We start from the raw sequence: 72,089 nt of genomic DNA, 5'->3' as shown, positions 1-72,089 counted from the left end.
ATAACTATATAAGCATAGATTTAGACTTATATTTATATAAAACATAAAAATAGAAGTATATATTTTTATATAAAAGTTTCTTTTTTTCTTTCTTTAAAACACCGTTTCTTTTAACAGACCAAAGTATACCCCAAATCTACTGTATGGTTTTCTTCTAGTCTCCAACCTGATCATATTCTCTCTTTCTTTCTTTTTTAATTTGTTTTCCTTCTTTTTCAACAAACTTCTTAACTCATCAATTCCTTCTTTAAAATATTTTGTAAATTTTCATCTTTATAGTCATATTTGATCCCTTTATCATATTTACCCTTATTTTTGTACATACATACAAAGTTTCTATCTTTAAAATTTTGGGAGGCAGTTATTTCTAACAGACCAAGATACACCCAAAATCTAGTGTGTGGCTCTGTTCTATTCACTAGTCTGATCATATTTATTTTTTCCTTTTTTTTTCCCACAATTGCAGGGCTCTTCTGATTGGTGTACTGTATATTTTTCTTGGGTCATTCTTACTCTTAGCATTTTGTTCTCTCACTCATCTATTCTTCTCTGGACAAAATGATGAAATGGAAAACTTCACCTCAAAAAAAACAAAAAAAACAAGAGGCTGAGAAAAAGAGAGATAAACAACTACTGGGTCACTACAGGAGAATTCAAGAGAGAAGAAAATACTATAAGACAAAACAATATTAGAATCGCTGGGATCCCAGAAGAAGAAGAGAGACAGAGGCAGAAGGTATAATGGAGCAAATTATAACAGAGGACTTCCTTAATTTCAGGAAGAAAGTGGGCATCAAAATCCAGGAGGCACAGAGAACATTCCTCAAAATCAATAAAAATAGGTCAGCACATCTTCTAATAGTAAAACTTACAACTTTCAGTGACAAAGAGAAAATCCTGAAAACAGCTCAGGACAAGAGGTCTGTAAAATACAACAGTAGTAATACTAGATTGGCAGCAGATCCATCCACAGAGACCTGGCAGATCAGAAAGGACTGGTATGATATATTTAGAGCACTAAATAAGAAAAATATGCAGCTGTCATTGAAATTAGACGGAGAGATAAAAAGCTTCCAAGACAAAAAATTAATAAAATAATTTGTAAATACCAAACTAGCCCTACAGGAAATATTGAAAGGGGTTCTCTAAGCAAAGGGACAGCCTAAAAGTAACATAGACCAGAAAGAACAGAGACAATATACAGTAACAGTCACCTTACTGGAAACACAATGACACTAAATTCATAAATCCATATCTTTCAATAGTTACTTTGTATGTAAATGGACTAAACACCTCAATTAAAACCAAGATGCCCTTCAACAGACGAATGGATAAGGAAGATGTGGTCCATATACACCATGGAGTATTGTGCCTCCATCAGAAAGGACAAATACCCAACTTTTGTAGCAACATGGACAGGACTAGAAGAGATTATACTGAGTGAAATCAGTCAAGCAGAGAGAGTCAATTATCATATGGTTTCACTTATTTGTGGAACATAACAAATAGCATGGAGGACATGGGGAGATAGAGAGGAGAAGGGAGTTGGGAAATTGGAAGGGGAGGTGAACCATGAGAGACTATGGACTCTGAAAAACAATCTGAGAGTTTTGAAGGGGCGGGGGTTGGGAGGTCGGGGGTACCAGGTGGTGGGTATTATAGAGGGCACGGATTGCATGGAGCACTGGGTGTGGTGCAAAAATAATGAATATCGTTATGCTGAAAATAAATAAAAAATAAATTTTAAAAAAAGACACAGGGTATCAGAATGGATTAAAAAAACGAAACAAACAAACAAACAAACAGAAACAAACAAACAAGACCTATTGATATGCTGTCTGCAAGAAACTCATTTCAGACCCAAAGATACCTTTAGATTTTAAGTGAGGCAGTGGAAAACAATTTACCATGCTAATGGACATCAAAAGAAAGCTGAGGTGACAATCCTTATATCAGCTAAATTAGATTTTAAAATAAAGACTATAATAAAAGATGAGGAAGGACACTATATCATACTTAAAGCATCTGTACAACAAGAATACCTAAGAATTTTAAATATCTATGCTCCAATATGGGATCAGCCAATTATATAAACCAGCTAATAACCAAATCAAAGAAACAGATCAACAATAATACAATAAGAGTAGGGGACTTTAAAACACCCCTCACTGAAATGGACAGATCATCTAAAAAAAAAAAAAAATCAACAAGGAAATAAAGGTTTTAAATGACACACTGGACCAGAGGGACATATATATTCAGAACATCCCATCCCAAAACAACAGAATACACATTCTTCTCTACTGCACTTGGAACATTCTCCAGAATAGATCACACCCTGGGTCACAAATAAGGTTTTAACCAGTACCAAAGGATGGGTTCATTCCCTGCATAGTTTCAGACCACAATGTTTTGAATCTAGTATTCAGTCACAAGAGGAATGTTGGAAAAAACTCAAATACATGGAAGCTAAAGAGCATCCTATTAAGGAATGGGTCAACCAGGAAATTAAAGAAGAATTTAAAAAATTCATGGGAACAAATGAAAATGAAAGCACAACTGTTCAAAATCTTTGGAATGCAGCAAAGGTGGTCCTCAGAGAAAAGTATATAGCAATACAAACCTTTCTCAAGAAACAAGAAAGGTCTCAAGTACACAACCTAGCCTTATACCTATTTTAGTATATGTGCTGCCGAAGCGAGCACCCTAGCCTTATACCTAAAGTATAAGAGAAAGAGAAAGAACAGAAAAGAAAGTCTAAACCCAGCAGTAGAAGAGAAATAGGAAAGATCACAGCAGATCTCTGATCTCTGCGCATAATATGTTCTTACAACTGTATTTTAGGTGTTGCTTGTGATTACTCCTCTTTCATTTGTGGTTTTATTTATTTGGGTCCTTTCTTTCTCCTTGATAATTCTGACCAGGGGGTTATCGATCTTATTAATTCTTTCAAAGAACCAGCTCCTACTTCTGTTGATCTGTTCTACTGTTCTTTTGGTTTCTATTTCCCAGAAGGTTGCCCCAGAGCAGAAGGTTAGAGGGTTGCCCTTTCTCCACATCCTTGTCAACAAGTACTGGTCCCTGTCTAGTTAATTTTAGCCATTTTGACTGATGTAAGATGGTATCTCATTGTGGTTTTAATTTGCATTTCCCTTATGATTAGTAATGTTGAGCAACTTTCCATGTACTTCTTGGCCATTTGTATGTCTTCTTTGGAAAATGTCTATTTAGGCCCATTGCTTATTTTTTAATCAACTTTTGTTTTGATTTGCATTAGCTATTTAGTTGTATAAATTCCTCATACATTTTGAATATTAACCCCTTATGAGGTATATGACTTGCAAATATTTTCTCTCATTCCACAGGTTGCCTTTTCCTTTGGTGCCACAGTAGTTTGGATTTAGAACTTGAAATCCTGAACTTCAAGATCATGTCAGGATGGGATGAGATCTTCACTGGCCTAATTCCTTTTGTGTCATCCTTCTGGGAGCCCTGAACTGCCATTTTACAAGTCTGACTTACTCACCGGAGAGATAGGTTACATGGAGAAGGAGCCAGAAGATTCCAACCTTCTAGCCATCTCTGCCAAGGCACAGCTCACATGAGTAAAGTCATACAAACACTGCCTAAAAACCTCTAATCACCTGAATACTAGAGAGGAACCTCAGTCACGTCACGTGGAACAGAATAACAGAATGGTTCAGTCAATCCCTCCCAAAATTCATATGTAGTTAGACAAAGACTTGTGTATGGCAAGATATAGTCCTGTATATAGTCAGATACACTGTGTGTGATCATATCAAATACTTATATATACACATAAGCATTCATATGGGGAGTCAGATACTTATCCATATGTTGTTGGTAACAGACTTCTCTATGTTCACATATAGACACATATATGAAATTGGCTATATACCTACAGATCATTGAACAATGTACCTATATATAACCTGTGATTATACAGAGCTACATGAAGTCAGACAGAGATCTCTGTGGTTGAATACCTACTTGTGTCTTGTCAAATGTAGGCCTATGAAGTTTTGCATGCAAACATACAAAGATGCCTTTGAGTATTGTGCTATAATTCATGCCAGCAAAAGACACTGAGCCCTTTCTGATCAGCTAATTGGAAATGTGGACAAGCTGAGGGTTATGGAAGGGAAGTTCAGTGGGGGGATGTGGTAACTGGGTGATGGGCATTAAGGAGGGCATGTGATGTGAAGAGCACTGAGTATTATATGCAACTGATAAATACATCTGAAACTAATGATGTACTATATTTTCACTAATTAAATTTAAATTTAAAAAAAGAAAATGTGAATTAAATGCAAATAATGCATACTACTTTTTAATTAATAAAACCAAAAGTCAAGATTTATGTACATTCTATGGAAATGATTACAAAATTTACTGAGACATCAATCAAGCCTTCACAATATATGTCTCATTCTGTATGGGAAAACAAGATATGAAACATGCCATTTTCCTCAAAATCAATGCGGAAGGTCATGAAATTCTAAGTATAGATTTATGAGAAGGTTTCAAACTTCACAAAATAATCTTAAGGTTTATCAGGAAAAATAAATATTTAGAAATTGCAAGAGACTTGAAAGGTTGAGTAGTTAAGAGAGATTAGTCCTACAAGGTATAATACACCTTAAAATCCTTGACTACTGACATAGAATGTTAGTGGTAGGGAAATACACCAAAGGAAAAGGAGGAGGAAGGAGGAGGGAGCAGCACAGGAGGAGGGGAAATGGACCACAAATCCAATACACTAATTGTATAAAATTTAACATATTAAATAGAAAATTTTAAATTATTGCTAAAATTAATAACCTTGGAAGATTATTTTTTCTTATTTAAGGAAAACAGGCTTAGATTTGTCCTTATTACAAAGAAAAGTAAATCCTTGATCATGTAAATGGAAAACTTTTTTGAGAGTTATTTTTATTTTTTAAGAAGATGATGAAATTTATAAATTCACCAAAAAAAAGTAAATGAAATTTTCCAAGAGTGATGGGATAGAAGAAATCAAAAGAATATGGGAACATAATTATAGAAAAACACCCATAATTAAAACATAAATAAGTTAAATGTTTTGAGCAAATATCAAAGAAGACTATTGTAGCAAATGTACATATTTAATGTAGAAAGAGTTCATAAAAATTCATCAGTAAAAACTCTTCAAGAGATCAAGAATTCAAGAATGCAAGTAACGGACAAAGTTGATGGAGTGGATTGTATGTCACACATTGTGAAAATACAGAGTATAAAGAAGGTTAAGTAACTTCTCGTAGCTTAAAGGAACTTATAGAATAATTAACACAAACAATTAATCAAGATTTTTATCTCATCACTTGAAATAATGGTACAGATTTGGAAACTAACTAAATGTCTAAGTCCATTTGGGCCACTTTAACAGAATACCACAGACTGGCTTCAACAAAAGTCATTTATTTCTCACAGTTATGGGGTCTGGGAAGTCCAACATCAAGACACTTGCAGATTCCATATCTGGTGAGAGCTTGCATCCTAATTCATAGATAACTGTCTTTGCTGTGTCATTGTATTGCAGAAAAAGTAAGTGGGATCTATGGTCTCCCTCTCTCTCTCTCTCTCTCTCTTTTAGGTAATTTATGTTGCTTTTGTTTAGAATAAGAATGTTTCATACAGTTCTTTTTTTTTTCCAATTTATTTATTTTCAGAAAAACAGTATTCATTATTTTTTCACCACACCCAGTGCTCCATGCAAGCTGTGCCCTCTATAATACCCACCACCTGGTACCCCAACCTCCCACCCCCCCGCCACTTCAAACCCCTCAGACTGTTTTTCAGAGTCCATAGTCTCGGGGAGATGAATCATACAGTTCTTTAACAGTGAATTTGTTTTATCATTCATAGTATATGCTTATGTTGAAATTACTATAGATTTTCTCTCTCTTTTTTTAAATTTTATTTCTTTTCAGTGTTCCAGAATTCATTGTTTATGCATTACACCCAGTGCTTCATGCAATATGTGCCCTCCATAGTACCCACCACCAGGCTGACCCAACTCCCCATCCCCCTCCCCTCCAAAACCCTCAGTTTGTTTCTCAGAGTCCACAGTCTCTCATGTTCATCTCCCCCTCCAATTTCCCCCAACTCCCTTCTCCTTTCCTCCCAATGTTCTCCGTCTTATTCCTTATGCTCCACAAGTAAGTGAAACCATATGATAATTGACTCTCTCTGCTCGACTTATTTCACTTGGCATAATCTCTTCCAGTCCTGTCCATGTTGATAGAAAAGTTAGGTATTCATCCTTTCTGATGGAGGCATAATATTCCATAGTATATTTGGACCATATCTTCTTTATCCATTCATCTGATGTCACAGTTTTGTGACTGTGACCATTAATACCTATGAACACTGGGGTACAGATGGCCCTTCTCTTCACTACATCTGTATCTTTGGGGTAAATACCCAGTAGTGCAATTGCAGAGTCAGAGGGTAGCTCTATTTTTAGTTTTTTTGAGGAATCTCCACACTGTTTTCCAAAGCGGCTATACCAACTTTCATTCCAACCAACAGTGTAAGAGTGTTCCCCTTTCTCCACATCCTCTCCAACACTTGTTGTTTACTGCCTTGTAAACAACACATGTCTTGTTGCTTTGTTTTGTTGACTAGTGTCTCATTTTAAAAGAGAGAGTAGTCACATTCAGAAGAGCTCTACCTTCATGACCGAATCAGCTCCCAAACACCCCACCTCCAAATATCATGTATCATAAAGAATTTAATGAATTTAATGCATTTTGGAGGGAACACAAATATTCAGTCTATAGTGACATCCAAAAGTAGTTGACCTAATGATATAACTTCTGTTTACTATTATTTAATGATAATGTCTTATTCGGGAAGACTTTGAGATGACATAAGAAATTTCCATAATTATTTTCATAATAATTGATATAAGTTGGGATATAAAGTTTCTCATACACTGAGACTTACCAGTAAAAAGACTCTATTCCCCATAGCCAGGGCACCCCATGAATCCAGACTAATTAAGGGAGGCAGAAACATGAGTTTCTTTGATCAAATCTTCCTATACTATTGGAGTCAAATAACATTTTCTTTCAAATTTCATTCAGAGAGAGAGAGACTTATGAAAGAGATCTCTATTGAAGAAATCAATATATAGCGGGGCACCTGGGTGGCTCAGTGAGTTAAGCCTCTGCCTTCGGCTCAGGTCATGATCCCAGGGTCCACATCGGGCTCTTTGCTCCCCTGGGAGGGTGCTTCCTCCCCTCTCTCTGCCTGCCTCTCTGCCTAATTGTCTCTATCAGCTCTACAGAGCTCTATCTGTCAAATAAATAAATAAAGTCTTTAAACAAACAAACAAAAAAGTAATCAATACATATCATGACCTCTTCATTAATTAATAATCTACATTCCTTTAAGAGGAGAGGTAAAAGTGGTATGCCATATTGTCAACATCTTTCTTACAAATGATATCACCCAAAATATCTGGTGTCAGGTTGTGTATTGCATATTTGAAGCTCATGAAGTATGGATTATGTTAATTCCATATATGAAATTAAGGTCCAAGTTCCCTAAAGAAGGCTATGAAACACTATAAACAACATAAGAGATGGAGATACTGAAAAATGGCAGAAATATTATCAAATATTCTAAATTATAAGGGAAGATTAATGGACCATCTCAATAAAAATATAACACAAAACAAAGGTGCTCCCAATGAGGAAATAATAGGATTCCCCAATTAGAAAAATAAGTAAATCTTACTTATCATATCCAGGTCTTTGGTTCAGATATTTTTCTTGCCTTAACTTATTTATCAATAATATTATAACTTGGAAGCAGAATTCCTTTTCAATCCTATTAGCTAAGAAATATGAACAAAATTAAATACTTAAAATTATTGCAGTTACAAAAATAAGATATATACTTCAAGTATTAAGTGTGAGTTGTCTTTGTATGGGAGGAGTGCACCAAGTATTTATGCCCCATTTCTGAAAATCTTTCTCTGAAATATATAAGCACTATTAATTCTGAAAAAGAACAATTGGGCAAAAGAGAAGCATGTGAAAATTGTCCAGTAATGAAAATAAAGGTACAGTATTTATTATAGCAAAATTCATCACATAGAACACAAACCTATAGTTTCAATAGAAACATTTTATGCCCAAAAGCTACAGACCTACTTTCCTAACAATTTATGAAAGTCTTAGAAATCTTTTTTGATCACTGTAAATATTTACACCTTAAATGTTTTCATCATACACAAGTTCATTAAACCTGAAGAGAAATTCATTACAAATAAATAATCCTTTCCTAAATGGAATAACTCTTCATTGAAAAAAGGTGAAAATTTCTCTTCAGCATCATTTTCTTCTTCGGGTCCACAGCTTTTTCATGGCATTTTTCATCTCTCCATTTCTCAGAGTATAGATCAGAGGGTTTAACATAGGGGTGATAACTGTGTAAAATACAGCCAAGGATTTATCAATAGATAAAGTAGAAGGAGGTCTCACATATGTAAAAATGCAAGGGACAAAGAAGAGGACCACCACTGTAATGTGAGAACCACAAGTGGATAAGGCTTTGCGCCTCCCTTCCTGACTAAGAGTCTTCAGAGAGTGCAGAATGACCCCATAGGAAATGATTAAGATTGTGAAGATGACCACACAGATTGCCCCATTATTGGCAACTACAGTGAGACCAATAACATAGGTGTCAGTGCAGGCAAGTTTTAATAATGGATACATGTCACAGATAAAGTGGTCGATGACATTGGGACCACAGAAGGGAAGGTTGTAAGCAAAGAGAAGTTGAACAATAGCATGCAGAAAACCTCCAACCCAGGCCAACAGCAGCAACAGAAAACACACCCGTTGATTCATGATTGTCAAGTAATGCAAAGGTTTGCAGATGGCCACATAGCGGTCATAGGCCATGGCCACCAGGAGCAAAATCTCAGCACCACCAAATAAGTGCTCTATAAAAAGCTGGGACATGCAAGCTTGTAAGGAAATGGTTTTCTTCTCATAGAGTAAGTCTATAATCATATTTGGAGTAATTGTAGTAGAATAAACAGCATCCATAAAAGATAAGTAACCAAGGAAGAAGTACATAGGGGTATCCAGGGATGGGCTGACCGCCACAGTCACCACAATGAGTAGGTTGTCCACCATCGTCACAATGTAGATGATCAGGAACACAACAAATAGTATTTTCTGACCTTGGAGGCTCTGGGTGAGCCCCAAGAGGACAAACTCAGTCACATTGTTCCTGTGTTCCATATGTTCTTTTGAATCTCCTTTTCTTACAGTTCAAGAGAAAATTAGCTATAAATATAATGCTTATGGTGAATTCCTGAAATCTAACACAATCTGTTTATTCATTTACCTACTAGACATTATAGTTTCTTATGTTTAGTACTCTCAGAAATTACAAGAATACAAGATGAATGAAAACATTCTCCCTAACCTCACTCAGACAGATATAAGTCACTAAAGACATTGTGGGAAAAGGACAAAGTAATAAATAATGGAGGGGCACAACCAACTTTCCAACTGGAAGGTAGTAAGATTGTACATGTAGTGAATTCTTCATATACAAAATTTTAAAAGCATTGTTTTAATGAAAAACTTCAGCAAGATTTGTATTTACATCCCAGTTAACACAAGAGATGACTTTTTAACTTCTAGAATCCTCTTAACTCATAAATGAAATTGATACATTTTATGATATCAAAACATCTCAAGGACTTTAAAAAGATACCATGACATCAATGGATAAAAGTAGATGGGGGGAAAAACTTGCATTTCAAAGGACATACACAATGTTAATATCAAAATACACAGAGCTTTAAGCAAATAAAATACAGAAGAAAAAGAAACCAATGGCAAGTGGGTAAATCACATAGAAAAGCATTGATAGGAATAGCTAACAGTCATATGGTATGATGTTGAAACTCATCTGTAAACAGAAACATAGGAACTGAAGTAAGAGCTTGATTATGAAAGTGTGACCTTGGATTCTTCAAAATCACTCATTCAAGTTCGTGGATGCTACAGCATCCTCTAAACTTCCACAGATCAGCAAACCATGCTCAGAGAACATATCAATTGAAATGATCTGTAGAATTAGAAATATCTTGCCTATTAAAATATCCCTAAGCCTGAAACTAGTTTCTGAAAATACTGTTAGAAAAGTACATTTATTCTGTATCTTTATAAATAAAAATCACCAAAAAGAGTATTACAAAACTGAGCCAATTCCCATATATTCTAATAGCCATAAAGAATCCCCAATATAGCTGATTATCAGATTCACACAGCAGATCTTTTAAAAAACCAAATCCTAGCACCACCAAGATGTAAAATATAAAGTCTACTTTGGAATCTCACAACTAATTACACTTCCCAAGTGAAACAACTTTCAATTCAAGGTTGCATCCCTTCTCCCTTCTCTTTTGTGCACTGATACCATCTCTGTGCACACAGATCAAGAAAACACATGCATCATCACAGGATCTTGAACTGTTTCCATGTGAACAATGCTTTCTGTGTTTGCAGAACGTCTTATTCATTTCAGTCTTCCAGAAAATGGTTACCTCAAATTTCTGTGTTTTTCAAATGAATAGAAAGGCCCTATAACCTAAACAAGTTTGAATAATGGCTGTGAACATAGAGACCCAAAATCTTCATTGATAGAAGATTTGTCTCAATAACAAAAGAATGTTAAACTAACATTTTGAGGTTAAAAAAAAAGAAGAAGGTCAAGTGGGCACCTGGGCAGCTCGGTCTGTGTCTTCCTTCTGCTCAAGTCATTATCCCAAGGTCCTAGGATGAAGTCCTAAGTAGGGCTCCTGGTTCAGAGGAGAGGTTTTTTGTTTTTGGGTTTATTTTTTGTTTTTTGTTTGTTTGTTTGTTTTTTGTGTATGTGTGTGTTTGTTTTCCTCCCTCTGCCTCTGCCCCCCCTCCTTGTGAGTTCTCTGTCTCACTCACACACTAGCTCTCTCTCAAACAAATTTTTTTAAGATTTTATTTATTTATTTATTTGACGGATAGAGATCACATGTAGGCAAGGAGGCAGGCAGAGAGAAGAGGGGAGAAAGCAGGCTCTCTGCTGAGCAGAAAGCCCAATGTGGGGCTCAATCCGAGGACCCTGGGATCATGACCTGAGCTGAAGGCAGAGGCTTTAACCCACTGAGCCACCCAGGTACCCCATCTCAAACAAATTTTTTAAAAAATATATTAAAAAATAAAAAGTTTAACTTTGCAGGAGAGAAAGTTTTGAATTGTTAGAAAAGTTTATGTGGTAATGTGGTCAGTTATACTGGTCTGTCTTCACAAAACATAGTTAAACCTTGGATTCCCTGTATGGAGAATAATTTCATATACATACTTCATTATGCTTTGAGTCCTTCCTTTCAATTCCTGATAAAGCAGGTCATTGAACACTAATCCAAATACTCCTAGGTCGAGACAATGGTGTGTAAACAGTTTATCTGCATTTGAACTACAACACAGATTGTTGAGTCATTGAACTGGTACATTTCCAAGACTGATTCTTCCCTAATTAAATTCATTGGGACCTTCATCATAATTGTGAGGGTAGACCTGCATCTCCAGAGATGCCACGAGGATAATAACCATGTACAACAGAACTTAAACTTTTCCTCTTGGGGAGAAATCACAAAAGAACAACTTGAGATTGAATCACCAAAAGAGAAATGTCCAGTGTGGACAGAAATGAAATATGTAAAAACTCTCTTCTTTCAAGCATGACTTTCAAAATAGGCATAGCTGTTCTGGTTACACTTAAGCTATGTCTTTGCACACAGACACCTAAACTGACTTCCAGGGCATCACAAAAGTAAATTGTGTATGACCCATTTAAAAGTTGTTTCAAATGTGGATAAAGCAAGATTCTCTCCTAAGGGAAGAGTCTTGAGTTTGTCACATAGGGCACACAGACAATTTGATAGAACCTGTGTTAGCATGGGAGTGGGGAGGGAGAAAACACTGTGGGAGGTTTCCACTTATCTCACAGTGCTCAGAGAATGTTCACCAAAATACACACTACACTTGGCCAAAAAACAAATTGCAATGCATTTTAAAGGGCTTAAATCATACAGAATATATATAATGAAATTCAACAGAAATATAATACTGTTTCCCAATTATTTACAAATTAAACAACATAAATTTAAATTACCATGAATTAAAGAAGAAATATCAGTGAATAGTTTTTATTTATTTTATTTTTTAAGATTTTATTTATTTATTTGCCAGAGAGAGAGAGAGAGCATGCACAAGCAGAGGGAGCAGCAGGTAGAGGTAGAAGCAGAATCTCCACTGAACAAGGAGCTCAGGGAGGGACTAGATCCCAGGACCCTGAGATCATGACCTGAACCAAAGGCAGATGCTTAACAGACTGAGGCACCCTGACATCTTTTTTTTTTTTTTTTTTTTTTTTTTGTGTAAGTAACGCTTTTATAGAATTCTCATAACAATCATTCACATCAAATAATTTGAACAGTTTAGTAAAATTATCCCACTGTTATGAAAATCATAGGCATTTAAAAAGTAGCCATTAGGAAATGGACTGAAACAAACTCAACCCACACGAAACAGACAAACACATCAAAAAATGGGCAGAAGATATGAACAGACACTTCTCCAATCAAGAAATACAAATGGCTATCAGACACATGAAAAAATGCTCATCATCATTAGCCCTCAGGGAGATTCAAATTAAAACCACATTGAGATATCACCTTACACCAGTTAGAATGGCCAAAATTAACAAAACAGGAAACAACATGTGTTGGAGAGGATGTGGAGAAAGGGGAACCCTCTTACACTGTTGGTGGGAATGCAAGTTGGTGCAGCCTCTTTGGAGAACAGTGTGGAGATTCCTCAAGAAATTAAAAATAGAGCTTCCCTATGACCCTGCAATTGCACTCCTGGGTATTTACCCCAAAGATACAGATGTCGTGAAAAGAAGGGCCATCTGTACCCCAATGTTTATAGCAGCAATGGCCACAGTCGCCAAACTATGGAAAGAACCAAGATGCCCTTCAACGGATGAATGGATAAGGAAGATGTGGTCCATATACACTATGGAGTATTATGCCTCCATCAGAAAGGCACCCTGACATCTTAATGAATAGTTTTTAAAATGAAGTTTCAACAGAAAGATAATGAAAAGGTTGTGTGTGTGTGTGTGTCTACTGGGTGCAGTTAAAGGAGTGCTTAGAAAGAAATTGATAGCTGTAAATAGAAGTATTAGGAACCAAGAGACCTTACATGAAATGAATTCAAGCCTCCATCTTAAGAATCTGAGCAAGGAAAACCAAAATAAACTCAAAGAACACTGGGTAGAATGGAAATACTAAATAAAAGATAAAAACCATGGAGTGAGAAATTAATTGAATAAAAACTGGAATGCAACATAGAATAGAGAAAATATATAAATCCAGGAAATTGTTCTTTTGAAGATTCATAAAACTGATACATTCCTAGCAAAATGGATTTAAAAAAACTAAGAGAAAGAACAAAGCATAAGAATCAAGAATGAAAAGAGCTACATCCCTCCATTCTACTGATCTGAAAAGGATAACAAAAGAGCATCATAAATGAATTTATGCCACCTAAGAAAGTGGAGCTCCGTTATGAAAGATACAACTTTCTAAAGAGACACAGAAAAATAATTAAAAACTGAAATAATCTGGGGTGCCTGGCTGGCTCATCAGTGGAGCATGTGACTCTTGATCTTGAACTCTTGAGTTCAAGCCTCATGTTGGGTATAGAGATTACTTAAAAAATAATAATATTTTTTAAACTGAATAATCTAATGTTGTTAAATTAATTAATTAAATTCTTTAGAATTCCCCTCCTAAAACAAAAAATTTCACTCCGATACAAATTTATCAATTATCCTATATAAAAATTAATCAAACCATAGTACCAATCTTAAATAAATATGTTCAAGAATAAGGAGAAATTAAAATACTCCCTGACTCATCTTATTCATCCAACATAACCCTTACACTTGGAAACAAGAACATCACAAGAACAATAATCAGACCAATCGTCTAAAATTTCCCTATTCAAAGACAAAATAGTTTCATACCTAGAAAATCTCAAAGGATCTATAAAAAGAGTTACTAGAATTAATTAGTGAGTTTAGTAAGGTCATAAGATACATACATGATCCAAAAAAATTAATCATGTATCTATAAACTAGCAAAAACAACTTGAAATTGAAATTTTAAAATGTGCCATTTAAACTAACAATAAAAATCATGACCTCCTTAGGCATAAAATGCATAAATATATGCTGTAGTATACTTAAGCTACAAAATATTAATGAAAAATGTCAAATGAAAAGTAAGTATTTGGAGAGATATACCACAGTCAGGAATTGGAAGGCTCATTACTGCTAAAATCTCAGATCTCCTCAAAATTGATATATTGATTCAATGCAACTCTCAACAAAATCCCACTAATCTTTTATGTGTTATAAAAATAAGTTAATTCAAAAATTTATCTATAAAGATAAAAATAACAGGATTCCCATGTGGCTGGTTGGCTAAGCATCTGCTTTCAGCTCAGGTCATGATCGTAAGGTCCTAGAATCAAGTCCAGTTTCAGGTCCCTTGCTCAGTGAGGAAACTGCTCCTCCCTTTGCCTGATTCAGTTCCAAGGAAGATAAAATTGACATAGTGGTTAATTATGGCTAACTCTTAAGTCAAGGGAGTAATTAAAAAAGATATCTCCAAAGAGACAAAAAGGTAGAAATACCATTCCACGCTCATGTATCGGAAAAATAAACATTGTTAAAATGTCTATACTGTCTAGAGCAATCTATATTTTCAATGCCATTCCAATCAAAATTCCACTGGCATTTTTCAAAGAGTTAGAGCAAACAATCCTAACATTTGTATGGAATCAGAAGAGACCCGAATTGCTAAGGAAATGTTAATAAAGAGAAACAGAACTGGGGGCATCACGTTGCCTGATTTCAAGCTTTACTACAAAGCTGTGATCACCAAGACATCATTTTACTGACAATAAACAGACACATAGACCAGTGGAACAGAGTAGAGAGCCCAGATATGGACCCTCAACTCTATGGTCAAATAATCTTTGACAAAGTAGGGAAAAATATACAGTGGAAAAAAGATAATCTCTTCAATAAATGGTGCTGGGAAAATTGGACAGCTATATATAGAAGAATGAAACTCGACCATTCTCTTATACCATATACAAAGATAAACTCTAAATGAATAAAAGACCTTAACATGAGACAGGAATTCATCAGAATCCTAGAGGAGAACATAGGCAGTAACCTCTTCAATATCAGCCACAGCAACTTCTTTCAAGATATGTCTCCAAAGGCAAAGGAAACAAAAGCAAAAATGAATTTTTGGGACTTCATCAAGATCAAAAGCTTCTGCACAGCACAGGAAACAGTCAACAAAACAAAAAGGCAACCTACAGAATGGGAGAAGATATTTGCAAATGACAGTACAGACAAAAGGCTGATATCTAGGATCTATAAAGAACTTTTCAAACTCAACATGCACAAAAAAGATATGCATGTCAAAAAATGGGCAGAAGACATGAACAGACACTTCTCTAATGAAGACATACAAATGGCTAACAGACTCATGAAAAATGTTCATCATTACTAGCCGTTAGGGAGATTCAAATCAAAACCACATTGAGATACCACCTTACACCAGTTAGAATGACCAAAATTAACAAGACAGTAAATAATGTATGTTGGAGAGGATGTGGAAAAAGGGGAACCCTCTTTCACTGTTGGTGGGAATGCAAGTTGGTATAGCCACTTTGGAAAACAGTGTGGAGGTTCCTTAAGAAATTAAAAATAGAGCTTCCCTATGACCCTACAATTGCACTACTGGGTACTTACCCCAAAGATAGAAATTTGGTAAAAAGAAGGGCCATCTGTACCCCAGTGTTCATAGCAGCAATGGCCACGGTCACCAAACTTGGAAAGAATCAAAATGCTCTTCAGCAGACGAATGGATAAGGATGATGTGATCCATATACACTATGAAGTATTATGTCTCTATCAGAAAAGATGAATATCCAACTTTTGTATCAACATGGACGGGACTGGAAGAGATTATGCTGAGTGAAATAAGGCTGGGAGAGAGAGCTAATTCTCATATGGATTCACTTATTTGTGAAGCATAAGAAATAACATGGAGGACATGAGCAGATGGAGAGGAGAAGGGAGTTGGGGGAAATTGGAGGAGGAGAAGAACTATGAGAGGCTGTGGATTGAAAAACAATCTGAGGGTTTTGATGGGGCAGGGGATAGGTATTATGGAGGGCATGAATTGCATGGAATGCTGGTGGTGTATATTATGGAGAGCACGTATTACATGGAACACTAGGTGTGGTACATAAACAATGAATTCTGGTACACTGAAAAGAAATTTAAAAAATTTAAACTTAGAAGTTATTTTAAGTACATCAAGTTATATTTAGGTATATTTAGAAATGAAACCTAGAAACATTAAATGGTTTGCATAGAACCAAGAATAGAGCCTAGTATAAATAAAAATATTTTTAGAAAGAAAGGTAAAATAATAGATTAGCCAAATTTAATTTTGAAAAGAACAAGTTTAAGGAGTTAGACTATCTGATATCTAGACTTAATATATAGTATTGGATAAAAAGTACATATGTAGATCAATGAACTCAAATAGCCTAGAGATAGACCTTCATATTTGATGACTTATGATAAATGCATGGAGGCAATTCAATAGAGAAATGATAGCCTTTTCAACAAATGGTGCTGCAGTGAAAGGGTAACTTTTGCAAAGAGTAAACCTTGATCAACACCTCAAGCCATAAATAAAAGTTAATCCAAAAATGGCTCATAGAGCTAAATGTAAACCTAAAACTAAAAAACATGTCGATGAGAACATCAGAGAATATCTTTGTGACCTTGAATTAGTCAAAGATTGCTAGGTATAACAATAAAGGCATAGTCAATTTAAGAAGTGATATCTTGAACTCCATAACTCTAAAATTATTCTCTTTGAGGGATATTTTTAATAAGGAAAATGAAAGATAAGACACTGTCAGTGAGAAACTATTTGCAAATTATATATCTGATAAAGGACTTGTTTTCAGAATACATAAAGAACTCTCAACTTTCAATAATGATAAACGACTCAGCATACAATGGTCGAAGGAACTAAACAGATATTTCACCAAAGCAGATACATCAATTGGCAAAAAAGCACATGAAAATTGTTCAAAATCATTAGCTATTTGAAAAATGCAAATTAAAACCACAAGAAGATAACACTACTGACTATTCAAAAGGCAAAATTGAAAACTTGATAATGCCACTTTCTGACAGAGAGAAAACCTAGAAATGTCATTTGCTGCTAATAATATGCTACACTTTAGAAAACAGTTTAAAGATGTTTTAGGAAACCATACACCTACCATAAAATCCATCTCTTCTACTCCTAGAAATTTATCCAATTGTAATGGGAACTTATGTTCATGAAAATAAAAACAAAAACAAAAACAATACAAAAGAAATACCAAAAAAACTAAAAACAAAAAACCTTTAAGTGCATGTTTATGTTGGTTTTGCTCATTATTTCAAATATATGGAAACAATGAAAATATCTATTAGTTGTAAAAGGGATAAATAAACCTCTCATATAGCCATAGGATAGAATAATATTTAGCAATAAAAATGAATGAACTATTGATAAACACATTATACATAAGTCTCCAATGCATTATGGGAAAGAAAGAAGCCAGATTTAAAATGCTACATACTGGACATGATCTTATATATAAATAACCTTAAAGTCTCCACTAAAATTGCTAGAATTATTTTTTTTAAAAAAACTCAGCAAATTTACAAAATACAAAATCAACATACAAAAACCAGTTGTATTTATACATAATAACAGCGAACTATCCCAAAGAGAGGTTAAGAAAATAATTCTATTACAATTTCATCAAAAAGAATAAAATACTTAGGAATAAATTTAACCAAGGAAGTAAAAGATTTTCACCCTTAAAATTATATGACATTGATGAAAGATATTAAAGATATGAATAAAGGGAAAGATATCCTGTGTTCATGGACTGAAAGAATAAAGTTGTTAAAGTTTCCATACTATCCAAAGTATCTATAGATTCAATACAACCCCTATCAAAACTTTAATGGCACTGAGAAAAAAAATTCATATGGAACCACAAAAGACCCAAAATAGCCAAAACAATCTTGAAAAAGAAAAAAAAAAAAAAAAGCAACATCGCAAAAATACATTTCAAAAGTAGAGTAATTAAATGGTTATGGTTATGATTCTGACATAAAAACAGGTATGTAGACCAATGGAAGAGACTAGAAATCTCAGAACTAATCCCATGCATATGCAGACAACTAATATCTGAAAAGGGCACCAAGAATACACTATGGAGAAAGGAAAGTCACTTTGTTGTGCTGGGAAAACTGGATATCAATAAGCAAAAGAATGAAATTGGACTTGAGCTATTGTTTGAATGTTTGCATACTCCAAAATTCATATTTTCATATCTAATGTCTTATGTAATAGTTTTAACAGATGTGTCTTTGGGAGGTAATTAGATCATGAGGGCATGAAATAAATGCCCTTATAAAAGAAGTGTGTTGGTGAAGACATAGAGAAGTTAAAAACCATGCATGCTGTTGGTGGGAATGTAAGCTGGTGTGACCACAAGGAAAAACAGTATGGAAATTCCTAAAATAGTTAAAAGTAAAACTATCCTATGATACAGCATTCCTACATCTAGGCGTATATCCAAAGGAAATTATATCAGTATTTTGAAGAGATATCTGCACCCAATGTTTATTGAAGTATTATTCACAATAGGGGTGCCTCAGTGGTTCAGTGGGTTAAGCCTCTGCCTCTGGCTCAGGTCACAGTCTCTCAGGGTCCTGGAATCGAGCTCCACATTGGGCAATAGACAAGATACAAAAAAACAAAAAACAAAACAAACAAACAAACAAACAAAAAACCCTCTCTTGATGGATGAATGGACAAAAAACATGGGGCCTGAATAATAATGGAATATTATTTGTCTATAAAAAAAGAAAATTCTGCTTTTTAAGACATGGTCGAAGGAGATGTTAAGTGAAATATGCCAGATATAGAAAGGCGAATACTACACGATCTCAGTTATATGTGGTAGTTTAAAAAAAAAAAATTCAGGGAGAGGCAAGATGGCGGGGAAGTTGGAGGAGGTGCCGTTTCAACCTGTACCCTAAAGTGAGCTGATTACCTACCAAAGAACTCCAATCACCCATGAAATCAGCCCGAGATTAGAATTATATACGTCTGGATCTCTATGGGGCCAGAAGATGCCAGTGGGCAGGTAAAGCAGAGTGGGAACATGGGACTGATATCAGAAGATAAACAGAAAGGGGAGGGAGCCACAAGAAGCGACCCATTGAAAAGTAATACCCCAATACGAGAGTGCCCTGCGACTGGGGACCAGCATTAACTTGGAGTCTGGTTGAAAGCACTCAAAAAGAGCAAAGGATCACAGGGGGATATTGTGGAAATCTGCGTGGTTAGGGACAGGGGCTAAAGTCCCTGGACCCAGGACAGCCACCCCTGGCGCTGAGCCAGAGAGAGTGCAGCAAAGAAATCAGGTCTTGGTCCCTGAGCCATGAGCACGTCTGAGAGCGTGTGGGATACGGCTCCCGTGAGGGGCTGGAAGCCTCGCCAGCTGGCAGAAACACACCCTTTTTGCAGTCCCCACGTGTGTGCCATGCTGCGTTACTAGAGCCTGAGTCGCGCCCCACACCCTCCCCCTGATAGAGGCACATGCAGGCGCCAGCCCAGCGCTCTAGACCCAGTACCTGGGAGTCTAGGTACTCCCAGCCCAGGCCACTGGGAAAATCTCAGTGTGCGATCACTGTTTGGAACCTCTCTGGTTGTCTGGAGCTGCCCAGACAGCTGCCGCTGCCATGGTTTTGGGTACAAGCATGAGTTCCTGTGTCCCCAGAAACCGCAATTCACAACATTCTATGCCAGTGGCCAAGGGGGAAATTATGTGTGCTGCAACACCCAGAGGGAAACAGACTGAGGCTTCTCTCTGAGAGTGAGGTCTGGATGCAGTTTGCTTCCTTCTAAACCTCTAAAAACCATCAAAAGCTGTCAAGGTGAGAGAAAACAAACAAACAAACATAAAAACCTCCAGAGAACAAAAGCCTGAAAAAAACAGTTTCCTCAGGATCCACCCCCCTGAGGGGGGCTGGAGGACTTATCTCAGGAAACAGTGCCTGAAAACCCACATGGCAGGCCCCTTCCCCAGAAAGACAAACCGAAAAAAGAAAAAAGAAGAAGAAGGAGGAGGAGGAGGAGGAGGAGGAGGAGGAGAAGAAGAAGAAGAAGAAAAGAGAACAACGACCACTAGTACATAGATACAACTTTAATTTTTAATTCGTTCCCACTATTCTGGTGCAGTTTTGTTTTTTGGTTTTTTTCCCCTTATAGTATGTTTTTATATTTATTTATTTATTTTAATTTTCTGGGTTTTTTTAATAAACATATAATGTATTTTTATCCCCAGGGGTACAGGTCTGTGAATCGCCAGGTTTACACACTTCACAGCACTCACCATAGCACATACCCTTCCCAATGTCCATAACCCCACCCATCTCTCCCAAACCACCTCCCCCAGCAATCCTAAGTTTGTTTTGTGAGATTAAGAGTCACGTATGGTTTGTTTCCCTCCCAATCCCATCTTGTTTCATTTATTCTTCTCCTACCCCCTTAATACCCCATGTGGCATCTCCACTTTCTCATATCAGGGAGATCACATGATAGTTGTCTTTCTCTAATTGACTTATTTCGCTAAGCATGATACCCTCTAGTTCCATCCACATCATCACAAATGGCAAGATTTCATTTCTTTTGATGGCTGCATAGTATTCCATTGTGTATATATACCACATCTTCTTTATCCATTCATCTGTTGATGGACATCTAGGTTCTTTCCATAGTTTGGCTATTGTAGACATTGCTGCTATAAACAATCTGGTGCACGTGCCCCTTCAGATCACTACAGTTGTATCTTTAGGGTAAATACCCAGTAGTGCAATTGCTGGGTCATAGGATAGTTCTATATTCAACATTTTGAGGAACCTCCATGTTGTTTTCCAGAATGGTTGCACAAGCTTGCATTCCCACCAACAGTGTAGGAAGGTTCCCTTTTCTCAACACTCTCGCCAGCATCTGTCATTTCCTGACTTGTTAATTTTAGCCATTCTGACTGGTGTGAGGTGGTATCTCATTGTGTGGTTTTGATTTGTATTTCCCTGATGCCAAGTGATGTGGAGCATTTTTTTCATGTGTCTGTTGGCCATTTGGATGTCTTCTTTGCAGAAATGTCTGTTCATGTCTTCTGCCCATTTCTTGATTGGATTATTTATTCTTTGGGTGTTGAGTTTGTTAAGTTCTTTATAGATTTTGGACACTAGCCCTTTATCTGATATGTCGTTTATAAATGTCTTCTCCCATTCTGTCAGTTGTCTTTTGGTTTTGTTAATTGTTTCCTTTGCTGTGCAAAAGCTTTTGATCTTGATGAAATCCCAATAGTTCATTTTTGCCCTTGCTTCCCTTGCCTTTGGCGATGTTCCTAGGAAGATGTTGCTGCGGCTGAGGTCGAAGAGGTTGCTGCCTGTGTTCTCCTCAAGGATTTTGATGGATTCCTTTCTCACATTGAGGTCCTTAATCCATTTTGAGTCTATTTTTGTGTGTGGTGTAAGGAAATGGTCCAATTTCATTTTTCTGCATGTGGCTGTCCAATTTTCCCAACACCATTTATTGAAGAGGCTATCTTTTTTCCATTCGACATTCTTTCCTGCTTTGTCAAAGTTTAGTTGACCATAGAGTTGAGGGTCTATTTCTGGGCTCTCTATTCTGTTCAATTGATCTATTTGTCTGTTTTTGTGCCAGTACCATGCTGTCTTGATGATGACAGCTTTGGAATAGAGCTTGAAGTCCAGAATTGTGATGCCCCCAACTTTGGCTTTCTTTTTCAATATTCCTTTGGCTATTCGAGGTCTTTTCTGGTTCCATATAAATTTTAGAGATTATTTGTTCCATTTCTTTGAAAAAAATGGATGGTATTTTGATAGGAATTGCATTAAATGTGTATATTGCTTTAGGTAGCATAGACATTTTCACAATATTTTTTCTTCCAATCAAAGAGCATGGAACATCTTTCCATTTCTTTGTGTCTTCCTCAATTTCTTTCATGAGTACTTTATAGTTTTCTGAGTATAGATTCTTAGCCTCTTGTTTAGGTTTATTCCTAGGTATCTTATAGTTTTGGGTGCAATTGTAAATGGGATGGACTTCTTAATTTCTCTTTCTTCTGTCTTGTTGTTGGTGTAGAGAAATGCAACTGATTTCTGTGCATTGATTTTATATCCTGACACTTTACTGAATTCCTGTACAAGTTCTAGCAGTTTTGGAGTGGAATCTTTTGGGTTTTCCACATATAGTATCAAATCATCTGTGAAGAGTGATAGTTTCACTTCTTCTTCACTGATTTGGATGCCTTTAATTTCCTTTTGTTGTCTGTTTGCTGAGGCTATGATTTCTAGTACTATGTTGAATAGCAGTGGTGATAATGGACATCCCTGCCATTTTCCTGACCTAAATGGAAAAGCTTTCAGTTTTTCTCCATTGAGAATGATATTTGCAGTGGGTTTTTCATAGATGGCTTTGATAATATTGAGGTATGTGCCCTCTATCCCTACATTTTGAAGAGTTTTGATCAGGAAGGGATTCTGTACTTTGTTAAATGCTTTTTCAGTATCTATTGAGAGTATCGTATGGTTCTTGTTCTTTCTTTTATTAATGTGTTGTATCACATTGATTGATTTGCAGATGTTGAACCAAACTTGCAGCCTCGGAATAAATCCCACTTGGTCGTGGTGAGTAATCATTTTAATGTACTGTTGAATGCTATTGGCTAGTATTTTGGTGAGAATCTTCGCATCTGGGTTCATCAAGGATATTGGTCTGTAACTCTCTTTTTTGATGGGATCCTTGTCTGGTTTTGGGATCAAGGTGATGCTGGCCTCATAAAATGAGTTTGGAAGTTTTCCTCCATTTCTATTTTTTTGGAACTGTTTCAGGAGAATAGGAATTAGATCTTCTTTAAATGTTTGGTATAATTCCCCTGGGAAGCCGTCTGGCCCTGGGCTTTTGTTTGTTTGGAGATTTTTGATGACTGTTTCAATCTCCTTATTCGTTATGGGTCTGTTAAGGTTTTCTCTTTCTTCCTGATTCAGTTGTGGTAGTTTATATGTCTCTAGGGATGCATCCATTTCTTCCAGATTGTCAAATTTGTTGGCTTAGAGTTGCTCATAGTATATTCTTATAAGTGTCTTTATTTCGTTGGTGTTAGTTGTGATCTCTCCTCTTTCATTCATGATTTTATTTATTTGGGTTCTTTCTCTTTTCTTTTGTATAAGTCTGGCCAGGGTTTTATCAATCTTATTAATTCTTTCAAAGAACTTGCTCTTAGTTTTGTTGATTTGTTCTTTTTTTTTTTTTTTTTTTTTTTTTTTTTGGTTTCTATTTCATTGATTTTTGCTCTGATCTTTATGATTTCTCTTCTCCTGCTGGGTTTAGGGTTTCTTTTTTGTTCTTTCTCCGGCTCCTTTAGGTGTAGGGTTAGGTTGTGTACTTGAGACCTTTCTTATTTCTTGAGAAAGGCTTGTACCACTATATATTTACCTCTCAGGACTGCCTTGGTTGTGTCCCACAGATTTTGAACCATTGTGTTTTCATTATCATTTGTTTCCATGAATTTTTTCAATTGTTCTTTAATTTCCTGGTTGACCCATTCATTCTTTAGAAGGATGCTGTTTAGTCTCCATGTATTTGGGTTCTTTCCAAACTTCCTCTTGTGGTTGAGTTCTAGCTTCAGAGCATTGTGGTCTGAAAATATGCAGGGAATGATCCCAATCTTTTGATACTGGTTGAGACCTGATTTAGGACCCAGGATGTGATCTATTCTGGAGAATGTTCCTTGTACACTAGAGAAGAATGTGAATTCTGTTGCTGTGAAATGAAATGTTCTGAATGTATATGTGATGTCCATCTGGTACAGTGCGTCATTTAAGGCCTTTATCTCCTTGTTGATCTTTTGGATGGATGATTTGTCCATTTTAGTGAGGGGAGTGTTAAAGTCCCCTACTATTATTATATTATTGTTGATGTGTTTCTTTGATTTTGTTATTAATTGGTTTATATAGTTGGCTGCTCCCACATTAGGGGCATAGATATTTAAAAGTGTTAGAGCTTCTTGTTGGACAGATCCTTTGAGTATGATATAGTCTCCTTCCTCATCTCTTATTATAGTCTTTGGCTTAAAATCTATTTGATCTGATATAAGGATTGTCACTCCTGCTTTCTTCTGATGTCCATAAGCATGGGAAATTGTTTTTCACCCCCTCACTTTAAATCTGGAGGTGTCTTTGGGTCTAAAATGAGTTTGTTTTAGGCAACAGATAGATGGTTGTTTTTTTGTTTTTTGTTTTGTTTTGTTTTGTTTTTGTTTTTGTTTTTTTAATCCATTCTGATACTCTATGTCTTTTGATTGGGGCATTTAGCCCATTAACATTCAGGGTAACTATTGAGAGATATGAATTTAGTGTCATTCATTTTATTGCCTGTAAGGTGACTGCTACTGTATATTGTCTCTGTTCCTTTCTGATCTACCACTTGTAGGCTCTCTCTTTGCTTAGAGGACCCCTTTCTATATTTCCTGTAGAGGTGGTTTGGTGCTTACAAATTCTTTCAGTTTTTGTTTGTCCTGGAAGCTTTTAATCTCTCCTTCTATTTTCAATGATAGCCTAGCTGGATATAGTATTCTTGGCTGCATGTTTTTCTCGTTTAGTGCTCTGAATATATCATGCCAGCTTTCTGGCCTGCCAGGTCTCTGTGGCTAAGTCAGCTGCCAATCTAATATTTTTACCATTGTATGTTACAGACTTCTTGTCCCGGGCTGCTTTCAGGATTTTCTCTTTGTCACTAACTCTTGTAAATTTTACTATTAGGTGACGTGGTGTGGACCTATTCTTGTTGATTTTGAGGGGGGTATCTCTGCACTTCCTGGACTTTGATGCTTGTTCCCTTTCCCATATTAGGGATATTCTCTCCAATAATTCTCTCCAGTATACCTTCTGCTCCCCTCTCTCTTTCTTCTTCTTCTGGAATTCCGATTATTCTAATGTTGTTTCATCTTATGGTGTCACTTATCTCTCAAATTCTCCCTTCATGGTCCAGTACCTGTTTGTCCCTCTTTTGCTCAGTGTCTTTATTCTCTGTTATTTGGTCTTTTATATCACTAATTCTTTATTCTGCCTCACTTATCCTAGCAGTGAGAGCCTCTATTTTTGATTGGACCCCATTAATAGCTTTTTTGATTTCAACTTGGTTAGATTTTAGTTCTTTTATTTCTCCAGAAAGGGCTTTTATATCTCCCAAGAGGATTTCTCTAATATCTTCTATGCCTTTTTCAAGGTCGGCTAGAACCTTGAGAATCATCATTCTGAACTCTATATCTGACATATTACCAATGTCTTATTGTTTGGGTCCCTAGCCTTTGGTACTGCCTCTTGTTCTTTTATTTTTGTTTTATATTTGTGGTGAATTTTCCCACCTTGTCATTTTGTCCAGGTAAGAGTATATGAAGGAGCAAGTAAAATACTAAAATGGTGGCAAAGACCTCAGGAAAATAGGCTTTAACCAAATCAGAAGAGATCCCAAATGGTGGGGGGAGAAAGGGGATAAAAAGAGGTTCAGAAAAAAAAAAGAAACAATTAAATAGAAAACAAATAAATAAAAAATATGAAAAAGAAATATATATATATATTAGATAAACTAGTTTAAAAAGATAAGGGTAAAAGTTAAAAAAATTAGCAGAAGAAGAAAAAAATATTAAATTAACTGCAAGACTAAAGAATCATGGGGAGAAAGCCATGAGTTCTGTGCTTTGCTTTCTCCTCCTCTGGAATTTCGCTGCCCTCCTTGGTATTGAACCTGCACTCCTTGGTAGGTGAACTTGGTCCTGGCTGGATTTCTTGTTGCTCTTCTGGGCAGGGGCCTTTTGTATTGATTCTCAAGTGTATGAGACAAAAATTTGATGTTAGGGTGGGAGAAGGTTTAAAGAAACTGTGTCTATTGTTGGAAGTCCATGGACTTATGTTGAGAGATGGGTCTGCAGAGCTGAATGGCTCATGGACATCACTTAAGGTAGCAGCGTGGGGTCAAGAAGATTTTCAGGTTTCTAAGCTCTAGGCATACTTTTAGGAAAAACAGTTTCTATTGACTCCCAGTCCCCTTCCTGCAAGCTCTGTGAGTTCCCAGGAGACTCTTTTTTTATATATATAAATAATTTTTTAATCTATTTACCATCACAGTTAGATGTCCAGTACATCAAATTCCATAATAACCTTTTAACCTGAACTTTTTGATACATATACCTATGTTTTTCTTTTGCTTTTCTATTTTTTAAAATTTTAGTTTAGTTTATTCTTTTTTTATTTATATGTTTTAATATTCATATAGAGTTAAACTTCAAGGTACTCCTCTTTCCCCAATCAATGCTACCCCTATAAGTAAACCAATTTTTAATCCCCCTTTATCTTAGGATACTTGAGTCTTTTAACAAATATATCAAGATACATTCAGGAAGAATCAAAATAAACTTCCTTGCCCACACTGAGAATTTATAACCACTCTCCCATCTTTTTCTTCCGCCAGTGTTTCTATGTATTTGTGTTTGTCCTGATAGTATATAAATCTTATACTTGGGGTTCTTTATTGGTTTTTGTTTCCTTTTTTTGCATATATATATATATATATATATATATATAAATTGAGATTCTTCCTTTTTTTCCTTATACATATATATATTTTTTTCTTGTCATATAATTTATCAGTCTTTTTCTTTGTCTGTTTTTGTTTGTATACTTCATAAATATTATCTTGGGGCCCATTTAAGCTGAGCTTTCTCATTTATCTTTCTTTTGTTTCCCTATCTCTCTCTCTCTCTCTTTTTTTTTTTTTCTTTTTGTTCTCTTTCTTTTTTCTTTCATTTGTGTGAGGACTCTTGGTTTCTCAGAAGCATTCCAGGGTGCACCTTGACCGCAGCATGGTCAATACATCCAGCTACATTCATTCAGCCATCTCTCACAAAAATGACTAGAAGGAGGAATGCCCAACAGAAGAAAAATTGAGAGGATGGACCTTCTGCAACAGAGCTAATGGATATCAACATAGATAATATGTCACAAAGGGAATTCAGGCTAACAATTATCCAGGCAATAGCTAGGTTGGAAAAAGCCATGGATGACAAAATGGAATTGATTAGGGCAGAAATAAAAGCTACCAGGGATGATGTTCACAATGTTAGGGCAGAACTAAAAGCCACCAGGGATGATGTTCACAATGTTCTTAATGAGTTCCAATCTAATCTAAATTCCCTCAAAGCTAGGGTAACTGAGACAGAAGATAGAATTAGTATCTGGAGGACAAACAGATAGAGAGAAAGGATTAGGAGGAAGCCTGGAACAAACAGCTTAGAAGCCACAAAAACAGAATTAGTGAAATAAATAATGCCATGAAACGTTCCAAAGTCAGAATTGTTGAAATCCCTGAAGGGGAGGAGAAAGAAAAAAGTGTAGAACATATAGTGGAACAAGTTCTCCATGAAACTTTTCCCAATCTCATGGATGGTACCAGCATTCATGTACTAGAGTCAGAAAGGTCTCCCCCAAGATTATAGATTCTCAAAAGTCCTTGAGACACCTGATGGTAAGAATGAAGAATTATAATTGTAAACAGGCCCTCTTGAAGGCAACTAGGACAAAGAAGCTCATTATATACAGAGGAAAGCCCATCAGAATAATGTCAGACCTGTCCACAAAAACATGGCAATCCAGAAAGGGCTGGAAAGATATATTCAGGGCATTAAATGAGAAGAACATGCAGCCAAGAATACTTTATCCAGCAAGACTGCATTCAAAATGGATGGAGGGATAAAGAATTTCCAAGACCGGCAAGGCTTAAAAGAGTATGAGACCACCAAGCAACACTGCAGGAAGTATTAAGGGGAGTTCTATAAATGAGGAAAAATTCTAAGAATAGCATTGAACAGAAATATAGAGACAATCTACAGAAAGAAAGACATAACATGATGGTAACAAAGGTAACATGATGTCAATAAAAACGTATCTCTCAAAAATCACTCTCAATGTGAATGTCTTAATGTGCCCATAAAACGACACAGGGTTGCAGATTGGATAAAAAGACAGGAACCATCCATATGTTGTCTACAAGTGACCCATTTTGAACCTAAAGATATACCCAGACTGAAAGTGAAGGGATGGAGAAGCACCTTTCATGCCTATGGGCCTCAAAAGAAACTATAAACTCCCAGAATTGAACCAGGAAGAAATTGACAACCTGAATAGACCAGTATCTAGTAACGAGATTGAAGCAGTGATCAAAAACCTCCGAAAAAACAAGAGCCCAGGACCTGATGGATTCCTTGGGGAATTCTACCGAACTATCAAAAAAGAAATAACACCTCTTCTCTTGAAGCTGTCTCAAAAAGTTGAAGCAGAAGGAAAACATTCAGACTCTTTCTATGAAGCCAGCATTACCCTGATCCCCAAACCAGACAAAGACCCTACCAAAAAGGAGAATTTCAGACCAATATCACTGATGAATATGGATACTAAGATTCTCAACAAGATCCTAGCAAACAGGATCCAACATCACATTAAAAAGATTATCCACCATGACCAGGTGGGATTCATCCCTGGGCTACAAGGATGGTTCAACATTTGCAAATCAATCTATGTGATAGAACAAATTAATATGAGAAGAGAGAAGAACCACATGGTCCTCTCAATCGATGCAGAAAAAGCATTTTACAAAATCCAGCATTCATTCCTGATTAAAATGCTTCAAAGTATAGGGAGGGAGGGAACATTCCTGAGCTTCATAAAATCTATCTATGAAAACCCCACAGCAAATATCATCCTCAATCGGAAAAAGCTCACAGCCTTCCCGTTGAGATCAGGAACACAACAAGGATGCCCACTCTCACCGCTCTTGTTCAACATAGTATTAGAAGTACTAGCAACAGCAATCAGACAACAAAGAGAAATAAAAGGTATCCAAATTGGCAATGAAGAAGTCAAACTTTCTCTCTTCGCAGTTGACATAATTCTATATATGGAAAACCCAAAAGACTCCACCCCCAAACTACTGGAACTCATACAGCAATTCAGCAAGGTGGCAGGATACAAAGTCAATGTACAGAAATCAGTGGCTCTCTTATACACTAACAATGAAAATACAGAAAGGGAAATTAGAGAATCGATTCCATTTACTATAGCACCAAGAACCATAAGATACCTGGGAATAAACCTAGCCAAAGAGGTAAAGGATCTGTATTCAAGGAACTATAGAACACTCATGAAAGAAATGAAGAAGACACAAAAAGATGGAAGACCATTCCATGCTCTTGGATCGGAAGAATAAACATTGTTAAAATGTCTATACTGCCTAAAGCAATCTATAATTTTAATGCCATTCCAATCAAAATTCCACTGATATTTTTCAAAGAGCTGAAGCAAATGATCCAAAAATTTGTATGGAATCAGAAGAGACCCCGAATTGCTAAGGAAATGTTGAAAAACAAAAATAAAACTGGGAGCATCACGCTACCTGATTTCAAGCTTTACTACAAAGCTGTGATCACCAAGACAGCATGATACTGGCATAAAAACAGACACATAGACCCATGGAACAGAGTAGAGAGCCCAGATATGGACCCTCAACTCTATGGTCAAATAAGCTTCGATAAAGCAGGAAAAAATATACAGTGTAAAAAGGCAATCTCTTCAATTAGTGGTGGTGGGAAAATTGGACAGCTATATGTAGAAGAATGAAACTCAACCATTCTCTTTCACCGTACACAAGGATAAACTCAAAATGGATAAAAGACTTCAATGTGAGACAGGAATCCATCAGAATCCTAGAGGAAAACATACGCAGTAATCTTTTTGATATCAGCCACAGCAACTTCTTTCAAGATATGTCTCCAAAGGCAAAGGAAACAAAATTGAAAATGAACTTTTGGAACTTCATCAAGATCAAAAGCTTCTACACAGCAAAGGAAACAGTCAACTAAAGAGGCAACCCAAGGAATGGGAGAAGATATTTGAAAATGACAGTATAGATAAAAGGTTGATATCCAGGATCTATAAAGAACTCCTCAAACTCAACACACACAAAACAGATAATCATGTCAAAAAATGGGCAAAAGATATGAACAGACACTTCTCCAATGAAGACATACAAGTGGCTATCAGACACATGAAAATATGGGCGTCATCACTAGCCATCAGGGTGATTCAAATTAATACCACATTGAGATACCACCTTCCCTGAGTTAGATTCACCAGAATTAGCAAGACAGGAATTAACGTGTGTTGGAGAGGATTTGGAGAAAGGGGAACCTTCTTACAGTGCTGGTGGGAATGCAAGTTGGTGCAGAAACTTTGGAGAACAGTGTGAAAATTCCTTAAGAAATTAAAAATAGAGCTTTCTTATGATCCTGCAATTGCACTACTGGGTATTTACCCCAAAGATACAGATGTAGTGCAAAGAAAGGCCATCAGTACCCCAATGTTTATAGCAGCAATGGCTACGGTCACCAAACTGTGGAAAGAACCAAGATGCCCTTCAACGGATGAATGGATAAGGAAGATGTGGTCCATATACACTATGGAGTATTATGCCTCCATCAGAAAGGATGAATAGCCAACTTTTGTATCAACATGGACGGGACTGGAAGAGATTATGCTGAGTGAAATCAGTCAAGCAGAGAGAGTCAATTATCATATGGTTTCACTTATTTGTGGAGCATAACAAATAACATGGAGGACATAGGGAGATGAAGAGGAGAAGGGAGTTGAGGGAAATTGGAGGAGGTGAACCATGAAAGACTGTGGACTCTGAAAAACAACCTGAGGGTTTTGAAGGGTCGGTTGGTGGGAGAGTGGGGGAGCCAGGTGGTGGGTATTATGGAGGGCACATATTGCATGAGGCACTGGGTGTGGTGCAAAAACAATGAAATCTGTTACACTGAAAAGAAAAAAAAAAAAAAAACCAAAAAAATAAAAAGTCAAATTCGTAAAAGCAGGGAAAAGAATGATGATTACCAGGTACTGGAGGTTGGGGAAACGTTCAAAATCTACAAATATTTAGTTAAGAGATGAGTGAGTTCTGGGGCACCTGGATGGCTCAGTCAGTTTATCCTCTGCCTTTGGCTCAGGTCATAAGCCCAGGATCCTGGGATCAAGCCCCTCATCAGGCTCCTTGCTTAGTGTGAAGTCTGTATCACCCTCTCACTCTGCCCCTACCTCCCCCCTGCTCATGCTCTCTATCTCTCTCTTCTGTTAACTATCTCAAATACATAATTTTTTTCAAAAGATGAGTAAGTTCTAAGGCTCTAATATACAGCATGGTGGCTCTACTTAATAATACTGTATTGTTTACTTGAAATGTGCTAAGAGTAAAATTTAAGTGGCCTTCATGAAGTGAAAAAAAATTATGTGAGGTAATAGATGTCCTCATTAGCTTCGTAATGATAACCACTTCACAATGAATACATATATCAAATCATCACACATTGCATCTTAAATATATACAATTTCGATTAGTTAATTATACCTCAAAGAGCTAGATTAAAAAGAATTTTATACTGTATTATTCGATTTATATAACATTCTGGAAAAGATAAAATGATAGGAATAGAAAGGGATCAGCATTTTTCAGCATAGGGTTAGAGGCTAGGGTAGAAGGGGAGTACAATGATGCATGGGGAATTATTTGGGGTGAAGAAACGCTTGTACATTTTTTGTGATGCGATTACATAACTGTATGTGTCAAAATGTGCTGAACTTAGACTCAAAAGAATGAATGATGTACTGTGAAGATTACATCTTATATATGAGTGGGAAAAGGCAGATTTTCTACATTCAAACAATAGACACTTGGAAAGTAGAAGATATTCTATTTGCAAAACAACTTAAAATAAGTTTACTCAAAAAAACTAAATTTACAAAGAAATATACTGGGTCTATATAAAAACCAAAAAAAAAAAAAAACCTTAGGTGAAAAGAACTACCCAGCTTTTGGGTGAGAATTCTTAATTCTCTAAAGCTATTAACTATTTCTAAATCAAATCATACTGAAAACACAAAATAGGGACGCCTGGGTGGCTCAGTTGGTTAAGCAGCTGCCTTCGGCTCAGGTCATGATCCCAGGGTCCTGGGATCGAGTCCCACATCGGGCTCCTTGCTCAGCAGGGAACCTGCTTCTCCCTCTGCCTCTGCCTGCCTCTTTGTCTGCCTGTGCTCGCTCGCTCTCTCTCCCTCTGTCTCTGGCAAATAAATAAATAAAATCTTTAAAAAGAAAACACAAAATAGATATAACTTTTACTAGAGTGGCCTATTAAAATTTTATTTTCAAACATAAATATGTTTAAATAATAAATACAGCTCTGATAAGGAATGGTAAGAAGTACTAAGCTTTTCACATATTTTAGTGTCTTACAAATTAAGTGTAATTACATTACATCTTAAATGGCAGGAAAATATAAGTATATACCTCAACAAATGCCCACCTAGAAAAATAAATAAAATTTAATCCCTAATTAAATGGTTACATCAAAGTGTAGATGGATCAAAAACTTAGCATAAAATATTAAACCACGGGACAATTAAACAATTAAATGTTGAAAATCATGTGGAAGAATATTTTTAACATTGAAATAGGGAAGTCTTTCTGAGAAAGATACAAAGGTCAAAGAAATTAATAGATTTGATTATGGGGGCACCTGGGTGGCTCAGTGGGTTAAAGTCTCTGCCTTTGGCTCAGGTCATGATCCCAGGATCATGGGATCGAGCCCCGCATTGGGCTCTCTGCTCAGGTGGAGCCTGCTTCTCCCTCTCCCCTCTCTCTGCCTGCCTCTCTGCCTACTTGTGATCTCTTTCTTTCTGTCAAATAAATAAATAAAATCTTAAAAAAATAGATTTGATTATGTATATGTAAAATATTTCTACATGACCAAATATATTCAACACAAAATAAGAACATCCAAACTAAATCTTAGGTTAGAAAAATACTTACACAATGGTGAAAGGGATAATGTCTTTAATGCCTGATTAAGTCATAAAAATCCATATGGAAAAGAGCAACAATCAAACAAAACATGGAAAAGTCAATAATAGATAATTCACAAAAGATGAATACAAATAATTTTAAGCATGTGAATCAAATTCAATTATATTTACTGAATTTCAATTATAGTAAAAAATTAAATACAATGTTTTTAACAATCAGAATCTCAAATACTATAAATATTCATCGAGAACTTGTTGAGAATGTGCACAAACTCTAAACTGAGGGATGTAGCGTAGTTTGGTACTCGCTTATGGATGGCAATTTGGCAATAACTGTGAACATCAATGATTTTAAATATACCTACCAACTGGTCAAACAATTGCACTGCTAAAAACTCATAATCAGAAAATCTCTAAAAGACTTCACTGCAAAGCTATTTATCATAGAAAAACATTCAGGAAAACATGACAAATACTGGAAACACTAATTTAACTATATATCTTTATTAAGAAGTTTTAGGCAGGGGCTCCTGGGTGGCTCAGTGGGTTAAGCCTCTGCCTTCAGCTCAGGTCATGGACTCAGGGTCCTGGGATCAAGGCCCACATCAGGCTCTATGCTCAGCTGGGAACCTGCTTCCCCTCTCTCTCTGCCTGCCTCTCTGTTTAATTGTGATCCCTCTCTCTGTCAAATAAAAGAATAAAATCTTAAAAAAAAAAAAAAAGAAGTTTTAGGCAGTAGGAGGAACATAAGTATGAGTTACATCTATATACCGGTATGGAAAGATCTTCAGGAAGTGAAGTAGTAAATTCAGAAGTTAGACAGAAAGGAATACACATACATGAAAATATGATTTTTGTAAGCAAAGATTATTAATTGAACAATCTTAGGAACAATAGCAATCTCAGTACAATGATGCATATGGAAGAACAGGGAGACTCTGGTGAGGGACAGATAGGATGTTCATGCCACACCATTTCCTCTTGGTAAGGATTCTATTTTTAAGATTTATTTTATCTATTTTTTGCTTAGGTATATCTTAAAAAGTAAAATGTTACACAAAAAGACATCATATGAAAAGAAATTAAATAGAGAAGATAGACTATATAAAAGAAATATTTTAAAAATGAAAAGAATAAAGATAAAAGACAAGAAACTGACCAAAAATAGAATTATGAATGAGATGAAAAGTAACAAAAGTAAACGTAGCAATTATTATGAATTAGTATAACTCTATAAATATTTGACTCTTTCACTGCACATTATTTGTTGCATTTACAGTAAAATGGACTTTAACATTTGAGGAGATTGACGATAATGTTAAATTGCTTCATTCATGATAGATGATGCACTTACTTATTTCATAGCATTTGTCATCTCAGAATTTCTCAGAGTGTAGATCAGTGGGTTCAGCATGGAGGTTACGACTGTGTAAAACACACTATGATTTGTTAATGGGGAAGGTCTTAGCATGTATTACATATATGAAAATACATGGAACAAGGAAAAAGACCACCACAATGATGTGGGAACCACAGGTCTGGAGGGCTTTCTGCATCCCTTCTAAACTAAAGTTCTTTAGAGAGTGCAAGACGACACCCTAAGAGATGAGCAAGAGCACAAACACAATAGTGCAGATCATCCCTCCATTAGCCACCACTAATAAACCAATGACATATGTGTCAGTACAAACCAATTTCATTAAGGGGTACATGCCACAGGAAAAATAGTCAATGATATTGGGACTATAAAATGGGAACCCATTAATAGTATACTAACTTGAATTACTGAATGCAGAAAACCTCCAATCCAGGACACTACCAGTAGCACACACATACCCACTGCCTCATGATCACCAAATAATGCAAGTGCTTACCAGATGGCCCCATAACGGTCATAGGCCATGACTAGCAGAAGGAAGACCTCTGAGCCACCAAAAAGGTATTCAGTAAATAGCTGAGTCATACAAGATTAGAAGGATATGGTATTTTCTGCAAACAACAAATCTGAAATCAATCTGGGGCAAATGCAAGAGGAATAAGTGACATCCATAAAAGACAAGTTAGCAAGAAACAAGTACATAGGTGACCCAAGGGTCTTAGTGACAGCTATAGTCACCACAATGAGCACGTTGCCCATCACAGTCAAAATACAGAAGAGCAAGAACATAACAAGAAGGACCTTCTATTCCTTTGGATCCCGGGTGAGGCCCAAGAGGACAAAGTAAGTTATACTGTTTCTTAGGTCCATCTAGTGTGGTTGGGAGTGACTTCTCCTATTGGAACCAGGTGATCTACAAAACAGGAGAGAAAGCATTTAAATGCATTATAAGGTTAGTCTTTTTTTTTTTTTTTTAAAGATTTTATTTATTTAAGAGAGAGAGACAGTGAGAGAGAGCATGAGAGGGGAGAAGGTCAGAGAGCGAAGCAGACTCCCCATGGAGCTGGGAGCCTGATGTGGGACTCGATCCCGGGACTCCAGGATCACGCCCTGAGCCGAAGGCAGTCGTCCAACCAACTGCGCCACCCAGGCGTCCCTAAGGTTAGTCTTTTATTGATTCATTCAATTAAGAGATTGTGTAAAAGATTGTGGCAGGAGTACCTATTTGTGTCACAGACATTGTGATTTCCAAGTTGAACAAGTTGTGGGCTCCTACACTCAATGATAGCATACATAATAATATTCGATAAAATATGTGCCAATATAAAGGTAGTCACACAATGCAAAGGTCAAGGGTAAGAATATATCAACCAAATAGCAATCAAAGAAGGTTTTACAGAGGAAGCACTCCTTCCTGAAATATAAAGGAGAAGTGGAAGGACAAGAGGGCAAGGGAATTCCATGTAAGTGTGCAGTTTATACTTGAGACCCATTTAGGGTAACTGATATATTCAAAGTGAGTGGGATAAATAGGAATGGAAAGTCACTTCCCTGGATTGTCTTTTCCCTCACTGAGACCTCTTTCTTAGGGTTTTTGGTTGGATATGCCCCCTTTTCCTAACCAATAAACGCATCCAAAGTACTTCAGAGTTTCTCTCTCCTTTAATTTTTAAGCTTTATATAGGGAACATCACCAACTATAGATATTTCCAATTGGATACCAACTCAGTCCGTACAAAAATATTTTTTTTTAATTTCACCATAATTATAGTGTTCTACATTTTATTAAATGGTACTACCTTCCATGTCATTGCTCAGACAGGAAATATCATTCTGCCTTCCATACCTTTCTTGTTCTCATATCACATATTGATACCTTTAACAAATCTTATTATCCCCCCTGAAAATAGATCACAAACTTGGTCATTTCCCTTCTCTCCACACTTCTTCTAGCCCACTGCACAAGCCATCTCCAATGTCCTTTCCCTTTCATTCTATCCTCTATCAGTTTGTTTGGATGCAGCCGAAATAATCCTTTTTGAATCTGATTCTGATCTGATCCTTCCCTGCTCACAACATCTAGAGTGGATTCCAATCTCTCAATCATAATTTAATGAATCACGTTTCATATTTCCCGTAACAGGAACTGTAATTCCCATTCTGTAGTTGAACAAACTGAGAATCTGAACATCTAAATAATTTTCCCAAGTTCACCCTAAGTGATAAAACTAGAATTTGAAATGGTGCTCACATTATCTCAAAGTGATCTAACTAAAGCCTCTGCCTTTGGCTAAGGTCATGATCCCAGGATCCTGGGATCAAGCCCTGCATCAGGCTTTCTGCTCAGCAGAGAGCATGCTTCCCTCTCTTGCTCTCTTTGCCTGCCTCTCTGCCTACTTGTGATCTCTGCCTGTCAAATAAATAAATAAAATCTTAAAAAAAAAAAAAAAAGATAGTCACACAATTGCAAAGCCTGGCTTCCACTATTTACTGTTAGTTTTACCTTGTGTAGGCATATCCACAATCTGAAGGAACATGTTTTACTCATTCACAGGGACCTGGAATTCTTCTGTCGTCCAGGTTGATAAGAGAGGACAAAAAGCTGCATTATTACTTGAGGATATATTTTATTTCATTTGTCTATCCATTTTCTCCATGGAGTTTTCCGATTATTTAGATTTTACTTTTATTTGCACTGTAGATTACTTCAGAGGAATTCCATATTCCACACAGCAAAACAAAGATTATCACATTAGGAAAGGTATCAAAAACAAAAATAAAAACAAAACACAACAACGACAAAACAACAACAACAACAACAACAAAAAAAAAAAACCACAAGGAAATCCTATCCTTACATAAAGAGATAGCCACCAGCAATTTCTCAAAGAGACTTTTCTCAAGCAACTACTTTGTTACTAATTTCTAAATAGAAAATACCATTCAAGCAGAGAGAGTCAATTATCATATGGTTTCATTTATTTGTGGAGCATAACAAATAGCATAGAGGACATGGGGAGATAGAGAGGAGAAGGGAGTTGGGGGAAATTGGAAGGGGAGGTGAATCATGAGAGACTATGGACTATGAAAACCAATCTGAGGGTTTTGAAGGGGCGGGGCGTGGGAGGTCGGGGTACCAGGTGGTGGGTATTATAGAGGGAACGGATTGCATGGAGCACTAGATGTGGTGCAAAAATAATGAATACTGTTATGCCGAAAATAAATAAAAAAAGGAAAGAAAATACCATTCAGTTGGTTAGTCCTTCTTATTCTATGGTATCTGTTTGACCAGAAGAGTTGACTTGAAATTTCGAGAGGCTTCTCATTTTTCATAGGTAATGCTTTAAGCTTATGAAGGACCTTCTGAAAATTTTATCAGTTCTTTAGAGCATAGTGTCTTCTTCCCTATAGGGTCAAAGATCAGTAGACTTTTCTTCCCTTCTAATCACATTTATCATTAAGTCCTAGAGTTAGAAAGTGTCCAAGACTGATTCTTGTTTAATTGCATTTACTGGAATTTTCACAAAAATCTGAAAGCACATTTAAATGCAAAGATAATACTAGACTAAATCATATAATGAAGGTCTGAAAGACATGACATGGAGAAAAAAAAAATAGTCTTCAAACCATTATCAGACCTTTACCAGTCACGAATAAAATTTCAGCCAGTCATTTTTTCTGGTAGAGATAATATTATCATTTATTTCCCCACTTAGCAGAGTAAGTTCTTATTCATTTATTTATTTTTAGATTTTATTTATTTGACAGACAGAGATCATAAGTAGGCAAGTAGGCAGAGAGGTAGGCAAGGGGAGGGAGGAGTGAGCAGTCTCCCTGCTGAGCAGAGATCCCATTGCGGGTTTTGATCTCAAGATTCTGGGATCATGACCTGAGTCAAAGGCAAAAGCTTTAAGCCACTGAGCTACCCAGGTGATCCCATAGTTAGTTTTCCTTCATTTTATTTAATACTGAATCTATTCTGTCTAAAAGTGTGGTTACATATATTAAGTATTCACAAATTTAAATTTAATGTCTATGCAAGGTTTTGTTTTTGTTTTTCAGTTTTTGTAATTATAATTTTTTAGTATTTTTTTAATGGAATACCTATGTTAACAAGAAATGTGTTATGAGTGAGGATACAGCAATTAATGAACGGGGGGAAAATCACAAACAAGGTCTTTTCTGCAGGAACCTTATATTCTCATAATAGTCAGTAAATAAAGGAACAATTTGATAAACTAATTACAGTCACCATCTAATAAGAGAGAAAAGAAAGTACTCAGGGAGAATTCTTCTATGGAGAAGGTGATCAGAGAAGGCCTTTCTTCAAATGTCATGTTAAAGAGGAGTTGTAAAGGATAGAGAGTGGCTACCACAGAATCACTGTTATAGGTAGTAAAATTAGGTAAACATTCTAATTAACTTGTTCTCATTTCACTGACGGCATGACCTATATGTAGAAAAAGCTAAATTTTTCACAGCTATTTTTATTCCAATGGTATTGTGAAATGCAGTGGTGAGCATGGACACTCTGATCTTTTTCTTGATTAGAGTGGAAAAGCTTTCAATGTTTCCTGCTGAGTTTGGTGTTAGTTGTGGATCTATCATATATGACCATTATTATATTAAGTTACATTCCGTCTATGAAAGTTTTTTTTAATCAAGAAAACATGGAATTTCTGTTGTTACCAATTAATAATCCATAGAAGATTAAGGAAACTATCTTTTACTAGAACATCAGAAAAAACAAAATACTTAAGAATAAGCTTAAACAAGGACCCATAAGTCTTCTATGCTGAAAAACTGTAGTGTAGTTGAAAGATATTCTGGAAGACACAAATAAAAGGGAGGAAAAACATTCATGAATTTATATGGTTCATGCTATTAAGTTGTCAGTGTTAGTTAAAGTGATCTACAGATTCAAAGCAATTCCTACTAAAATTTAAAAAAAAAAAGTTTTCTTCCAGAAATAGAAAAATCCATCTTAAAATTCAGATGGAAAATCAAGGCATGCCCAGCAGCCAAATAATCCTGCGGTAACAAACAAACAATTGGAAGACTTCCTGGTTCTAAAAATAACTAAAAAGTACAGTAATCAAAACTTTGTGATATTGGCATAAAGGCAGACACAACAATGGAATAAAATACAGATCCTAGAAATAAACCTTTGCCTGCATGTTCAAATGATTTTCAACAGATAACAGAGCATTCATTGGGAAAGGACATATGATTCAAAAAATAGTACTGTGAAACTGGACATCCACATGCAAAAGAATGAAGTTCAACCCTTAATCACATACACCATACACAAAAATTGAATCAAAATGGATCAGAGACCTATACTACCACCTAGAACTATGAAACTCTTAGAAGAAACTTCATAATTTTGGATTTGGTAACAATTTCTTGGGTAGGACACCAAAACTACAGACAAGAAAATAAAAAACAACCTCATGACTTACACTTTATCAAATTTAAGAATTTTTCTACATCAAAACACACTATCAACAGAGAGAAAAGGCATCCCACAAATGAGAGAAGATATCTGAAATTGATTTATTCAATAAGCGGCTGGTATCCAGATTATGTAACAAATTTATACATCTTAAAAGCACACATAACAAAAGAAGAAGAAGAAGAAAGAAGAAGAAGGAGGAGGAGGAGGAGGAAAGAAAGAAAGAAAGAAAGAAAAAAAGAAAGAAGAAAGAAAGAGCGGGGCGCCTGGGTGGCTCAGTGGGTTAAGCCTCTGCCTTCAGCTCAGGTCATGATCTCAGGGTCCTGGGATCAAGCCCTGCATCAGGCTCTCTGCTCCACAGGGAGCCTGCTTCCTCCTCTCCCTCTCTCTCTGCCTGCCTCTCTGCCTACTGGTGATCTCTGCCTGTCAAATAAATAAATAAAATCTTTTAAAAAAAAAAAAGAAGAAAGAAAGAGAGAGAGAGAGAAAAAAGCATCCTGATTAAAAAAGAGCAAAGGACTTCAATAGGCATTTCTCCAAAGAAGATATGTGATGCCATATAAGCACATGAAAAGATGCTCAATGTCACTAATCATTAGGGAAACACATTTCAAAACCATAATGCAATACTACTTTACACACAACAGGAGAGCTATGACCACAAAATGTTAAAATTGTGACACATGTAAGACAGTGTAGAGATCAGAACAACTCTCCATTGCTGGTGGGAATGCAAAATGATGTAGCTGCTATGGAAAATACTATGGTACTTCCTAAAAAAATAAGCAGAAAAATATTATATGAGCCACAATTCCACTTTGTGGTATATACACAAAATAATGGACATCACAGTCTCAAATAGGTATTTCTATACCCATTTTCATGGCAGTATTATTCACAGTAGCCAGAAAGTAGAAGCAACCAAAGTGTGTTCAAAGTGTTGTAAATGTATGAACAGAATGAGGTATATTCACAGAATGAATTATTATTCACTCTTTAAAAATGAAGGAAATCCTGACATGCGTTAAAACATACATATCCTGTAATTCACTCTGCCAAGTGAAATGAGACAGTCACAAAAAAACAGATACTGTATGATTCCATACACATAGGTACTTAAAGTAGCCAAATTCACAAGCAATAAGAAAACAGAATGGTGGCTGCCTAAGGCCCAGAGAGAGGGAATGGGGAATTAATGTTTAACCAGTGTTGAATTTCAGTTTGGGAAAATGAAAAAGCTCTGGAGATGGATGGTGCTGGTGCCCACATTACAAATGTCAATTAACTTAATTAACCATCATGACATCCCTGGACTGACATCATCATTGAATTGACTCAATGCCACTGAACTGTACATTTACAAATGGTTAAAAATATAATTTTGTTATTTGTATTTTACTACAAGTTAAAAACTACATTTAAAAAATAAGTTGCCTTTATTAACAGGTGAATGATGTCAACATAAACTACAGCACAATGGCTAGAGTATTTGCACACATCATTGGCTTTACATTCACCTGTTTAGATAGTACATATAAAACCCAACAACTAAACAAGTAAATTCAAATCTCCAGAGCTATGTGTCCTGACAATCTGCTTTGTGCAAGAACTCTAACTAATCCTCACAGGACACTGACCTTTGACCATGAACTGGACATTAGGTAAATCTAAATAGGATATTTTTATAATGACAAATAATCCCCCTCTGGATCTGTCTTCCCAGTGCCTATATGTCAAAATAAACATACTTTGGACAAATACTATTCATGTGCTTCTGTACAAATTATCTTCTTTTCTCATTCCATTTAATAGACAAATTTATTTTAGGAAGTGGTGGATATCTCTCAAAGTTACATCTTCTACTTCAGAACTTCCTCATGGCATTTTTCACCTCCAAATTTCTGAGTGCAGGTTTAAGTTTAACAAGGAAATCACCATGCTATACAACACAGTCAGAGCTTGATCAATGGAGAAGGTGGTGAATGGGTGCAAATACATAAATATGCAGGACACAATACTAAGACCACAACAGTGACATGAGAGACACATGCATGGATTTGTGTCTCCCCTCCAAGTTACAGGTCCTCAGTGAGCATATGATGAGCAACTAGGAGGCCATCAAGAGGATTATTTGCACAAGCAGATGAACCCACTTTTGACAGAAACAGAGATACCACAGGTATGAGTGCCCATGCAGATGAGTTTCCGCCAAAGGTTTATGTCATACACAAATGGTCTATGACAATGGAGCCACACACAGGCAGGCACACTGTGAAGAGAACCGAAATGGTTGCAAGGACAGAGCCTGTAGCACATACCAACTGAAAGAGGAAGCCATATCCCTGTCACTTGTGATGATTTCATAGTACAGAGCTTTACAGATGGATGCACAGATGCTCAGCAAGGACTTAAGTCACACACTTCCTGAAAGAGATGGTTTTTCTTACAGCAATGTGCCAAGTAGCATTTCGTGGTAGGTGGGGTGAGGGCAGCGTCATGGATGAATAATAGCATATATTTAGAAGGGATGAGTCACATGGGCAGAAAATGGAAGCAGTGCCCAAGGTCATGAAAGATGTCCTGTTGAAAGAAAACCCCTTTCATGGATAAGAGTTCTTAGTAGGCAAAAGGTGTAAACTCTTCCTAAATTAATCTTCCTACAATGGATCTTCTTAAAAATAGTAATTTTTTTTTCTTTTAACAACTAAACCATGATAAACTTATTGAAATTCATTGTAAGCTTATTTTAAATGTTAAATTTATTTATCTTAGTTAAATGTAAAGTAACTATATCGTTTTACACTTGATTTGGGAATGTAAATATGCAAGACTATGCATAATTCTGAAAAAGGAGAGTAATGAGGGACTATTAGTCTTATCACATATCAAAATGTGTTATATATCAAAGCAATTATATTACATATCAGTTGGAACATGAATAAAGAGACCAATTGAACAGAATTTAGTCCTGAATCAGATCCAAATATATATGGGTAGTTAAAATATAATAGTCAAGATTTTAAGTTAATGATACAAAGAAAATTATATAACTATTAAAAAAAACCCTAAATTTTAGAATAGCAATTAAAATTCTATCCCTCTTTAGCTCCTATATCAAATAAAATGCTTATGATGCAAAAGTTCTAATGTATGATATACAACATCAAAAATGTTTTGTACCCCTGGGGATAAAAATATATGTTTATAAAAAATAAAAAATTTAAAAAAAATGTTTTATTTTTTAAAGAGTTTATTTATTTACTTGACAGAGAAAGAGACAGAGAGAGAGGGAACACAGCAAGTGGAGTGGGAGCAGAAGAAGCAGCCTCCCTGCTGGGCAAGGAGCCCCATGCAGGGCTCAATCTCAGGACCCTGGAGATCATGACCTGGGCCAAAGGCAGATGATTAACGACTGAGCCAGCCAGATGCCCCAACCTCAAAAATGTGTTGTTTTTTAAGATTTTACTTATTTGACAGAAAAAGAGTTCACAAGTAGGCAGAGAGGCAGGCAGAGAGAGAGGAAGGGAAGTAGGATTCTTGCTGAGCAGAGAACCCAGTGCAGGGTTCTATCCCAGTACCCTGGGATCATGACCTGAGCCAAAGACAGAAGCTCTGACCCACTGAGCCACCCATGCACCCTTCAAAAATGTTTTAAAAATTAAGTAATTAGGTACTAAAATACAGTTTAAGAATATTTTGGCATGACTGAAAAGCCCTTAAAAGCAAAAAAAAAAAAAAAAAAAAAAAAAAGTTAAATGAATGAAAAATATTTTTCTATGCCCAAAGCATTCTACATACTCTTCAAAAATTAAAAACATACCACTAGCCAGAAAAAATCAATGATTGAATTAAAAATACATAAGTATTAATAGATGATCCATAGAAAAAGAAATACAAACCATAGATAAGCTCAATAATATAAAAAAGATTATAATTTAATCATTGTCTTAAGCTATAAATATTTATCAGGTATGGTTTGTTAAGAATGTGGAACAAAATCTCTGACAGAGGGGCGCCTGGGTGGCTCAGTGGGTTAAAGCCTCTGCCTTCGGCTCAGGTCATGATCTCGGGGTCCTGGAATCGAGCCCCATATTGGGCTCTCTGCTCAGCGGGGAGCCTGCTTCTCCCTCTCTCTCCCTCTCTTTCTCTGCCTGCCTCTCTGCCTACTTGTGATCTCTGTCTGTAAATAAATAAAATCTTTAAAAAAAAAAATCTCTGACAGACTTCGAGAGGCAGTTTAGCTACTACTACAATCCAAGGATGACAGTTTGACAGTAACTATGAATACTGACATTTAAATATCTGTCCATTGTTTCAAATACATATATCAACAACTCCACTCCTAGGAACTCATACTTGCACATGTTCACAAACATAATTACTGCAAAATTTTTTGTGGAAAAACAGTAATAACATGAACAGAAATTAATACATTTAATTTAGTAAATGTTTATAAGTGAGTAATATGGAGTAGAAAAAACTTAATGATCTGTATGGACTGGTATGGAACATTTTCAAAATGCGGCTAAAGATTTCACTTATATGTGAAAATTTTAAAAACAAGCAAACAGAAACCAGAAATGGGTTCATACATACAGAGAACAAATTGGTGTTTGCAAGAGTGGAGGTGGATGGAGGGATAGGCAAAATAGGTGAAGGGAATGAAAGACTCACAATTTCAATGACAAAATAATATGTCACAAGAATGAAAAGGACAGGGACACCTGGGTGGCTCAGTCAGTTAAGCATCTGCCCTCATCTCAGGTCATGATCCCAGGTTACTGGGATCAAGCCCTGCATTGGGATCCCTCCTCAGCAGGAAACCTGCTTACCCCCTGCCTCTGCCCCTTCCCCCTGCTTGCTCTCTCTTTCTCTCTCCCTCTCTCTCTCAAATAAATAAGTAAATAGGGGAGAAAAAACATGAGAGACTCTGAGAAACAAACTGAGGATATTGGAAAGGAAGGGGTGGAGGGATGTGTGAGCCTGGTGGTGGGTATTATGGAGGGCATGTATTGCATGGAGCACTTAGTGTGGTGCATTAACAATGAATTTAGGAACACTGAAAAAATTAAATTTAATTTAATATTTAAAAAAAGAATGAAAAAAAAAAAGAATGAAACAGTCAAAAGCAATGTATCAACATTGTATGGTAATAACATCAAAACTGGATTTATCCACATCACACTGGATAAAAAAGCAAAAAGCAAGAGTTATAGATATGTTGTCTGCAAGAGACTCATTTTAGACCTATCACAATGAGCATCTCTTATTGTATGTGATTGTTGACTCCCTATGTTGTATACCTGAAACTACTCTAATGCTGTATGACAATCATACTTCAATTAAAAAATTAAAAATAAATAAAACTATCTTAACTTAAAAGTTTAGTTTTTTAAAAAAGAAGTAGTATAGTAAAGGCAAGCATTTATATGCCCAGAGAAAAATTCACATACATATACTTCAATCCAAGTGCATTTGTAAAGTTGTTACTTTAGGAGTCTTAAACAGATTAAGTGGCTAATTCCGGAAAGGGACTAGAGACCATGCTGAGAGAGAAGTATGCAATTTATGGCAAAGGAATAGGAGAGCTTAGTTTCATCTGGTTCCAGGAATTCAACTAGATAGCTATGAAATCATCCTGAAAACCTGTGAACTCAACCAGAGATCTAAGAAAAGAATGGCTCCAACTCTACAAATAGAAGAGTGACAACTGTCTGCAAGGTTTAGGAGGTGCAGAGAAATAACCCCAAGGTGATGTATGGGGCAATAGGCCGCAAGGGGATGGATCCTCTGTTAGCCAGCTATCAGGAGGTGATATAGCAGCAGAGTGCAAAATCAGAACTTCTAGAATTCTGCTCCAATAAGGGATGTTGCTCAGGTGGCTAAACTGGGTGAAACCCTTGCTGGGACAATGTGGTCTCAAGATCCTCAGGGTCACAGGAAGACCAGGGGTGCCTGAGCATGGCAGAGTTCTAAGGAATAGGAGTGGGCTCTCATCTCAGAGTTGCTATAAACCATTAACCATGGCACAGTCAGGCAACTTCTCTCCAAACAGGGGCCCAACAAAGATCAGAAACGGCAAGACTCCCCTTCCTCCCCCAGGAGGAGTGGTGCAGGAGACACTGCAGGATTCTGCAGAGTTTCAGACTCAAAACAAGGCCATGTGCCTTTGATAAAACCCTGGTCACAGGCTGGGGAGTTCAGAGGGTAGCCAGAGACCAGAAAGACAGGAGTGATTGACTGTTTTTCTCTGAGGGTTCACTAAGGAGTGAGGTCCCAAGCTCTCAGCTCCAGGGCTACACATAGGGAGACCCATTTTCATGCTCAGCTCCCAAAGCAGCATGGAAAGGCTTCAAGGAACAAAAGCCACATAGAGCAAACTGGAACAGGTTACTTATCCTGGCCCCCTGGCAAGGGCAGTGCAATTCCTCTGGGGGCAAATACACTTGACAATCAATGCAACAGACCCCTCCCACAGAACATCCAGCCAAGACCAAGTTTACTGATCAATGAGAAATTCAAAACTCCAAAGCAGGGGGAAAACAGCACCTAGAATTCAGGGCTTTTTCACACTAATTCTTCACCCTTTCAACTATATATATTTTTTAATTATATTCTCTTTACTTTTTCAACCATTTTCTTATTTCATCAACTCATTTACCTTTTTTAATTTTCATTTTTATACATATAGTCTACCCCTTCATTGTATTTAATTTTATTTTTGTATATATGTTCTTCTTTCTTTACACTTTTGATATGTACTTTCTTCTAACAAATTAACTGAAACGCACTCAGGATATAGTGTATTGCTCTGTTGTATTTACCTGTCTGTTTATATCCTTTCCTTTTTTCCTTTTTTTTCCCCTTGTCTTTCAGTTTTCTTTTCTACAGTTATATTCTATTCTTTTGTCACATTTAATCTTATTTTTGTGTATATATATATATATATATATATATACACACACACACATTTTTCTTTCTTTATAATTTTGGGAGTTTTCTAACGGACCAAAGTAAACACAGGATTCAATATATTGTTCTATTCTGTCCATCTGTCTGATTATATTCTCTTTTTTCTTTCTTTTTTTTAAATTTTGGTTCGATTTGGGGTCTTTTCAGAATTGTTTAATGCATATTTCTCTGGGGTTGTTGTTTCCATTTTAATACTTTGTTCTCTCATTTATCTATTCTTCTCTGGAGAGAATGACAAGATAGAAAAATCTCACCTCAAAAAAGAACAAGAGGAAGAACTGACTGCCAGGGTCCATATCAGTATGTACCTAAGTAAGATATCAGAACTAGAATTCAAAATACCATTTATAAAGATACTAGCTGGGATTGGGAGAAAAAAAAATAGGAGACACTAGAGCATCCCCTTCTGGAGAAATTAAATAAATAAAACCTAACCAAGTTGAAATCAAAAAGGCTATTAATGAGATGTAATAAAACATGGAGGCTCTAATTGCTAGGATAAATGAGGCAGAATAAAGAATTAGCAATACAGAAGACAAAACGATGGAGAATAAAGAAGTTCAGAAAAAAGAGACATAAATAATTACTAGATCATGAAGGGAAAATTCTAGGAAAAGGGACACCACAAATGAAACAATATTAGAATAATTGAGATCTGAGAAAACGAGATAAGGGGGGTGCAGAAGGTACATTGCAGCAAATTATAGTGGAGAACTGCCCTAACCTGGGGACAGAAACAGGCATCCAAGTCCAGAAGGCATAGAGGAGCCTGCTTAAAATCTATAAAAACAGGTCAACACCCTGACAAATAATAGTGAAACTTGCAAATCTCAGAGACAAGGAGAAAATCCTTCAAGTAGCTCAGGACAAGAGGTCTGTAACATACAAGGGTAGAAATATTAGATTGGCAGCAGAACTCTCCAGAATCCTCGCAGGCCACAAAGGACGGGCATGATATATCCAGGGTGCTAAAGAAGAAAAATATGCAACCAAGAATACTTTATCCAGCTAGGATGTCATTCAAAAGAGAGGTGATAAAAACTTCCAGGACAAAAAAAACTGAAAGAATTTTTGATTACCAAACCAGCCCTACAGGAAATATTAAAAGGGACCCTCTGAGCAAAGGGAGAGCCCAATAGTAACCAGAAAGGCAGAGACAATATACAGAAATGGTCATGTTACACGTAATACAATGGCACTAAATTTCTATCATTCAACGGTTACTCTGAATGTAAATGGGCTAAATGCCACAATCAAAGGACATAGGGTATGATATCAGTTGGATAAAAAAGCAAGACCCACAGATATGTTGTCTGCAAGAGACTAATTTTTGGCCCAAAGACACCTTTGGATTTAAGGTGAGGGGATGGAAAAACATTTACCATGCTAATGGACATCAAAAGAAAGCTGAGGTGACAATCCTAACATCAGAAAAATTACATTTTAAACCAAAGAATGTAATAAGAGATGAGGAAGAACACTATCATAATTATAGACCCTTTGGTCTATCCAACAAGATGGTCTAACATCTGTAAATATTTATGCCCCTAACAAAGGAGCAGCCAATTATATAAGGCAGTTAATAACAAAAGTAAAGAAAAACATTAATACTAATACAATAATAGTATTACATTATTACAATAACAATAATACTAATACAATAATAACATCCCCCTCATTATAATGGACAGATCATCTAAACAGAAGATCTACAAGGAAACAAGATTTTGAATGACACACTGGACCAGATGGACTTCACAGATATATTCAGAACGTTCCAACTGAAAAAAAAAAAAAAAAATCCACATACTCCTCAAGTGCACATGGAGCATTCTCCAGAATACATAACATCCTGGATCACAAATCAGGTCTCAGCCAGTACCACAAGACCATGAACATTCCCTGCATATTTTCAGACCACAGTGTTTTGAAACTAGAACTCAATCACAAGAAGAAAGTTGGAAAAAGCTCAAATACATGAAAGCTAAAGAGCATCCTACTAAAAAATAAATGGGTAAACCAGGAAATTAAAGAAACATTAAAAGAAAGTCATGGTAACAAATGAAAATGAAAACAGAACTGTTCAAAACCTTGGGATTCAGCAAAGACAGTCCTAAGAAGGAAAGTATGTAAGTATACATACCTTTCTCAAGAAACAAGAACAGTCTCAAATACGCAACCTAACCTTACATCTAAGGAACTGGAGAAAGAACAGAAAAAAAAGCCTAAACCCAGCAGGAAAAGAGAAATAAGAAAGATTAGAGCAGAAATCAATGAAATAGAAACCAAAAGAACAGTAGAACAGATAACAAAACTAGAAAATGGTTCTCTGAAAGAATTGATAAGATTGATAAATCATAGGCCAGATTTATCAAAAAGAAAAGAGAAAGGACTCAAATAAATAAAATCATGAATGAAAGAGGAGAGGTTACACAACACAAAAGAAATCCAAACAATTATAAGATCATATTATGAACAATTATATGCCAAAAACCTAGGTAATCTGGAAGAAAAGGATGCATTTCTAGAGACATATAAACTACCAAAACTATTTGAGCATTTTATCCCACTGTTTAAAGTTTGCTTTTTTATTAACTTTTATCTATTACACATCAATCTTCCTTATAAAAACACAAGTGTTACACTTTTTATTTTATATCTAAGGCAAGAGAAATTTAATGAGCAAAACATTCCATGAATCATTAAATATCACAAATAATATAATAAAAATAATTACTTTATTATTTTAAGATTTTTAAAAAATTCTTTATTTGAGAAAATCAGAGAGAGCAGGGTAAGGAGCAGAGGGAGAGAGACAAGCAGACTCCACACTGAGCAGGGAGCCTGACCCAGGGATCATGACCCTGAAATCATAACCTGAATCCAAACCAAGAGGTAGATGATTTAACCAACTGAACCACCTTGGTGCCCCAAAAGGAATTACCTTAAATGACAAGAATATAATGAAAATAATGCTAGGTATCAGAAGAAACTTGAAAATACAGACTTATTAAAGCTTAGTAAAACCATATAAAAATTTCTCCACTAATTTTTATCTATTTTTGAATCCCTGCTATAAAGGCATTACACCTTTAAATGAAGTCTTATAGGTATTATGAACCTTACATTCTGGCAGGAAGGAAACTGTTATTATAACACAATCATCTAGGTCATCTTTAGTTATAATTAACTTAAATTCTTTGGAAAAAAATGGAACTCAGAATCATTTTAGGAATACTCCTGCACTCTCAGAAAATGGGTCCAATGTAAAGGAATTTTCCTTGTGGTAGATAATACACTTATCAACTAAAAGATATAACATTTCTATTCCAGAGATTCTTCATAGCATTTGTCATCTCAGAATTTCTCAGAGTGTAGATCAGTGGGTTCAGCATGGGGGTTATGACTGTAAAAAACACACCCAATGACTTGTCAATGGGGAAGGTTTTAACAGGTCTTACATACATGAAAATACATGGAACAAAGAATAAAATCACCACAAGGATGTGGGAACCACAGGTCTGGAGGGCTTTCCGTCTCCCATCTGAACTAAAGTTCTTTATAGAGTACAAGATGACACCATAAGAAATGAGCAAGAACACAAACACAATACTGCAGATCAACCCTCCATTGGCCACCACTAACAGGCCAATGACATATGTGTCAGTACAAACCAATTTCATTAAGGGGTACATATCACAGGAAAAATGGTCAATGATATTGGGACCACAGAATGGGAGCCCATAGATAGTGCTAACTTGAATTACTGAATGCAGAAAACCTCCCAACCAGGACACTACCAGCAGCACAACACACACCCACTGCCTCATGATCACCAAATAATGCAAGGGCTTACAGATGGCCACATAACGGTCATAGGCCATCACTAGTAGAAGAAAGACCTCTGAGCCACCAAAAAAGTGCTCTGTAAATAGCTGAGTCATACAAGATTGGAAGGATATGGTATTTTCTGCAAACAACAAATCTGAAATCAATCTGGGGCAAATGCAAGAGGAATAAGTGACATCCATAAAAGACAAGTTAGCAAGAAACAAGTACATAGGCGAGCCCAGGGACTTACTGACTGCTATAGTCACCACAATGAGCACGTTGCCCACCACAGTCAAAATATAGAAGAGCAAGAACATAACAAGAAGGACCTTCTGTTCCTTTGGATCTTGGGTGAGGCCCAAGAGGACAAAGTAAGTTACATTGTTTCTTGGGTCCATCTAGTCTGGATGGGAGTGACTTCTCCTATTAGAGCCAGGTGATCTACAAAATAGGAGAGAAAGCCTTTAAACACATTATAAGGTTAATCTTTTATTGATTCATTCAATTAAAAGATTGTGTAAAAGATTGTGGCAGGAGTACCTATTTGTGTCACAGACATTGTGATTTCCAAGTTGAACAAGTCAAGGTTTTCTATACTTTCTACACTACACTCAGTTTTCTACACTACACTCAAGGTTTTCTACATAACAGTATTCAGTGAAATAAGTGCCAATATACAGTCACACAATGCAAAGGTCAGTGGTAGAAATATATTAATCAAATGGCAAATAAAGAAGGCTTCCCAGAGGAAGCACTCCTTCCTGGGATTTAAAGGAGAAGTGGAAGGACAAGAAGGCAAGGGATTCCATGCAAGGGTGCAGAGTTTATAAAGTCACAAAAGTGAAATACTCAAGATCCCTTTAAAGTAACTGATACACTTCAATTGAGTGGAGCAAATTAGGAATGGAAAGTCACTGCCCTGGATTGTCTCTTCCCTCACTGAGACTTCTTTCTTAGGGACTTTGATTGGATATGTCCTCTTTCCTTGACCAGTAAACATGGAACCTTTCCAATGTTGTGTCTCTCCTTTAATTTTTAAACTTCATATACATAGCATCTCCAACTCTGAACATCTCCAATTGGATAATAATTCAGAAATTATAAAACTAAATTTTTAATTTTCAGCCATAAATGTAGGTGTTTGCCATCTGACTAAATGGTCCCACCTTCCAAATCACTTCCCAGACAAGAAATATCACCGTGCCTTTCATGCCTTTCTTACTCTCATATCTCATATTGATACCTTTAACAAATCTTATTAGCCCCATTTGAAATAGATCACAAAGTTGGTTATTTCCCTTCCCTCCCCACTTCTGGCCCACCACACTAAACATCTACATTGTCTCTTCCCTTTCATTCTGGCCTCCACCAATTTTTTTTCTCCTAACACAGCCCAAGAGACCCTTTTTAAATCTGATACTGATATGATCAGTCCACTGCTCACAATATCTACAGTGGCTTCTACTCACTCACTCACAATTTAATGAATCACATTTCATATTTACAGTAATAGCAAATATAATCCCCATTCCACGGTTGAACAAACCGAGACTCTGAACATCTATTTTTCCTAAATTCACCCATTTTGAAGTGACAAAACTAGAATTGGAACGCAATTTTGTTTTATCTCAAAGTGATCTAACTTTTATATAATAAAGATACTCACACAATAGCAAAGCCTGGTTTCTGCTATTTACTGTGAATCTTACCTTTGGAAGACAAGTCCACACCCAAGGAACACTTTTTACTCATTCACAGGAACCTAGTCTTTCTGTCATCCAGTTTGACAAGAGTGGACAAAAAGCTGCATTGTTATTTGAGGACATATTTTATTTCATTCAATTTTCTGTCCATTCTCTCTGTGGAGTCCCCTGGTTATTCAGAAGGTTGTTTTTATTTATATTGTAGATTACTTCCAAGAATTCCAGGTTCCACAGAGAAAAACAAAAATTTTGCACATTAGGATAATTTATCTAAAAGAAAAGGAAATCCTATCCTTACATAAAATGAGAGCAACCAGACATTTCTGAGGGAGATTTTTCTCAAGTAATTTCTTTCCTGTTAATTTCTGAATAGAAAATATCATTCCACTCTTTATTCATCTTCATTCTCTCTTTTGCTTAACTCAAATTGGCTTACCTGGTATTTTTAAGAAAGACTCTTGTGTTTTTCATTAGCTAATGCTTTAAACCTAACAGAAACCGCCTCAAAAATGTGTATCAGTTTTTAGGAGCATAGCATATTTTTTTCCAATATGAGCAAGGAACACTGGACATATTATCCCTTCTAGCCACATCCCTCATTAAGTCCTAGAATTGGAAAGTATCCAAGAGTGATCCTTCCTTAATTAAATTCACTGGGAATTTCCACAAAAAAAAAAAAAAAGAAAACTTTTAAAAATGTCTCTGTAAAGATACTAGGAGGCCAAATTGCATAGTTAGGGTCTGAAAGATATAACATAAAAAAATAGCTTTAGAACCATTGTAAGACTACTGCCAGTCAAGAATAAAATTTTAGCCCATTCAGGCTGCATTAGGGAAAAACAATTTCATGTATTTCCCCACTTGTCATAGCAAGTTTTTCTTTCCTTTCATTTAATAGTAAATTTATCCTGCCTTAAAATGTGTTTAGATGTTCTAGATATATGTTTATATATAAAATAACTATTAAACTATTAATTTCTTTAATTTGAAGCACCAATCTACTGCCAGAAACCATGCTATGAATGGGGACACAGTAATTAAAGGAATAGTGGGGAAAATTATGCAAAAGTTCCTTCCCTCATTGACCTTATATTCTTATAATAGAGTTAGACAGCAAATATGGGGACAATTTACTAAACTAAATATAATCTTCAGCATGGCTAATAATACAGCAAACAAGGTAGCAGCAAAAGCAGAAAAAGGTGACCAGGGAAGGCCTTTCTTCAAAGGTAATGTTTAAGCTGAGATATAAAGCTAGTAGTTACCAACAGAAACACTATTTTAGGTAGCAAAATTAAGTAAACGTTCTAAGTAATGAGTTCTCACTTCATTGATGCCATGACCTATATGTAGAAAGGTTAAAATTTTCACAGGGATTTTTATTCCAGTGCTATTGTGAAATGGAGTGGTGAGCATGGACACGCTGATCTTTTTCCTGACTATGGTGGGAAAGTTCTCAACCTTTCCATGCTGAATTGATGTTAGTTGTGGCTTGGTAATATATGGCCATTATTATATTGAAGTACATTCCTTCTATACCAAATTTGTTAAGAAGTTTTGTTTTGCTTTTTTTTTTTTTACATGAAAACATATTAAATTTCTTTGCCACCATTTAATAATCCATAGAGGATTAAAAAAAAGAATTTCTTTTACTAGAAAATCAAAAGAACAAAATACTTAAGAATAAGCTTAAGCAAGGACCCAAAAGTCTTCTATGCTGAAAAACTGCACAGTGTTGTTGAAAGATTTCTAGAAGACACAAATAAAAAGGAGGAAAGACATTCATGAATTTATATGGTTCATGCTACTAGGTTTTCAGTGTTAGCTAAAGTGATCTATACATTCAAAGCAATTCCTACTAAAATTTAAAAAGTAATGTTTTTTCCAGAAATGGAAAAATCCATCCTAAAGGTAGAAACTCAAAGCATGCTAAGAAGCCAAAATAACCCTGGGGTAACAAACAATTGGAGGACTTCCAGGTTCTAAAATTAACTACAAAAGTATGGTAATCAAAACACTACTTCACACCCAACAGGAGAGCTATGACCGCAAAATATAAAAATTGTAACACGTGTAAGACAGCGGAGAGATAAAAAAACAACTCTCCATTGTTGCTGGAAATGTACAATGATGTAGCTGCTATGGAAAATGCATGGTACTTCCTAAAAAAAATAGCAAAAAAAATATTATATGAGCCACAATTCCACTTTGGGGCATATACACAAAATACTATGTATTTATTATGTATATGTAATGTATATGTATATGTAATGTAATGTATATGTATATGTAATGTAATGTAATGTATATTTAATAATAGGTATTTCTATACCCATTTTCATGCAGTTATGCAGACGGGAGGGATTGCTGATTGGACAGAATAGTGAAAGGGAGTGGAGCACACAGGAATACACACAAGAATCAAAGCCATTGGAACGGAAAATTAGAGTGGCTGATTTTGGTAAGTTTTTGCAACCAATGGGCCACTGGAGTTTCAGAGGTCCCTCAGAGATCTGAGGATGTTGCCTGTAGATGTAGGCAGGCAGGTAACCTGGCCAGACAGCACACTCTGAGGATCATGTAGAGGACATGGGGAGAGATTTTTTTTTTTAAGATTTTTTATTTATTTGTCAGAAAGAGAGAGAGAGAAAGCACGCAAGCAGGCAGAGAGGCAGGCAGAGGCAGAGAGAGAGGCAGGCTCCCTGCTGAGCAAGGAGCTCGATGCGGGACTCAATCCCAGGAACCTGGGATCATGACCTGAGCTGAAGGCAGCGGCTTAACCCACTGAGCCACCCAGGTGTGGCGGGGAGAGATTATTTTTATCTTTTAGTGCATATCTCTGAGAGGTTGAATTGCCTCTCTGGGGACAAAAGACTCCGTGATGGGTCCGTGATCAAAGGATCACAGGAGCGTGATCAAAGGATCATGGGAGCGTGATCAAAGGTCCGTGATCAAAGAAGCGCTCTGACTTAACAGGCCCTTACACTCTGCAGGCTCCATTTCCTTTCTCCACCCATATGCAAACGCACAGAGACACCTGCTAGATGTGGCTAACCTGGACACTGGCCCTTTAGCCTGCATTTCTCTAAATCTCATGCCCGTGCATTCTGTCACAATTGTCCTTCTGAATTAAACCTGCAAGAGTCCCAGCACAGTGAGACCATTCTCCAGAAGGATAAGTGAAGGTTCTCACCACTCCAGGTCCTAAAAACTTAGAGTTTGAAAAGATGGAAAGCTTGGCTGGGCTAGAACCAAAGGTGAATTGTGCTGCTCTAGGCAGGCAGGCAACCCAGAGATGGTGTGAAATGAGATCTAGAAAACACTGGGACACGTGAGGGAAAATTATTTGCTCCTCTTAATGTGCTTTTGTGAGAGCAGCAAGCATGGACTCCCCTCTCTAGGAACAAAGAGCTTGCTAGTGCCATTTCCCTCCCTCACCCCTCAGCATAGACCATCTTCAGTAAACAGCACATTGCCAGCATTGGCTGCCTAAACTGCTTACACCAAGTCTCCCTCCACTGGACTCTGCCAGTAATACTTTTCCTGGGTAAGTATACCTAAGGACTAATGCAGCAGGTCCCTTCCCCAGAAGACCCCGAGAAACCCCTGCATTCACCATGTCTACTGACCACAGAGTTCTTCAAAGTTTAACTTATAGTGGAAATATCATCAAGTCTCCTTTAACAAGCAGACCAGATATTACCTAGTTAAAACTTGCCACACTCTGACCAAGGACCAAAAAGTCCCCTCTGCAGGCAAATAGAACCTTTACATACAATTGACCTGAGAAACAGAGCAGCCAAAGCACATTAGCAGAGTACATGCAACACACTTCAAAAACACTTCCTGAAGCATTAGACCCTGGCCATTATTTGACCTCTTCTACTTAAAGCTATTACTTTCAGGAACAGGAAACTAACAGACTTTCCTAACACCAAGAAGAAGCAGATACGTAGTCAAAATGCCAAGATGGGGAAATTCATCCCAGAAGAAAGTACAAGAAAAGGTCACAGCCAGGGATCTAATCAAAACAGCTATGAGTAATAGGCCTGATGCAGACTTTAAAGCAATAATTATAATGATACGAGCTGGGCTTGGAGAAAAGCATAGAAGACATCAGGGAGACCCTTACCACAGAGATAAAAGAGCTAATTAACCATCAGGCTGAAATGGAAAATAGAGTAACTGAGATTCACAACTGACTACATGTAATGGCCACAAGAATGGAAGAAGCAGAGATATGAATAAATGATATAGAAGACAGAATTACAGAAGATAATGAAACAATAAAAGAAAGAAAAAGTAAAATGTTTGGATGACTGGGACTTGTATGAGTCCCAAAAGAAGAGAAAGAATGGTAACAGAAGGTTTATTTGAGAAGATTATAGATGAAAAGTTCCCTAATCTAGGGACAGAAACAGACAGCCAAAGTCAGAAGACACAGAGAACCTCCATCTAAACAAAAGCAGGCCAATGCCAAGATGTTGCAGTTATATTTGCAAAATATTGAGATAAAGATTAATCCTAAAAGCAATGAGACAAAAGAAGTCCCTTACTGACAATTGGAGGGGCAAGAAAGTTAACAGCAGTGCTCTCCACAGAAGGTTGGCAAGACTGAAGAGAGGGAAATGCTATATTCACCATGCTGATTGAGGAAAATCTGCAGCCACGAATACTCTATCCAGCAAGGTAATCTATTCAAAACAGAAGAAGAGATAAAGAGTTTCCCAGACAAACACCAAAGCAGTTAATGACCACTAAACCAGCATGTGACAAATATTAAAGGAGACACTTTGACTGGGAAAGAAAGACCAAAAGAGACAAAAACTAAACAAAACTAAAGAAACAGAAGAAATTTCCATAAACAATGACAAAATAAGAAATAAAATAGCATAATACATACCTAACAAAAATTACTCTGAAGGTAAATGGAGTAAATGCTCCAAACAAAAGACAAGGTGTCAGATGGATTAACAACAAAACAAAACTAAACAAACAACAAAAACCCATAAGACCCATATATATACTGTTTACAAGAGACTCCTCTTAAACCAAAAGACACCACCAGATTCAAAGTGAAGAGGCAGAGAACTATTTACATGCTAATGGACATCGAAAGAAAGCTAAATTAGCCATCCTTATATCAGATAAATAGGTTTTAAACCAAAGACTGTAACAAGACAACAGTGACACTACAACATACTAAAGGGGTGTATGCAACAAGAAGATGTAATGGTTCTAAATATTTATGCCTCCAACTTAGGAACAGTCAAATATGTAAACCAATTAATAACAAAATTGAAGAAATTCATTGATGATAATACAGTAGTAGTAGGGGACATTAACACCCCATTTACAGCAAAGGAAGGATCATCTAAGCAGAAGATCAACAAGGACACAAAGGGGCCTTGAATGACACACTGGACCAGAAGGATATCACAGCTATATTCAGAGCATTCCATCTTAAAGCAGAAGAATACACATTCTTCTCGAGTGCGTATGGATCATTCTCCAGAATAAATCACATACTGGGTCATAAATCGGGCCTCAACTGATACTATAGGACTGAGGTCATACAATGTATATTTTCAGACCACAATGCTAGGAAATTAGAAGTCAATCACAAGAAGAAATTTGGAAAGACCACAAATACATGGAGGTCAAAGATCATCCTACTGAAGAACAAATAGAATAACTAGGAAATTAAAGAAGAATTCAACAAATACATGGAAGCAAATGAAACTGAAAACACAACAGTTCAAAACCTTTGGGATGCAGCAAAGTTTGTCCTAACAGGGAAGTATATAGCAATACAGGCCTTCTACAAGGAGCAAGAGAAGTCTCAAATATACAACATAACCTTACAGCTAAAAGAGCTAGAAGCACCAGCAAATACAGCTTAAATCCAGCAGGAGAAGAATAAGAATAAAGATTAGAGTAGAAATCAATGATATAGTAATTTAAAAAAACAGACAAACAAACAAAAAAAAACCAGAACAGTCCTTGCCTAAGGCCCAAGGAGAAGGAATGTGAAATTAATGTTTAATGAGTGTGGAATTTCACTTTGGGAAGATGAAAAAGCTCTGGTGGTGGATGGTGCTGGTGCCTGAATTTCAAATGTCAATTAATTTACTTAATCCTCATAACAATGTGAATTGACTCAATGCCTCTGAAACTATGTGAATACAAGTGATTAAAACTTTATTTTTTTTATTTTTTTTTGTTGTTGTTTTCTAACTACAAGTTAGAAACTATACCTAAAACCTAAGTTGAGGGGAGCCTGGGTGGCTCAGTGGGTTAAAACCTCTGCCTTCAGCTCAGGTCATGATCCCAAGGGTCCTGGGATTAAGCCCCACATCGGGCTCTCTGCTTGGCGGGGAGTCTGCTTCTCCCTCTCTCTCTGCCTGTCTCTATGCCCACTTGTGATCTTTGTCAAATAAATACATAAATAAAATTCTTAAAAAATAAAAAAATAAATAAAAATAAAAACTAAGTTGACTTCATTAATAGGTGCAAGGTGCCAGCAGAAACTACAGCACAATGGCTAGAGTATATACACATATCATTGGCTTTAAACATACACCTGTATATAAAGTAGGTATGTCATTTAACAACAAAACTTGTAAATTAAAATCTCCAGATCTGTATCCTGACAATCTGCTTTGTAAAATAACTCTAATACTCACAGCACACTGAACTTTGACCATCAACTGGTTAATACATAAACCTGAATAGGATATTTTTTATAATGGTAAATGATTTCCTCCCTGGACCTTTCCTCTAAGTTCCTATATGTCAAAATAAATATACTTTGGAAAAATAGTGATCATGTGCCTCTGTACCAATTACCTTCTTGTCTTTATTTTATTTAATATACAATATTTTAAAGATTTTATTTGTTTATTTGACAAAGATCACAAGTAGGCAGAGAGGCAGGCAGAGAGAGAGGAAGGGAAGCAGGCTCCCTGCTGAGCAGAGAGCCTGATGCAGGGTTTGATCCCAGAAACCCTGAAATCAGGTTTGATCTCTTGGGATCATGACCTGAGCCAAAGGCAGAGGCTTCAACTCACTGAGCCACCCAGGCACCCCAACCAAACAACATTTTAAGGGTCATGATGAAGAACAGCAGATATCTAGATGGGGTGAGTTACACAGGCAAAAAATGAAAACAGTACCCAAAGTCATGAAAGATGACTTGTTGAATGAAGAAAGCTGCTCATGGATAACAATTCTCAGTACTGGAAAGCTGTAAACTCTTCCTAAATTGATCTTAAACTGAATCATCCTGAACATAATAACTGCCTTTGTTTTTTAACTAAACCATGTTCAAGTTATTTTAACTTAATTATCAAGTTTTTAAATGTTAAACATTTATCTTATTTACATGTAAACTTATTATTTTAAACGAATTTGACACATAAATATGCAAGACTAGTTACAAATCTGAAAAAGGGCAGAAATGAGAGACTGCTAGTCTCATTGCATATCAATATGTGTTATATAGGAAACATACATTGTATCTCAATTGGGACTTGAATAAAGACTTCAATAAAACAGAGTGTCCTAAATTGAATCCAAATACCAATGGGACATTAGAATATAATAATCAGGATTTCAGGTCAAGGGTAAAAAGGTAATTATACAACTATTAAAAAGAAACAACTAAAATTTAGAAAAACAAAAAATTCAACCCCCAATTAATCTCTATATCAAAATAAATTCCCAATGAATCAAGAATTTTAATATAAGACCAAAAGAAATACTTAAAAATTAAGTGCTGAAAATAGTTGAAGAATATTTTGGCATGAATGAAGTAAGGAAAGTCTTTTAAAGCAAGATACAAAGAAAAAAAAACATTAAATGTAAAATATAAGACAAAATATAGACTCTGGACTCTGGGAAACAAACTGACGGTTATAGAAAAGGGGCAGGTAGGATGAGGTAGCTCGGTGATGGGTATTAAGGAGGGCATATGTTGTGATGAGCACTAGTGTTATATATGACTCATGAATCACTGAGCACTACATCAAAAATAATAATGTACTACATGTTGGCTAACTGAACATAATAAAAAAAAATTAGTATACAAAAGTTAAAAATACCACATATGCCTAGCATAAAAAAGTTAAAAATATCACAAGACAGAAAAATAATAATTATATATACAACAGTAAAAAGGGTCATTTCTTTAGTACACAAATGACTCATTAAATTCAGCATGGGAAAAGTCAACAATCAAATATGAAATAGACTTTAATAGATGATCCACAGAAAAAGAAATACAAATCATGTTAAATATATGACAAGGTACTGAAACTTAATTATGCAAAAAGGATTTTGAAAAAAAGAATGTTGATTAAAGTGTAAAAATAAAATAATGTGTTTTTTGGGGGTTTTTTTGTTTTTTTTTTATTTTTTTTAAAGATTTTATTTTTTATTTATTTGGCAGAGAGAGATTACAAGTAGGCAGAGAGGCAGGCAGAGAGAGAGAGAGGAGGAAGCAGGCTCCCCGCTGAGCAGAGAGCCCGATGCGGGACTCGATCCCAGGACCCTGAGATCATGACCTGAGCCGATGGCAGCGGCCTAACCCACCGAGCCACCCAGGCGCCCCAAAAATAAAATAATGTTAATCAGATTGTTCAAACTCCATTATATGAAAAGGATTTTGAAGAAAAGAATTTTGAATTAAAAATAGAGCTTCCCTATGACCCTGCAATTGACTACTGGGTATTTACCCAAAAGATACAGATGTAGTGAAAAGAAGGGCCATCAGTACCCCAATGTTTATAGCAGCAATGGCCATGGTCACCAAACTGTGGAAAGAACCAAGATGCCCTTCAACGGACGAATGGATAAGGAAGATGTGGTCCATATACACTATGGAGTATTATGCCTCCATCAGAAAGGATGAATAGCCAACTTTTGTATCAACATGGCGGGACTGGAAGAGATTATGCTGAGTGAAATCAGTCAAGCAGAGAGAGTCAAGTATCATATGGTTTCACTTATTTGTGGAGCATAACAAATAGCATGGAGGACAAGGGGAGTTAGAGAGGAGAAGGGAGTTGAGGGAAATTGGAAGGGGATGTGAACTATGACAGACTATGGACTCTGAAAAACAATCTGAGGGTTTTGAAGGGGCGGGGGTTGGGAGGTTGGGGGAACCAGGTAGTGGGTATTGGAGAGGGCACAGATTGCATAGAGCACTGGGTGTGGTACAAAAACAATGAATACTGTTATGCTGAAAAAAATTTTAAAAATTTAAAAAAAGAATTTTGATTAAAGTATAAAAGTGAAATAAAATAATTCTAATCAGATTATTCTATACCTGAAATATTTATAGGTACACGTTGTTGAGAATGTGAATAGAAGGCCTCTCAGACACAGCAGTGTAGCTGTAAGTACCACCTCAAGGATGACAGTTTGGCAATAACTGTGAACAATGAGATTTAGCAATCTGACCATTGATTGACTCAAATACATACAGCAACAACTCTACTGCTGGGAACTCATCTTTGCACTTATTCAAAAACATATATGTATTGCAAAATTGTTTGTCATACTGAAAGTTTAGCAACAATCCAAAGAGAAATGCATACATTAATTTCAATATATATTTATAAGACAGTATTACCTAGTACAAGAAAAACTAGGAGTTAGATCTGTATAGAATGGTATAGAATGTGTCTTCATTGTTGCAGATGATTTCACTTCTACATAAAATCTAAAAAAGAAACAAAAAAGAAACAACAACGAAAAAAGATGTTCATGCACCCAAATAAGTGGGCTGCAAAGACCTGAGTCATGCACTCATTGTAGGAAATGTTTTTTTTTCTGAGAAAGGGCTGTGGTTGTAGAGAAGTAAGCATCAGCAAAGAACAGATAGAAAAGGGAGAAGTACATGGTACTCCCAAGGGTCCTGCTTGTTTTTGTTTTTGTTTTTTTATTTTCAGAAAAACATTATTCATTATTTTTTTTCACCACACCCAGTGCTCCATGCAAGCTGTGCCCTCTATAATACCCACCACCTGGTACCACAACCTCCCACCCCCCGCCACTTCAAACCCCTCAGATTGTTTTTCAGAGTCCATAGTCTCTCATGGTTCACCTCCCCTTCCAATTTACCCAAAGTCCCTTCTCCTCTCTAATGCCCCTTGTCCTCCATGCTCTGCTCCACAAATAAGTGAAACCATATGATAATATGCCTCCATGTTATGCTCCACAAATAAGTGAAACCATATGATAATTGACTCTCTCTGCTTGACTTATTTCACTAAGCATAATCTCTTCCAGTCCCGTCCATGCTGCTACAAAAGTTGGGTATTCATCCTTTCTGATGGAGGCATAATACTCCATAGTGCATATGGACCACATCTTCCTTATCCATTCATCCGTTGAAGAGCATCTTGGTTCTTTCCATAGTTTGGCGACCGTGGCCATTGCTGCTATAAACATTGGGGTACAGATGGCCAAATTGGTAATGAAGAAGTCAAACTCTCTCTCTTCGCAGATGACATGATTCTTTATATGGAAAACCCAAAAGACTTCACCCCCAAACTACTAGAACTCATACAGCAATTCAGCAACGTGGCAGGATACAAAGTCAATGTGCAGAAATCAGTGGCTTTCTTATACACTAACAATGAAAATACAGAAAGGGAAATTAGAGAATCGATTCCATTTACTATAGCACCAAGAACCATAAGATACCTGGGAATAAACCTAACCAAAGAGGTAAAGGATCTGTACTCAAGGAACTACAGAACACTCATGAAAGAAATTGAAGAAGACACAAATAGATGGAAGACCATTCCATGCTCTTGGATCGGAAGAATAAACATTGTTAAAATGTCTATACTGCCTAGAGCAATCTATACTTTTAATGCCATTCCGATCAAAATTCCACCGGCATTCTTCAAAGAGCTGGAGCAAATAATCCTAAAATTTGTATGGAATCAGAAGAGACCCCGAATCGCTAAGGAAATGTTGAAAAACAAAAATAAAGCTGGCGGCATCACCTTACCTGATTTCAAGCTTTATTACAAAGCTGTGATCACCAAGACAGCATGGTACTGGCATAAAAACAGACACATAGACCAGTGGAACAGAGTAGAGAGCCCTCTACTAATGGACCCTCTACTCTGTGGTCAATTAATCTTCGACAAAACAGGAAAAAATATACAGTGAAAAAAAGACAGTCTCTTCAATAAATGGTGCTGAGAAAACTGGACAGCTATATGTAGAAGAATGAAACTCGACCATTCTCTTACACCGTACACAAAGATCAACTCAAAATGGATAAAAGACCTCAACGTGAGACAGGAATCCATCAGAATCCTAGAGGAGAACATAGGCAGTAATCTCTTCGATATCAGCCACAGCAACTTCTTTCAAGAAACGTCTCCAAAGGCAAAGGAAACAAAAGCGAAAATAAACTTTTGGGACTTCATCAAAATCAAAAGCTTCTGCACAGCAAAGGAAACAGTCAAAAAAAACAAAGAGGCAACCCATGGAATGGGAGAAGATATTTGCAAATGACAGTACAGACAAAAGGTTGATATCCAGGATCTATAATGAACTCCTCAAACTCAACACACACGAAACAGGCAAACACATCAAAAAATGGGCAGAAGATATGAACAGACACTTCTCCAATCAAGACATACAAATGGCTATCAGACACATGAAAAAATTTCATCATCATTAGCCCTCAGGGAGATTCAAATTAAAACCACATTGAGATATCACCTTACACCAGTTAGAATAGCCAAAATTAACAAAACAGGAAACAACATGTGTTGGAGAGGATGTGGAGAAACGGGAACCCTCTTACACTGTTGGTGGGAATGCAAATTGGTGCAGCCTCTTTGGAGAACAGTGTGGAGATTCCTCAAGAAATTAAAAATAGAGCTTCCCTATGACCCTGCAATTGCACAGTGGCAAGGTAAAGCATCAACAAGATCTCATATATTGCTTTCTGCTTTCCTGCATCCTGTGTCAACCCAAACAGAATGAATTCAATCACACTGCTATTCATCACCATACTAGTGGCTGCAGGTAAGGTTCAGTTGACAAGGGTTTAATCTGCAAAGAGAAGAAAAGATGTGACATCATGGGAAGACTAGTGGGCTGACCAAGGATTCCTTCTTTTTGTTCCATGTTATGTTACCTCCAGCTGCCTTTAATCCTCTATGAATTTCTGTAAATCTGCTGAAGTCCAAGCCTTTCCCAGATCCATCTATAGATCAGAAACTAATGCATTGCATCAAAACCTTTGCATTTGAAGAATAAAAATTAAACAATTTTGATTCCTACCAAGATTGAGCATGGCAGAACTTGAACTTTCCTTCCCCAAATGACTTAAATGTCTTGAAATTTATCTTTCATATGAAAAATGGAGTCAAATACTTGTCCAAACTTACTGTACATTTCCCTATGGTTTAAAAAAAAAACAAAAACAAATAAAAAAAGAAATTATATGACATATACACACGTATAGTTCATGTATTATATTTTTGTACCTATGTGCTTTGAAGTCTGAAAAACACCATTCCAATATAATTAAATACTAGATACTGTTATTGATATTGATATTGTTAGAGAATCCTTACTGAAGAAAATATTGTCCCTTCAGTTCACTCATGTGTGGGTTCTTGACTCCTTCATCTGTGACCCTGTCAGTATCTTCGTTGAAACATACTTTAAAAAAAATCCGTTTTGACAATCTTTTACTTACATCTCTTGTCTTCAATGTCAACTTGTGTTCATTGATGGTCATTAGGTAACAAATATCTGGAGAATTTGGAGGTTGACAAAACTGAGGAAACCTCTTGCTTACCCCCTTTACTATACTCTTAAACTGAACTCTAGAATATGGAGAATCTCTGCATATGAATTCAATGTAGTATAAAATCCCTACAATGCCTATAATCTAATATAGTCTATAATCTTCTATATGTTTCTTTTTACCCTGAATTCCCCAGGATAATTCTTCTAGAAATACCATTTGAAAAATATTTCATAATTCTAATATAGTATGTTCTGATTTTTTTATTTCATGTTCTTGCTCTTAGCATATGTAGTTTCTCATTGAAATTGTATATCATTTTTTATTTTGATTTTGATTTGCAATTATTATACAGTTCTCCTCATACTATTACATTTCCCATAGTTTGTTTATTTAATTATGTGACATTGTGTTAATTTTTCCAAGTGACATTTATTTGACTCTTTGTTCATTGGGATATTGATATTGCTTCCAATATATACTCTCACAAGTAACAATTTTTTTTAAAGATTTTTTTTATTTATTTATTTGACAGAGAGAGATCACAAGTAGGCAGAGAGGCAGGCAGAGAGAGAGGAGGAAACAGGCTCCCTGCTGAGCAGAGAGCCCGATGCGGGACTCGATCCCAGGACCCTGAGATCATGACCTGAGCCGAAGGCAGTGGCTTAACCCACTGAGCCACCCAGGCGCCCCTCACAAGTAACAATTTTGAATAACTGATATATGATAACATGATATCGTCCCACACACTAGAGATTATCATTGCTATTGATAATTTCTAAAATGTTTTTCAGCATTTTGTGTCCATTTATTAGCTATTTTTATTGCAGAATAATTCTTGACTATCATTAATTCTTCCAAGTACATAGAAGAATAAGAAAAGAAAATTAAAATCTGTCTCCAAATTATTAAATTTGTCATCCTACTCTCCAGATATAACACCTTTTGTTTTTTTGATATGTCCTTTTAGAAACATTCTATCAGTTTCTTTGCATGTGTATCTCTGCAATTGTTTTCTATATACAAGTATGGACAATATTTCAAGGTTGTTGATATTGTAGAAAAGCTGGTGAACATCTAGACAAACAGAACAATTACTTTGTGACATTGTCTTATTTTCTCACTTGATAACCTTTTGAAAAGAATGTATTTTATTAAGTGCACATACTTCTTATCACAAACCACGTTTAACATGTTTACCATATTTTTTACAAAAATACTGCTTTTCTGAGAATTTTTTAATCTTTTGTCAGTTTATATTTTGCAATCTTGATATTTTGTCTGGAATAGGTATTAATCTAGCAAAATAATTACATTCTAGGCCAGGAACACAGTTGCTAGAATCAGATGCCTTGAGTTCAAATGCCATCTTCAATATTAACTGGCCTGGGAAGGCAATTTTAAACATAATCATGGGACCTTTCCAGATAAAATAAGAAAAAAAATCTGGCTCATAAGAAGTAAGGAATAAGTAAGATATTTGAAGTCGTGCATACATAAGAACTTAATTACATAATATTGCATAATAGTTGCATAATAATAAGTACTATGTAAGTCCCAGGCTCTGCCTCTTTTACTATTAAAATTTTACCTTTTCTCTTTTACTGTAATGTTTTTCTTGTCATACGGTCCAAGTCGTCAATTTCCCCATGTGTGGGTTCTTGACTCCTTCTCTTTTCAACATATTTTAAAATTGTACTATCTATGCTCTTCTCTCATAATTTCATAGTTATATTTTATTTAAATATTGAATCACAATTATCTGGAGTTATTATAAAAAGTGGACAAAATGCTCTCCTGTTTGAAATTATGTAATATGAGTTTTAAGATCAAGGTAGATGAAATTATTCATTATGTAAGGAACTTTGTGATTGGTATTAGAAGAATACAAACCATCTGCCTAAGAAGAGTACAAATTCCCAAAGGATAGATTGGAAGTAAAAAATTCATAATTATGTTAACTTTAACTGAAGAAAGACAGGTTCTAAACCAGATTCCCTGAGATGCAGGTATTGTAAAGAAGAAAAGAGAGTTATGTGAGCTCCTCTGTTAGCACCTAGTGCATAGAGCCTGAAGCTGCACAGCCTAGATTAATACCCCACCCAACTGCCCACTATGGCGCGATGTTGAACAAGTCCCTTGAAATCTCTGTGCTTCATTCTCTTCACCTGTAAACACTATAAGTAAAATAATCTATTCTGTAGGGTTTTATGGAGGCTAAATAAATCAATATGCAGGGGCGCTTGGGTGGCTCAGTGGGTTAAGCCGCTGCCTTCGGCTCAGGTCATGATCTTAGGGTCCTGGGATCGAGTCCCGCATCGGGCTCTCTGCTCAGCAGGGAGCCTGCTTCCCTCTCTCTCTCTCTGCCTGCCTCTCCATCTACTTGTGATTTCTCTCTGTCAAATAAATAAATAAAAAATCTTTTAAAAAAAAAAAAAAATAAATAAATCAATATGCACAAAACACGGGAGATGCAGATCTGTACTCTCTGCAATTCAAATGGTTACTTGTATTATGATTATTATTATCAATTTTCCATTATGCTTATTAATATTTACTTTCAAAATTGTTAATCTATCTTGCTCACTTACCATAATAGAGTTGTACAACAGTTTTACACACAAATTTCCTTTGCTGGCTGGCTGAAATCGTATCATTTCTATGGATCATGCCAATTGGCTCATGGTGGTCAGAACCTGGGAATGATGTCTCCAAATGTCCAATGTCCTGAATAAATACAATACAAAAAAAAAAAAATAGAAAAAGCATATAACAGCTTCATTATGTGGGGTCCATGATGAGAAGAAAGTAGAAATAAAATTCGCCCTTACTTGTAAAGAGTTTGTGATCCAAAGGTATGATATGAAAAACAGAGGGGAGAGTATTGGAGATGAAAGAAATCAAATCAAAGTATTAGTAGAGATGATAGGGCAAAGAGGTCAATATAAACCCCTACACGTATTAAAGTCATAGTGGAAGAACTTGGAAAATCAAGTTTTCCTCCCAGCCAAAGGCCATGAAAGCCAGGTTATGAAGTTTGAATATATTCTTGTGGTCAAATATAAAATTTGGAGACACACAGAGTATGAGAGCTGATTTTATTAAAATTTATTCAGCACCTAAGAACAGAATTACTCAGGTTTTTAAATATATATATATATACATATATATATATATATTTGACATAGAGAGAGAGAGAGAGAGAGAGAGTGAAAGAGCTCAAGTAGGGGCAAAAGCAGGTAGAGAGGTAGAAGCCCCACACAGGGCTGGATTCCAGGAACCTGAGTTTAAAACCTGACCAAAGGCAGCCACTTAACCTGCTGTGTCATTCAAGTGCTCTGTAAAATCGTTTAGTTGTTTAACAAAATTTAGTTTTTTTTTTTTTCTTAAATGTAGTCCCATTGGACTTTGAGCTTATCTGTAATGCAGTGCTTATGTCCTTCAAGATGTATGAGTTGCACTAAAGACATCCATCTTTGTATCCCCTGAATTGAGAAACTCAGGGGAAACCATCCAAGTGTATTTGCTGTATCCCCAACAAAATGAATCTGTGGTGGCTTCAGAATTGTCACATCACCTCATAGTGAAGGACCAGAAGTGTTCACTCTCAGCTCTCTCTGGGGCAGGATGCGTACCAAACATCCACAGCAGCCCTCAGTGTTAATAACAATCATTCTGTTGTTTTGTCTTTTTTTTTGTTGCTATTGTTGCTGTCAAGATTCTTTTTTTAGAGCAGTGTTAGATTCACTGTAAAACCTAAGAAGGTACAGAGTCCCCATATAGTCCCTGCCTCCACACAGATATCATCCCCTGCCATTATCAGCATCTCCCATCAAAATGTCACATTTGTCACAACTGATCATTTAACCATGGCACATCACCATCACCCAAAGGCCAGAGTTTACCCCAGGATTCACTCTTGGTGTGGTACATTCTATGGAATTGGAAAAATGTTAATGACATACATCCAACATTATAATGTCATACAGAGTATTTTCACTGCCCTAAAAACAGGGTCATGTCAGATTCCCAAAACACAGAAGATACTAATTCTTTTTTTAAGATTTTTATTTATTTATTTGACAGACAGAGATCACAAGTAGGCAGAGAGGCAGGTAGAGAGAGAGAGAGAGAGAGAGAGAGGAGAAAGCGGGCTCCCCGCTGAGCAGAGAGCGGGGCTCAATCCCAGGACCCTGGGATCATGACCTGAGCTGAAGGCAGAGGCTTTAACCCACTGAGCCACCCAGGGACCCCAGAAGATAATAATTCTTTTCACACAATGTCTGGTATTTGTTAAATTCTAAATAAAATGTCTTGCATTGTTTAGTGTAAGAAAAAAAGAATACATTGAGTGAGAAATTTATGCAAATTTTCATTGTGAGCATTATTAGTTCATAAACACCACAAAAGCATGTTGGTATTTCATAAATGTGAGTATTATAAATGGCCAATTCCAGAATTCATTAAGTGGACTTTCTAATTTTCTAAACAGAAAGAAAGGACATGATGTCATATATTTCCTCTTTTCCTTCTTTCCCATCCTCTCCCTCTTTTTACCTCCTTGCTCTAAGTTGGAAAAGTAATCATTTTAAAAATATGGTGTATCATAAATATGACAAAATACCTACTATGATTTTAAAATACAAGTTTGTTACTGCTACTCTTAGAACTTTCTAGCATAAAAAGTAAAATCCTCACTGCTCTGTGACAGAAACATCTCTAAAGCCAGCTGTATTACCCCAGAACAAGTCCCTGGCAGAACACATGGATGAAACATTTCTTCCTCCATCAGATAGTTATAGGGACTTTAAAGAGGTTCACAAATACCCAGTCTTTTTTTTTTAAATTTTTTTCTATTAACATATAATGTATTATTAGCCCCAGGGTTAGAGGTCTGTGTATCACCAGGTTTACACACTTCACAGCACTCACCATAGCACATACCTTCTCCAATGTCCATAACCCAACCATCCTCTCCCTACCCCCTCCTCCAATGACCATCAGTTTGTTTTGTGAAATTAAGAATCTCTTATGGTTTGTATCCCTCCTGATCCCATCTTGTTTCATTTTTTCCTTCCCTAACCCCCAACCCTCCCACCTTGCTTCTCAACTTCCTCATATCAGGGAGATCCTATGACAAATATCCAGTCTCTGGAGGGATAAGGACTCTGTCCCTCCCACCCAACCCTAAATGATATGCTCTATAAACTACTTAGCTCAGGCAATGCTGAATCACAGCAAACCATGGTGCCAAGGAATCCTGGACAAACCTGTCAACAGGCAGATTCTGTCCCCAGAGCCTTTCTCCCCTCCTAGTCTCCCGAAGGGACCCCGTCCATTTCAGTTACCAACTGCTACAGTCATGTCCATGCTCTGTCCCTAATGAGAGGTAAAGGACATTTTTAGTTGGACCTAAAAACATACTTTATTTCTTATACAGAAAGAGATGAGGTCTGATAGAAAACTCATAGCTTTTGCTTTCTGATAGAGAGCTTACAGATTTTGCTCTCGCAATTCTGACTTATTTTGAAGATGAATCATGTGCAGTGTGTTTGCAACGTGTAAACTGTACCTCACATACATCTACTTAGCTTTCCATTGCAGGATCTATGGGGAGAGAAGATACTCCACAGTAGCCAGTCTTTCCTAGAAGGCTTGAGTTAGACTTTTCTGAAGGGTCTGTAATACCAGCAGAAAGCTTGTTACTGCTACTTAGAACTTTCTAGCATAAAAAGTAAATATCCTCACTGCTCTGTGATAGAAACATCTCTAAAGCCAGCTGTATTACCACAGAACAATTCCCTGGAAGAACACATGAATGAAACATTTCTTCTTCCTCCATCAGATAGTTATAGAGACTTCAAAGAGGGTCACGAATACTCATTTTTTTTTTTAGTTTTTTAAAATTAATGTTATAGTGTATTATTAGTCCCAGGGGTACAGGTCTGTGAATCGCCAGGTTTACACATTTCACAGCACTCACCATAGCACATACCTTCCCCAATGTCCATAACCCAACCATCCTTTCCTTACCGCCTCCCCCTGCCAATGCACAACTTATTTTGTGAGAGTAAGGGTCTCTTATGGTTTTCTCCCTCCCAATCCCATCTTGTTTCATTTTTTTTCCTTCCCTACCCCACAAGCCTCCCACCTTGCCTCTCATCTTCCTCGTATTAGGGAGACCCTATGACAAATACCAGTTTTTCAAAGGATAAGGACTCTATCCCTCCCACCCAACCCTAAAGGATATGCTCTACAAACTACTTACCTCAGGCAATGCTGAATCACAGCAAACCACGGAGCCAAGGAATCCTGGACAAACCTGTCAACAGGCATATTCTGTCCCAGAGCCTTCCTCCCCTCCTAGTCTCCCGAAATGACCCCGCTAATTTCAGTTACCAACTGCTACAGTCATGTCCATGCTATGAGGAAAAGGAACACCTTTAAGGTCATTCTGAGGAAAAGACTACTAAAATTTCCCAAAGACCCTGCTCTTTATGTCCAGTCTTTTCTAGATAAACACAAAGCTTTTAGCCCTAGAATATTTTAATGAAGGTGACAACATTCAATTCTAGTTTCATGATTTATATCTCTGTGATTTGAGGCAAGTTTCTTAACTTCTCCCAGGTTCCTATTCTAGAAAATCTTATTGTAGGTATAATAATTATC

The 72,089-nt window shown here is 36.4% G+C and overlaps 2 protein-coding genes and 1 pseudogene across 2 annotated transcripts; all 3 read right to left on the bottom strand.

Annotated features, from left to right (window-relative positions):
• Positions 1-8,384: 8,384 nt before the first annotated feature.
• LOC122914356 (olfactory receptor 4A15-like) lies at positions 8,385-9,302 on the bottom strand. The gene has a single exon (XM_044260981.1). It carries the CDS (start codon positions 9,300-9,302, stop codon positions 8,385-8,387), a length of 918 nt encoding a protein of 305 aa, XP_044116916.1.
• Positions 9,303-34,648: 25,346 nt separating this feature from the next.
• Positions 34,649-35,542, bottom strand: LOC122914355 (annotated as a pseudogene).
• A 14,859-nt stretch (positions 35,543-50,401) lies between these two features.
• Positions 50,402-51,328, bottom strand: LOC122914353 (olfactory receptor 4A47-like). The gene has a single exon (XM_044260980.1). It carries the CDS (start codon positions 51,326-51,328, stop codon positions 50,402-50,404), a length of 927 nt encoding a protein of 308 aa, XP_044116915.1.
• Positions 51,329-72,089: the final 20,761 nt, after the last annotated feature.

This window comes from Neovison vison, chromosome 7 (genome assembly GCF_020171115.1).
Source record: "Neovison vison isolate M4711 chromosome 7, ASM_NN_V1, whole genome shotgun sequence".
NCBI classification, from domain to species: Eukaryota; Metazoa; Chordata; class Mammalia; order Carnivora; family Mustelidae; genus Neogale; species Neogale vison.
This window is presented reverse-complemented; position numbering and strand designations above follow the sequence as displayed.

Excerpts from the sequence above, each read along its gene's own strand:
- LOC122914356 (XM_044260981.1), bottom strand. The coding sequence starts at position 9,302 with ATGGAACACAGGAACAATGTGACTGAGTTTGTCCTCTTGGGGCTCACC.
- LOC122914353 (XM_044260980.1), bottom strand. The coding sequence starts at position 51,328 with ATGGACCCAAGAAACAATGTAACTTACTTTGTCCTCTTGGGCCTCACC.